General features: G+C 38.0%; 2 protein-coding genes across 4 annotated transcripts; both read right to left on the bottom strand.

Annotated features, from left to right (window-relative positions):
* Nucleotides 1-2,530: 2,530 nt before the first annotated feature.
* LOC115411378 (enhancer of mRNA-decapping protein 3) lies at nt 2,531-30,257 on the bottom strand. 3 transcript variants are annotated; one of them, XM_030123499.1, is made up of 7 exons: nt 30,179-30,257; nt 29,589-29,764; nt 27,269-27,459; nt 16,609-16,971; nt 8,030-8,183; nt 4,574-4,791; nt 2,531-4,205 (listed from the first exon to the last, which is right to left on the bottom strand). In XM_030123499.1, the coding sequence occupies exons 2-7, from the start codon at nt 29,750-29,752 to the stop codon at nt 3,871-3,873; spliced, it is 1,425 nt and encodes a 474-aa protein (XP_029979359.1). In that variant the 5' UTR covers nt 29,753-29,764; nt 30,179-30,257; the 3' UTR covers nt 2,531-3,870. The 3 variants fall into 3 exon arrangements, with proteins under 3 accessions (XP_029979359.1, XP_029979353.1, XP_029979365.1); XM_030123493.1 differs by having other exon boundaries at nt 29,589-29,767; nt 30,179-30,250; XM_030123505.1 differs by having other exon boundaries at nt 29,589-29,778; nt 30,179-30,227.
* Nucleotides 30,258-31,136: 879 nt separating this feature from the next.
* Nucleotides 31,137-34,243, bottom strand: cyp1a (cytochrome P450, family 1, subfamily A). Its single transcript, XM_030130878.1, has 7 exons — nt 34,121-34,243; nt 32,841-33,713; nt 32,624-32,750; nt 32,443-32,532; nt 31,989-32,112; nt 31,765-31,851; nt 31,137-31,579 (listed from the first exon to the last, which is right to left on the bottom strand). The coding sequence occupies exons 2-7, from the start codon at nt 33,678-33,680 to the stop codon at nt 31,291-31,293; spliced, it is 1,557 nt and encodes a 518-aa protein (XP_029986738.1). The 5' UTR covers nt 33,681-33,713; nt 34,121-34,243; the 3' UTR covers nt 31,137-31,290.
* Nucleotides 34,244-51,607: the final 17,364 nt, after the last annotated feature.

Raw genomic sequence — 51,607 nt, 5'->3', positions numbered from 1 at the left:
TCCTGAAACTTGCCCAAGTGTTCCTCAAATATTTGGGTGACAACTTCACCCATTCTTCTTTAATAGTATCTTCCAGACTTTCTCGTAATAGTTTTGCTCGTAGTCATTCTCTTCTTTACATTATAAACAGTCCTTATGGACACTCCAACTATTTTTGAAATGTCCTTTGGTGTGACGAGTGCATTCAGCAAATCACACACTCTTTGACGTTTGCTTTCCTGATTACTCATATGGGCAAAAGTTTCTGAAAAGGTATGGATAATAGTGTTAGGTATGATTATGACATCAATATATGTTTGGTTTCAAAACAATTGACGTAGTGCCTGCTGAGAAAAAACAACTAAATGTTCATTGTAAATTTTGCCTCCCCACCCTGTATATTTACTAGATTCAGCTGGGAGAGCTGTCACCTGGACCAAACTATATTATGAAATAAGGACGGGGGAAAGGCTGACAGGATTTTCTTCTTTTTGCCAAAAGCAAAACAAAACTAATGCGTAGAACTAATATAATTCGTCCCTTGTAAAGCAAACACTATTTTATTGTGGTTGGTTAAAAATGTATGTAAAAAAACATATCAGTGTTCTGTTATTTTCTAGGGCCCCTGTCAGTCATGAGCCCTTAGAATCATCATCACATTTCTCACCCTTAAGGCACCTGTGGGAGGATGTATTCAGATCCATGACTAAGGGGAAGAATCAGCGCCATACAGTGAAAATATTCCAAGTTAACATGTGCAATATTTTTACTGTATACAATAGTGCAATCAATAATATTTCAACTACTGTGCGATCAAACTACTCAGTTTTCAGCAGCTAAATATATGTTTCTGCTGCTTGATGTACATATTTTTTGCTCTTATACACACATACATTTTTATATTTTTTCATATTGTATATTTATTACTTTAGTCTTTTCTAATCTTTGTAAATAGAAAAAAAATTAGTTTCTTTCTTTGTACTGAGTGGGATTGCACTCAGTTTTGTTGTAGCTTCTGTATAATGACAATAAAGATTCTGAAAAAAGTCATGTATTCAAAAATATTACCCAAGTTAAACTATGTAACAATTATGTTTAATATTTATGATGAAATTAGGGAAAGTCAAAGCACTTTCATGCAGTAAAATGGTCTCTGTCATCACTTTATTGTTATATATTATGTTGTTAGATTAGGAGGATCAATATCATTGTTGTTTTAATCTGCATTTTGCATTTGCTGCAGCAGATGTTTATATTTGTGCTCATTTTAACCACTTTATATAGGTCTACCACTGGAAAGTTCAGTTTACATCATACCATCACATGCAATGAGATCACAAAATTGTCTGCTGAAAACCATTCATCTCTTAAAAAGTAAATTTTCTGAGCTCAAAAAAAAAAAAAAAAAAAAACACAGAAAGAAAAAAGAAAATTCTGATTAAAGTTCTGTGGTAATGCTTTTTTCAATCATGTGACTTTGTAAAGAGTTTATCAATTATATATTCTTGTCATGTTCTATTTGTCAAAAAGTTCAAGGGAAATGTCCTATTAAAAAAATATGATTTCCACATGAAGTAATGGGAAATGATCATCCATCATATTAGATGACAGTGGTCTCTACCGCCAGACAGTTAATGAATTATAACTAGATGTGATTCCTAAAAACTATTAAAGAATTATATGTTATAGAACTTAAATTTCAATACAGTATGCTAGTTTTTGAAGTGTGTTCAAGATGAACATGGTACTTTCACTAATTCTAAATGATTGGTATGAGTATTAGTTTGCAAGACTTTTTGACAAAAATCTTAAGAAGTGTTGTTTTAAAGTCTTACAAGCACATCATCTCACTGTACTCATACTGAATTGTATTTCTACATACAATATAACTACTAATGCATTATTGTATAAAAATCTGTTTTTTTTTTTTTACCCCCTTTATAATTTATGCTGAGTAATTCAGTCTACAATAGTATTTTTTCCATATTATTAGTGTATTAATACATTGTAAGTATAATGCATTAAAATTGTGATTTTTTTTTTTTTTTTCATTTAAAATCATAATATTAAAAGAAGTTGCTGGAATAGAAGTAGATGGTTGTATTACATACCAAACAGTATGAGAAGTGCAATAATCCTTGGGATAAGTGTAGAATGGCAATAAATGGAAATACTGAAAGTACAAACTCTTTTATACCATAATTAGATTTTCTTAATCGAAAAAAAAAAAAAAAAAAAGTTAGAGTTAGGGTCAAATTACTTACAGGGTGCTTTCCAGTTGCAACTTTCTTGGTCTGTCTTTCAGAGGCTAGAATACACATTTCTTTCCACTATCAGTGGCTTTGTCACGATAAATGAGGTTAGCAATAAATCAGCCATGTAAAATTTCTGCTACCTTTTTCATGTTTTTTGTGCCTCCAAGAGTTAGAAACATTTTAAAAGAACTGAGTAGAATGTAAATTAGCTGAAAATGTACTTATTTTATCTTCAATATTTTTCAATAATCCAGGCAGATGCAAGGTGGTAATAAGTCAAAGATGGAAATACAGAAAAATGTTGAAATAACTTTTATTTTCAAGAACGCATCTCTCAGTTTAGCACACAGAAATCATTTTCCATATCTTTATTGCATATCTTTATCCTTTTTAGCTCTTGGGAAATAAAAATCACAATCTCAGATTTCTTCAAAAGGGCTGCTGTAAAAGAAACTTTTCATGGTAATCTCTCCCCATCTTACACTTTTTTTTGCACAATGGATACTGCCACTGACTTTCAAAATCTTTGATAACACATACAAGGACAAAAATGTAAACTTAAATGTGTTTTGGGACCACTATTGAAAATTACATAACCATTAAATGCACAACATGGATTTGAAATCAGTTTCAATTAGTAAACATCTTGTAACCTTATGGGGTGGATGTTTCTAGTAAAACTGTATTTCCTGCAATAGAACATAGTTGCCAGTCTTAAAAAAAAAAAAGTTTCTTCACGTTTTATAGTTGACATTTTGTTGACCCCAAGCTTAGACAAGACAGAGGAAGTTAAGAGTTCAAATAACATCATTATGCCACACATAACGTACTGGAAATTAGTCTAATACTGCATATTTTTTTATCAAGGTCATCAAGGTTCTGTCAATCTGCAGGCTTTCAGAAATGCATAACAATGTTCTTTTGATAATCTTTAATTTTTAGTGTCAGTTACAAATAAAACACCATCATATAAAGAGTACAACAATGTAAAAAATAAAGTAGCTCAATTTTTACACATTATTCCTGAGATGTATTAAAAACTGCTACAAATATAAATTCTGTGCAATATCACCTTGTAAGTGTCACATGCTACATCAACTATTAAACATGTTTGAATAAAAAAAAACAAAAAAAAACTGCATTAATCAAAAATAAACATTAAGGATGAATGGCAAATTTGGGTTGGCAGCAAGTTTTAGACTAAGCTGTGCTCTGGGTCGAGGGGTCCAGACCAGATTCCACATGTAATCTAAAGGAGGAAACAGGAACTGTGTCTCTGGTGCTGTGACTGACCACAGAGTCAGGGGTCGCAGATAGGCCCATAGTGGTCAGCGTTTTGTAAACATATTCGCACCGTGGCAGAGCCCTTATCAAAACACACCAATGAACAGGAAACCTTTCCCTCTAGAAAACAAGAGGTGTCACACGCAACTGAAGAGAACCCCTGGGAGTTTCCAGTAGGTAAGAGGGAAACCATCAACATATGCATGGTCAGACAATGTTTCCCAACATAGCATGGACTTGTAACATATTGTTTTGGTCATATGGATGCTCTTAAGTTATTGCTACACAAAGGCATACTAAACAGAACATTCAATCCATCTACCCAGTACAAGAGAAGTCAGTAGATACTCTTTTATACCGGGTGCAGAGGGACGACAAATTTACATCCGAAGGGCGAATGGTAGCTGATTCCAACTTCCTGAAAAACCAAATTGGGGATGCCAATGTCACACAGGTAAAGTCTGCTCTCTCTCTCCACCAAAGGCAGAGGAAGACCCAAAGACAGAGTCCACTTTGCCTCGACGGTCTGATCCTGTTCACTGACTGGGGGGTCGATACTTAGGACTGGAGCCCGGTTCTGGTTGGCCCAGTCGGCAGCTGACCGGTACCAGGGCTGCTCCCTCAGCAGTAGGTTCTCATGGCAGTCCAGGCAGTTGATGACCAGGTCGATGGGGCTCATAGGCAGGTCTAGGGCACAGGAAATGGAAATAATTAAAATCTAAAGGTTGTGGCCTGTTCTTAAAAATAACACGTGCAGTGAAGTATCATAAACTAAAGCCAAGGAACTCTTTCACTTATTTTAGCTAACGTTGTTGTAGGTAAAAACACCAAGAACTCATGTACTTAGTTCCAAATGCCTTGTGGATTGCGGATCCTACTCCACAAGAGGGCAACATTTGTCTGTGGTAGTCTGTTCAAATAGTCCTGTATGAAATATCCCCTGCTTAAGAGTCTGACTCAGATACACTTCCACAGATCTGTTGTAACTTGGTTTTAATAACAGACACTAAATTCTATGTACAGATATTTAACTACATATATTCAGCCCGTCCTACCTCTGACATTAGACACCTGCTTGCCACTGGTCCTGGAGAAGAGGTTGATCTCACTAATGACCGATTCATGCATCTTGACAAAATTGGGAAGAAAGAGGATAACCTCCACGTCATGGTTGGCTAAGTGTCGGCCACAGCTGATGCCTTGTGCTCCTTGGACATGGGGCCCACACAAAAGGGCCACAGTGGGCCTCTGGTGGATGTTTTTTGGGGTGAGTCTACAAATATTCCACAGGTGACAAAGTTAACATAAACACCACAGTGAACATCCCCTGGTAGACGATAAAATATACTACTTACAATATGAAACTACAAAAAAATTATTCTAGCTTCTCTTAATTGCTATGCAAATTTCTTAAAATGTATGCTACAACTCTTAATATGGGAAAAAATACATAACTATACAATCCTCAATCTTGTCAAACCATGTACAAGTCTACACTGAATATTATATAATCTTGCATCTAAACCAAACTTTGCCTCCAAATATCACACAAAAGACATCAGATACAAACAGGTCACTAATAAACTGGTGAGACCAAGTCAAACATTATGACTTCTTGGTTTGTTGAACACAAAATAAAGGCAAAACACATATGTTTTCAAAATTTGTGATTCCTAAATATACTGTATGAAAATAAGCGTGTCAGTGTTAAAATATGTTAATGATAAAAAAGTACAAATGTCCATGTATTTACTGACAACAAACCAATGCAATAAATAAAAAAAATATATATTTATTCCGCCTTAGCATATAATCAAGCAAAGATAAGAAAGAGTAAAGCACTTCAGAGGTAAAGCAGAGAACAGTACATTTGTAAGTATGCATGACCAGTGGTCCTTTTATTGATTTGTCCTTTGGTTCTGATTGTGTGAACAATTTCGACCTTTAGTGTTTCCGCGTGCCCAGTGTTGAACTGGTGACATGTCCATGGTAAACCTTCACCTGATAGTACCTGATACAGACTACAGCATTCTCACAACCCTCCAGACAATTAAGCAGTTTGGAAAATGAGTAAATGAATGAATATTTCCACATGGGGAATTGTGTTAATTGGGTTTGAGCTGTGATGACTTGAGCTAATGATATTGAGTCCCTGGGCTTTCTAAATGAGACCATGGGGTAGCAATTGAAATACAAAAGCATCTTTCTGAAGAGCTTTTCACAAGAAATTCGGCAAACTGAATCATGTGTGAAACCAGGAATAGTGTTTATAGTTTCTGGAAATGGGCTTGTCTTTTGGTAGACTGCATCATGGTTTGGGAAGTTAAATCAACATGCCAAGTTACGATGTACTGGCAACTCAGAAAAACTGAAATATTCCATGTTGTAATAAGATGATAATAACTGCCAACGCAAACTCAGGCTTTGTCTAGAACCACACAGAGACGTGGCTGTTTAGGGACACTACCCTTCCAATATGCCGTAAACATAGAGTACACTGAAATTATATTTTTGAAGGCATTACGGCCTCTCTAGTGATGAGTGCAGTACTTGACAAAAGCTTACTGACAATTTTCCCTCCTTAACATCCCATTACTTATTGATTACTGCCTTAAAAAAGAAGTAAATTGGATCCTTGACTTGAGTCCACTTGATGAATGTAATTTGACTGACGGAGAAACAGCATGACAGACACATCATTGTCTAATCCCAGCTATACAATACAAAAATTAAACTTGATCCGAGCCCACAGTATTCCAGTGTAAATTTGAGACACTTAAGCATTACACACCTAAACAGATAAAAGGACCGGAGACAATAAACCTGTTTGTTATATGAGCTCTGTGCCAAGGCTCTTTGAACTTGAATAAAACTAAAGCGCTCATAAAGGTGCAGGTAAGCAGAACCAGAGAGGGCTGTGTTAGTCTGTCAGGATGCACTTGACCTGCTGCGTGTGACTGCTCAACCTGGATGGGTGTGGGGGAGGTCAAGGTTAACACTATGTAACACATGTAGAGTAAAGATGATTGTCATGGAAACTGGAAAACATTAGTGACACAACAAAACAACACACATGACATGGGATAATTTTTCTGAAACTCAAATTTAGTCATTCTTGTAAAAATGACAGTAGCTCTTTCTGTACTGTATTGTGTTGAACTAAGAAAGTCGTGTATTCTAGGAACTCTTTAAGCAGTCAGTAAATCTAATCAAACCTGTGAACACCTGTGATGTATTTCATTTCCAGCTCCATCTCAATAGTTATTCTTGGCAGTTTTATACTGTAGTTATTGTATTACCAATGTATTGTATGATGTACAAATATATACACAATTGTGTCGTATATACTGTATTGTCTTGTTTGTATGTTTAGTCTGTCTTTAAATGTTGACGACTGCGGATGGAAAATAGCATCCAAAACTTTTTTTTTTTTTTTTTTTACACAAAGTAATGCTTTTTGCACTGAGTGTTCATATGCGTTGTCCTCATCAAATAAACAAATGGAACTGCCATAGGCAGTGCGTTTGCCGGACGCCTTGGAAAGAGAATTTAGGCCTATAATTTCATACTTCATACTCTGATACTTGTCGTTTTTCTCTATCTGCAAAATTGAGTGAGTTATGGTAAAAAAAAATCATGACCTTGAGTTTGACCTTTCAAGGTCATCAAAGGTCAACAAAATTGGCACCAAATGAAACTGACTCCCCATAAATTGATAACACAAAGTTAGTCCATATCCATCTTTGTTTTCAAGACAGAAGCAGTTTTCTGAATACGCTAATTAGGCGCTTGACCCCTGGTCACTTAAGATGCCAATAACTCAAAATCTATATATATAGACACATGAGAAATGAGGTAGGTAATGGATAGAGAATTGAATTTTCAATTATTGAAATCGCTACAATGAGCACAACGGAAGTTATTAATGATAAACAAATTTTACATACATTACCACAACAACTGGAAGTCACGCAACCTAGAGTTGTGAAATTTGGCATATGAGGAGGGACTTGCACAGAGATATTGCATGTTAAATTTTGCTATGATCGGATGAATATTGGTGATCTTACAGCCATTTGAAATTTCAGAAAACTGAGTTAACTGACCCCCTAATATTGACCCCAGAGCGCTAACGAGGGCATGACCCTTACGATGTCATGATGCATACCATCAGATGCAGAATGGAAAAATGCACAATTTGGCTTTGGTTTCAAATTGATACTATGTGTACGGAAGTTATGGCAAAATATCCATTTTTGAACTTTGGCCAATATCTCAGCTGTACTTTGGCCTACTATTGGCAAAAACTAACCAGGTTGACTACAGAATATGGTAAATCATTTGGTCATGGTTTGATATCAATAATGCTTGAAATGTGACCGCTAGAGCACATACAGACAAACAGACAAACAAACAGACAGACATACAAACTGACCAATGTATTTGCCCCCCGGCAAACAATAGAAGAAAGTCTGCTTCTATACATCAGGGCTTACAGTGAAATCCCCTACCTGTTTGGTCCGCCCAGGAGAGTGAGAGCCATCTGAGTGGAACAAACACCTATCATTTCCAGCCTGCGCTCAAGAGACAGGCCCCAGCGCTCGGCGGCAGCCAGCAGGTGTTTGTGAAGCTCATAGGGAATGCTGGGAACCACCAGCCCTGAGTCTGAAAAGGAAAAATCCAAAATGAATAGACAGCGGCAAGAAGATATAGAAGTGTGAGGCAGTATGGTAGTGTCATGTAAAAAGGTCTGGTTCAAGCAAAAATACACCTGGATTATGAGTCCTTAAAACATTAAACCCCAGAAAGACAATTTATCCAACTACAGTATTAATAGATAAATGGTGATTAACCATCATGGCATCTGAAGTCCAGTAGCAGCTTCACAGTAAAAATGACCTACATTACCGGATTAATTCAATGACACACTGGTGTTGTAATCAAGGATGCTTGTTACTTACGTGTGAAATGTTTGCATCCTATTGTAAAATTTTAATCTAAATACAGGAAAGACAGAACAGCACAAATTAATTTTAAGAGAAAAAAACAGAATCTGACTTAGGAGAGGATTTGTCTAAACCTGCAGCCTAAAAAAAGCTGAAGAATATATACACTAAAGCTGCATTAATATTGCAATTATTGTGGACAATACTCTGATTTTTTAATAGGAGGACTTTAAGTAATCTTGATTCAATTTATTTCACGTGTGGATTTTTTCCAATATAAATATTCAACCTGAAATTAGCATTACCTACACTGAACACCAAAACTTTTAACAAAAGTAGCGACGTTTATTTTGCATGTTTTAAAAAGTACCCCTCTGTGTTCAGCGTCACTCAATCTAAATGATCACCATACAAAGAAAGTCCTGTATTTTTTCACTTTCTGCACATTGGCTAGTCATGTGACCATTCACTATCTAAATGCAGACTGATATTTCATTAATATACCATGTCTATAAAAAGTATCCATCCTGTCTATGGCTTTCATAAATGTAATCATGGTCAAAATACTTTAGCTGTTTTGACAAGAATTTATAAAAACCCTCTCTAATGTCATAGTGAAAATTTTATGCAATGTAATGTAAATTAATTAAAAATATATAATGTAAAATGAGTGGCTGCATAAATATTCTCCCCCTTCAGTGGCTTACTCTTTCCCAGTTTCTCCCGTTTCAGCTGCTGAAGCTTTTACCTCTTTTACCTCTATCATAGTTGTCATAAATGTCTTTGCACCCTCTCCTATCAGTCCCCCTCTTCACAGTCACTCAATTTGTGATGACGGCCGATGTAGGCCGATTTAGACATGTCCCATATTACTTCTATTTCTTAAAGATGGGTTTAACTGAGCTCCAGGGGATGTTCAATGATTTGGACATTTTTTGTGTCCCATGACTTTTATTTTTTAACAACCTTTTCTCTGAGCTACTTAGAAGTGTTCTTTTGTCTTTGTGGTGTAATTATAGCTAAGAATACTAATAAACCTTTTTTAGATTATTTCAGACACAGACATAATACAAAACATATGGAACAAAAATAAAAATAATAATAAACAATACACAAATAAAAAATCAACAATAGAAAAATAATAATAATAATAATAAACAATACACAAAAAATCAAATAATAGAAAAAAAAGAACAACTGTTGTGCCTGAAAGGGAGTAGGAAGAAGCCACTGCTTATCCAGTTTTTGTTAAAACAGCCAAATTATATTGATCAAGATTCCATTTTTGTGAACACTTTTTTTTCATACAAGTGTCGATTATGAGCAGACTGTGGACAAACTGGGAATTGTACACTAATTTAAACACAATTGTAATGCTACATATTATATTATATTATATTATATTATATTTCTGCTATTATATCCTCCTAAATCTTACAATGGACTTTAAAATTACAGCCTTTTGCAGTTATATAATTATACAGGCTGACATTTTGTTTGTTTCTCAGTTCGCTGTGATGCAAGTGTATATTTATGCAACTCAAACTCCTACAAGGGATCAGATTTCTAAATTAGACCCAAATTACATGTAATACATCTTGAGAAGTACTATGTCATTGTGTCGTTTATCTTCATCAGGACACCTTGAAAAACAACAGCTGAGATAGAAGTAGAACCCAGAAACCTGACCTCTAAGATAAGGACAAATGCTGGCCTACAGATAAACACCCTTCCAGGTTCTCAGGGGGTGGGAGTTATGTGTAAGCAACACAGATCCTCATGCAAGGAAGCCATTCCCTGAGGAAAAATCCCTTCCTCCTCGTCCTGACCTGTTCCCATCACGGAAGATTCTCCATTTCCTCTCCTGTTTGTCACCCCTGTCTGCTTCAACAAAGACAAGATTGGCAGCCTTTACAAAACATGACAAACATGAGGCAGGCATAGTGTGACGCCTACTCCCACTGGGCCCTGGGTTCACACGCACCATCACATGACTTCCGACCAATCTCCAACTTTCAGCTGTGGGATAGGGCGGCATTAGGTCTGGACCCCCCACATTGGTTGCTGTTTCAGTCAAAATATAAGGCCGGGTAGCGTGACAAAAAAGGGAACAAACATCATATACATAAGAACACCTGCACCTGTACCCCGTCAGCCCATGGTGAGACTAACATGAGGGAGACATGGTGGTGTGAGGGCTAAACAATAATTCAGCACAGTTTCTTAAAACAAATTGTTGACTTATCTACTAGTAACCATGACCGAGGAGCCATTCCTACTTTTCCTTGATAGTTTTTTTTTTTTTTAAATAGGCCTCTATTTAAAGTAACTTAATGCTGTTTTCAACTGTGTGACTTTAACAGTAGGAATTACAATCATGACAAACTGTCAGTGTCACCTCCAGACCAATGTTAATAGTTTTGAAATAGATTTTTCGGTTTTATTTTTATTAAATTTTTTTTAAAAACAGTATTTATTATTTATTTTATTGTTAAGGACCTGACAAGTGAGTTGTAGTCTTTCCAGTAATTGAGGACAGCCTTGATTAATAGCAGTTGATAAAGCATGAAACAATAAATTACATTAATTTTAATTTATAAAATTGTTCACTAATGGTTCCATATTTTGCTAATTTTATTCTTTACATCAAGAGGGAGAAAAAAGTATGCTGATTTAAGCTGCAGTTGTACTTCATTTTAGTAAATGTTCATAGGTTAACTGCATTTTTTATTTCATTATGTGTTTTTTAGGTATATTTTAGTAAAAAAAAAATTAAAAAATTCAATGCCATTTTCAGTTTTGGGCTTTGTTTTCATCAACCATAAATTACCCTGCTTGAGACTGGTTTCATGGTTACACATTCATTCACACTTCAAAACCTTCATACTACAAATGTGCCTTAACTGGAGCAGATACTCTTGATTTGATATAGTGCATGTCAGATAAATGTAGGAAACATATTGTACAAACAAATGACTGGCATGCCATTTGTTGCACTTTCACAAATTAGCATGATAATGTCAAACACCAAAGTAGCAGGTTTATGAATCCCTACACATAAAAGATCCTAGAAAATGAAGAACTATTTACCTAAAACTTAGTGAACTGAAAATGAAAGCCAATGTTTATGCACCACACTACAGTGGCTAGTGCTAAAAATTACATGCATTTTGGCATTTGTCTAGAAAATAATCATCAACGATATGTGTCACATACAGTACCTTGTGACTACATGTATAGTCGTGGAAAAAATTATTAGACCACCCTTGTTTTCTTCAATTTCTTGTTCATTTTAATGCCTGGTACAACTAAAGGTACATTTGTTTGGACAAATATAATGATAACAACAAAAATAGCTCATAAGAGTTTAATTTAAGAGCTGATATCTAGCCATTTTCCATGTTTTCTTGATAATAACCCAAATCACTTCAGTTCTTACATCAATAGCTGTGGCATTGTACTGCCAAAAACAGTGCTTTTAGGCATTTCATGTTTTCTTTTCTGTCTGTTTTAGTCACATGATACACACAGGAGTAAGTACTTAATAGCATAACCATTGTTTTTGATGACTTTTGATGGTCTAATAATTTTTTCCACAACTGTAGATCAAGTCCACTCATAACTGCTAATAACTTCTACATCTCTATCCAAACTTACCCTCACAGCCAACAAGTTTTCCAAAGCTACATTCACATTAGCATTTCACCTTCGCTTAGTCACCATCTTTCTATTAAATCCCTTTATTTTCATGTGTCCTGTCATGTCACCTAAGCTTGTCAGAATTGTTCCCGTCTGTGTATTTTTTGAATTAGCCTATACTTAACTATAATTCAGCCTTTTATCACTGTACAAACTGAAGTGTGTGGAAACCTTTAAAGAGCCAGTGCTAATCCCTAGCTGTCTATTGCCTGTGGCACATTAGAAGGGTAATGAAAGTCAAGCTGGGGGAACTGCAAGGCTCAGGATCCCTTTGATAAATAAAGCTGCTGGGAGGCAGTTAAGTCCTTAATGGCCTCCTACAGATCTCTGGCCTGGTAGCTGGGAACTTGGTGGCCTCACTGGAGTGCGCACAATTCACATGGACACACACATGCACTACCACACACGCATTCTTGCTCGCTAACACCTTGATGCACAACACACTCAGAACAAGTAGATGCACAAACATACACGTGCACAACAAAGTGACACACACATACAACCACATTACATACACATCTATCCATCTACCCACACACATACACCCTCATACACAAGTTAATTACATAAACACAGAGGCTGATGCCGTGCCCGAGTGAAATTCTCACTTATCTTTAAGTTGGTCCTGCTCCCCTCCCATTATTCTTTTAATGATACTGCCCAAAGACTGTTAATATGTTTCAGCGGGCAACAGAAATCTGGAACATGAGCTCATGTCAGCTATAAGTGCACAACCGTCGACTACCTCTTGACATGCAAACTGCTGCTTTGAGTGCCAAGCTTAGAGGAAGTGGGAGTTCCTCAAGAATGCACTAATTATTTTTCAGATATTTCACCAGGTGAGTTTTTTAATAAGTCTTTTCCTGAAGATTCCGCAATCCGAACCACCCCCCTCCGCTACCACGCACACCCACTACACTCCGCTCATGCTTTCACACACGTAGTGATTTACACACAACAAACACACACACACACACCCACTCATGAAGCAGTGCAAAAACAAACTTAACAATCAACTAGCTAAACCGGGTAGCCGTGAGTATGCAGCAGCGCTAAAATAAACTGTGCTGTAAGCAATCCTTCAAGCATTGACAAGGAACCCGACAGGACTGAAAGCAATACACGCTGGCTGGATGCGGGCCATGTGTGACTAAGGCTTGGAGTGAGGGTTAGACAAGGCTGCTTCATTCCTCTGTGCTGTGTTGAATGACTTGGACTCTGCAGAATTGCATTATGAGGATGTAGTAGGACGGGCCACCGGTTCATTGAGGATCTACAAGGAAGATTAATTGACTTTTATTATCTTGGTAATATGTTTAAAGATTAAAGTTCCGAAAGCCAAATTGTATTTATCAAACTATCTACTATCTGCAGGAAAATATTGCTTTTGTGGGTTTCTGTGGCAAAAGTGCATTTTGCAGAGTGGGTACTACGGTTAAATATTAATACTGTTTTTAGATAATGTTGGGTAGCATTTATGTTTAAGTCTGAATATGACAATTTTCACCAGGTGTACAGACAGGGGCGTGGCCAGGGGGGGCTGGTGACAAGGACAAGATCTGCCCCCCACAGGGACAAGCTCTGTCCCCCTGTGATATGCCCTGTCCAACCTGCCAGAGCTGAACGGATGCCGTTTGACAGTCACGGACCCCTGACAATATTTTTCTGCACCCCCAAACAAGCAAAATGCCCACCCACCCATGACATTCTGGTCACACCTCTGTATACAGATCTCCTAACCCGAGCAGCATTCAATGTGTGCATCCTCTGAAACACAAAGACGTGCATGCACACCATTTCGTGAGAAAGATGACGCAGATTCACTCCATCCATCCCATGTTTCTATCACATGTCCTTGATCAGGTTCCACTGAGTCACTGGATCACATGATCTGAGACTTTTGCATCCTCCTTTACTCTGATGTGATACAATATTTAAAAAATGGAAAACTATTTAAGAGGTCACTTGGTATGGTTTGTGTTGCACCCTGTTCAAGTTTACACAAGAGAGGTTTTAATGTGCAGCTGGAGTCAATCACACCACTGGAAAGCAAGACAATTGCAGAACTAAACGTATTCAGACAACAACCTTTACAATAAACAATAGTGGATGGAAAAAAGACTTTCCAATACCCCGAGACAGTGTGTTATAGCAACCAACATAAGACTGGGCAATTTGTTTTACTTGTCTTTTTTCTCTCATTGTTGATTTATTTGTTTACTGGCAAAGATTCCAGGTCAACAGCACTGTGGTTTGTTCCTCTTGAGAGGTGCTGTTTATGTAAGGCTGTACGGCGGCATGCTAATTACAGAGTGCAGAGGATGGGGATTATGATGACAGTCCTGGGAAGTAGATCTGCCTGCACAGTGAGAATGGAGGCATTGCTTGGCAGCTGTCTGCTCAATGTTAGACAGCTGCTCCTACTGAACTCTGCTGTGTCGCTGCAATCAATTCATCATTTAGTGATGAAATACACACAGTAGTTCATCAACTTAATGTACTGTTTTGTATTTGTACTTTCACACTATTACACCTATTATGCTGTGACCTCAAAAACGAAAAGACTAATAATTTTGTAATAAAGATTCACAACCATGTCAGCCGAAAGAAGAGGAGTACTGTGACAAATGGTCTCGTCTCCTCAACAAACATTTGTTTTCATAGTTCTGTGAACTACCCTGCCTTATAGCCACAGCATGTTGGAGTTTGGCCTCTGTTTTCCAAGTACAACTCCTCTCCACACTGACAGACCACTCAGCCCTTCCTTCAGTTCTTCACCAACAGCTCCAACAGACCCAGATGAGACTGATCCACTTCTCTCACACATTGGACTCTGGGGTGTGTACTAACATGCTATTTGCTTATCTTGTGAAAGTATTCAGTTATGTAACACACATCTTCCTAAGGTGAGCCTGATGAAGGTAAGGTATGTGTGTGTTTGTACAACTATCAGTGTGAGTGTGCGTGTTGGTGGTGGGGTTCAAAAGTCTTCTCCATTACGAACAGTAAACAGTTATATGCAATGCAGTAATCCTGACCCATGGTGCCCCAAGCGTTGAGTCCACTGTGAGCCCCTCTTCATGGTGCATGTTGTTTTTCTCTGTTTGTTCAATGGAAAGAGTCCCTGCAGCACATTCCTCACCAGGAGCTTCTTTCGTGCTCTATTTCAAGTGTAAAATAGTTCAACTTGTCTCCTGAGTTCTACAATCAATTTTTAAAAGACATAAGAGAAGTAATTGACCTTCCCGTAAGTAACTTTTCCACAGCCAGGTAACCATCACTAAAAAAGGATAAAACCAGTGTTATTAGATAAACAGGTGGTATGTCATGTTGAGGATTACACAAGCTGGGAAGAACTACTCTGTCCAAAACAAACACTGTGTCCACACAGCTGACATGCACACTGATAAAGTGTCCCAAAGAGAGAATACATACAATCCTGCGCCATTTCCCCCTCAGAAAAGATGCTCAAACCCTCACACAAGAACACTTCCATATTCATTCGTGAACTTTCTCTTACTTTTTGGAAAGATGGTACAAGTGTGCCATGTCAGATTCAGCACACACTTTAATAAACGGTATAAATGACCGGCATAAACGTGTCACCAGCTGTGTCAAACTGAAACAAATAGCCAATAAATTACAAAATATAGCAGGTTTCAAACTCTAAATACCTTCAAAGTAATGAACTATGTGATGATTCTGTGAAAAATGACAGCAGGTCTGGACCACTCATAAATAGCCTTGGTACCTAAAAGAATGTTCAGAAGTCAAAAAACGGTAAATTGTTCATACAGAACCTCATAGAGCCTTATTTACAGACACTTATTATATTTTCCGCTTAACTCATTGAAAATTATTCACTTCAGATCTATTTTGATGATGTAGCCTACCTTTCATTGACACTGAAGAGACACAATTATATCAAACATTTCTCCAGTAAAAACAACACATTTTATATTACATGTAAGTTTGGAAAATTGCAAAATATTTCATTTTCACTATTTCTAAATACCAATTTGTTGCCTTGTTCTCCATAATTTGGGATAATCCACAGTGACAAACGGCGTTCTTTGCGGGATTCTGTTCAGCTAAGCAGAACAAATGCTTCTGGATGATAACTGAACCTAGGCATTTCAGCTCAAAGCCACCCTCCCTAAAATGTCTGCTAATGCTTCAACTTTATGCATTTTTGTAAAAATATTGTAACAAACAGACACCCTGTAGTGTGGTGATATTTTGGAATCAGTTACACTGAGCTGAGAGATGTACAAAACATGCCCACAATACTTGCAAAATTAATTTTTAACTAAATCATGCTTCCCAACTACCACACATAGAAAGCAAGATTAAGAATCACCAATAAACCAAGAAAGAATCAAAATAAGTATTTAAATGGTTCCTTAATGTATGTATGTGAATATACACATGCATTTTGTTCTCACCAGTACAGTACTCTTTGCCCCTATGCTGGGGTACAGTGATCTGTCGGTATGTGACAGGTTTGGACTCCAGAATATTCTCATCGTGGCGATAGGACGGGTGCTTCTGTTCTGCATGTGAATTGTGATGATGTGCCCTGTTGCTGTTGCCATTTTTCTCTTCAATTTGGGAGAAGACGGCAGCCTTGTCAAACAAAGCAAGGTTTCCCTCAAAATCAAAGTCTGTATCCAAGTCCTCATCAGTGCCATCTCCAAAGCACTCGTCATCTTTTGGCCTCATTGTCCATCCAGCACCTCCGTTCCTCACACTGTTCTTCCTGTGTGTGGCTTGTGTCCCTCCCCTGCTGTTAGAAGACCCTGTAGGCACTGGAGAAAACACAGAGATTAAGATGTTAGAGAGAGATATTTCATAACATGTAAAACTGCACATAAGTTGCACATCAGAATTTGAGCAGTAGTGACCACAATCTGCTACTTTGCTGTGCTACAACAATTTTATTTTTAGATTTGATGAAACTTCCATGACACCAAATGTTCGAAGAGACAACGGTGCTAGTGAGGCCTTAATATGAGTGGTATCCACAGATGGACCACTACTAGTTTGAGGTTTCTGCCTATTAAAAGGTGGTTTTTCACTGTCATCAAGTGCTTGCTCCTGGAGGATTCTGTTGGGTGTCTGTGAATTGGATTATTAAAAGTCTGGGCTTGATCAGCTCTAAATGTAAAGTGTGATGAGATAACTTTTGCTGTGATTTGGAGCTAATAAAATTTAATTTGATTTGACTTACTGTCTACATGTCTCGACAGAAAAAATATCACCAATCTCAAAATACAAACTTTGAAAATGTTAGGAGCATATCCATAGCACTTAAAAAAAGGGAAAGTTTAGTGACTGACATTATCCTCCTATCTCAGTTGATCTATTACATCTCTACCTTCTAAACATTTTGCACACAGGTCTGTATGATATGACAATATGAGTTCATGTACACTAGAAACATTGAGGTTTTTTGAATACATTGTGGGAAAATAGAGAAACCTTAGAAGAAAATGGTAATTTCATTCTATATTTTTTTTTAAAAATGTTTCAAATTTGTATTGCACCTGTTGCAGAAATTGCAAAAATAATTAATTCAAGGACAGCCCTGCCGGAGTCCAACATGCACCTGGAACAGCTCTGACTTACTGCTGGCAAAGCGAACCAGGCTCCTGCTTCAGTCATACAAGGACTGGACTGCCCTTAGAAGAGGTCCCCGGAACCCATACTCCTGAAGCACCCCCCCACAGGATACCATGAGGGACACGGTCGAACGCCTTCTCCAAATCCACAAAGCACATGGATTGTTTGGGCGAACTCCCATGAACCCTCGAGCAGCCGGTGGAGAGTGTAGAGCTGGTCCAGTGTTCCGCAACTGGGATGAAAACCGCATTGTTCCTCCTGGATCTGAGGTTCGACTACTGGTCAGATCTTCCTCTCTAGTACCCTGGAATAGACTTTCCCTGGGAGGCTGAGGAGTGTGATCCCCCTGTGGCTGGAGCACATCCTCTGGTCCCCCTTCTTAAAAAGGAGGACCACCACCCCGGTCTGCCAATCCAGAGGTACTGTCCCCGACTGCCACGTGATATTACAGAGACGTGTCAACCAAGACAGTCCCTGTGCATCCAGAGACTTAAGGTACTCAGGGTGAATCTCATCCACCCCCGGTGCCCTGCCACCAAGGAGGTGTTCCAGGCATGTCCCGCCGGGAGGAGGCCCCGGGGAAGACCTAGGACACGTTGGAGAGACTATGTCTCTCGGCTGGCCTGGGAACACCTCAGGGTCCCCCCGGAAGAGCTGGAGGAGGTGTCTGGGGAGAGGGAAGTCTGGGCATCTCTGCTTAGACTGTTGCCCCCGCGACTCGGCCCCGGATAAGCGGATGATAATGGATGGATGGATGGATTAATTCAAGGGTACAAAGTAGATCATGACATACAGTAGATATAAATGTATATGCATTCACTGTCATTAGGGCAATATTTTGGCATAAATTACATCACATTGAGATATACAAAACAATAAGGCATAGGCTAAATACTTCAGAGTTAAAGAAGCACTCAATGGATCAAATACAGTTTTTAATGTTATTAATTACAGTTAAGAGTAGAAGTCATAGATGTACCGTGACATAAAACAAGTATGACATCTCTCAGCCATGCCTGCATCTTAACATCCTCTAAAATAAACTTTGAGCGGTCAAACTACACATTGTTGTAAATGTTGTAATCCATACACAATAAGCTCCCACACTCTGCAGTTTCAGATTCTGACTGGATGCTCATAGCTCCTTTCATCTCGTGCAACTCTGACGGATAACTTTCTTTCCGTCTCATGCTAGTTACTATAACTATACCCCGCTGAGAACAAGATACCGCTGACACAAAAAAACACAGAAAAAAGTTGTGGGTGCTTCTCAATAAAGTTTGCATACATGCAAGCACAAACAAAAAAACAAAATGAACTGAGAACAAAAAAAAAAAAAAAAAAAGAAAAACTGGAAAAACCTGGCCTTCAACCCCAACCATCCTAGGCTCTCACGCTAACCAGGAGACAGAGAGGCACAGTCGCACGCTACTGTCACTGTGACAGCTAAGGTACTTTGGACTCTCTCACGCAAGACACTGGGAGGCTCCGTCATAGTATACTGGTACTGATACAAAGACACTAACCCACTATAAGCTAACGTGAGACCTGACTCAATTTCACCAGACAGCCTTGTAACCACTGCCATCACAGTGACGGGCACGACTGATCTTTACTGCAGTGCAATATACCCTAAATATATCACTGTACTTTAATAATATCCTCAATTTTTGTCTCCTCACTTTTAACCAATTTATCTATTACAGTCAATTATACCTGCCAAGAGAAACACTACTGAGAGTTAATTCACGTACTGGGAAAAAGGTGTTGAGGTTGTTTGGACAGTGTGCTCCTGTTGTGTGAACAGTAATGAAAGCTAGCGTCTGTGTTACCACAAGCCAATAATGTCATTATTTACAAGGAAGTGTTCCGTCATGCTATGAATTGAAAATCTGAATGAACCAGCCGAGCCTCCAAGTCAAACGATCTAATGAATAACAAGTAGTCTGACACAGAACTGTTTCTGTTCAGACTAACTTACTACCATAAAAAGTAAGTTACTGAGGTGACCTGTATGAGTATGGAGAACCATGTGAAAAGAAACGTAATGCATTTTTGCATGACTGGACAAATAAAATTACAATATATAGAAAATAGTTGAAAGAAACTGAACAAATGTGCTCATTGAAGATATCAACACATAATTGCTATTTTGTGAATAATAAATGACTGAAATTAAAAAGGAAAGACTTTTTGGGTTAATATGGTATCCTTTCTCTGCAGCTGTTTTGCAGCTTTAGTGATGTGCAAAACTGCTTAGACACTTTAGTTAATACCAGAAAAAATCTTGACATAACAAATTCTTCCAAAAAGTTTGGAATTCATTTGTATTTTAGTCATTTTTACCCCTCGGACGACTTGCCAAAAGGCTATTGTAATTGTTTTGTCGTCTGTCTGTCCGTCCGTCCATCCGTCTGTCCATCCATTCGGGCAGAGGGGTATTAGTGTGCAGCACATTATGTTTTTACCATGTAGGCAGAAGGAGAACTCAATCAACTGATCAATAAAGACAATAAAATAATAGAAAACCAGAAATACAACTTCTCTATACACTCCAAAAGGAGTGGGAAGAAGTAAACATGTGTTTGGGCCCACAAATATATACATACACACATATACACATCCATACATACTGTATATACCTATATGACATGCAGATACACGAATAAACATACAAACATACATTCAAGTAAAAAGAACACAGGGCAAAGAAATTGACCTCCAGTGACAATCAAACACCTTCAGCTCTATATGTCTTGAAAATATTATTTCTGTATTCCTTTTCAAACTGTTTCATGTAGGGATGCACCGATACCACTTTTTTCCAGACCGAGTACAAGTACGAGTACTTACATTTGAGTACTTGCTGATACCGAGTACCGATACGAGTACTTAATAATCCCATTCCAGTTCTTAGTTCCTTTTGTAAATGTGCTTTGTTGTCGTTGTCATTAGTCTGACTGGAACAAGGTGCTGCTACTGACATTTAATGTGTTGGAGTGAGCGTTTGTCAATTAATCCACCAGGGGGCACCGCTCTGAATTAACCATACTGGACAAATACCACAAAGAAGAGTAAAGTTCTTGAGAAGAAGAGAGTCAGTAATAACAAACATGGAGACGACAGAGGCAACACTAATGTGATATTAATATTGCAGCATTTTCGCTGGTAAGGTTTAAAAGTGAAGCTTCAGCAGGTAGAGAAAAGAGAAATGAGCCATAAATTTCCTTTTCACTTCTGCTGGCGGTGGTCCGCACCGCTCCGTACCCCTCTCCATCTGGGTATGCATCCACCGGCACCTGTAAAATGATGGAATGTATGCAGAGGACGGACAGAATGCTGCGTCCGTATCTGCGTCTTTAACGTTACTTGTAGTCAGCGCTACTTTTTTCACCATCATTTATTTCTTCACACTCCCCACACATTATTCCACCGCCTCGTATCTGCAGCACTAAACTGTGAATGTCACACGGCCGTAAGTGGTATCGGTGGATTTGTATCGGATTACTTTTAAGAGTACAAATACGAGTACACACACTGAGTATCGGAGCCAATACCCGATACTCGTATCGGAATCGGTGCATCCCTAGTTTCATGTTTGGACATCCATTGAGCTCCACACTCAAGCTGTTCCACAGCTTCACTCCGTTCACAGAAACACATAAACTTTCCTTGTTGTATGTACTTTAACAGTTTTGAAAGATATATGAAGCGTGTGGGGAAAAAAACAAGGTTGCAGATCATTTCCCTCCATACAGAGACGCTGGTTCTGGGAATGGTTTTCATAAGGGCAGCTGTTTTAATGAGATCTGTTTGGGTCTAATGAAGTTCGGCTTTGGTTCTAGCGGCCTATGCATCATTCACAAAACCAGTTCTAAAGTCCCATCCTCCCATTCTACTCTCCCAGAAAGATCAATGGCAGATATTCAGAAACCATTTCTGGAATCCCTGATCTTGTGTAAGCAATGGCCCACCCTGCTTTCTCCTCTCTGTGGCCTGGAGCTTCTTGGGAGCCTGGCATTGCGTGTGAAAGGACGGCCCTGCCCAAGCCACTCAGCACTTTGGCCCCATGCAATTTGGGCATTCACTCCCTGGCCACCAGTCTGTGAGCTCCAGATTAAAATAAAAACTCAAAAAGTAAACATTGCTTCCACAATTGATATCGCTTTGGCCTTCCGAGCACACTGGGACAACATGGCTTCCTGTTGAGGGGGGGGCGGGTTTCCTGTGCTGAGCAGGAACGGGGGAGGGAGAGGAGACGGGGAGAGAGAGAACAAGAGGGTACGGAGGCACGAAAGCTGGCCTCTGCACAACCTTCTCTTTAGGAGCAGACACAGAATGGGAGGGGGAATGTTTATTGATCTTAGTCACACACATATTGTAAAGAGGAACTTTTGGTACAAGTGTTTAGCACGCTATGGGAATCTAAGTGGGGGGGGGGGGAGTCATAGCAGGTCAGTGTTTTGTCCCATGCTCAAGCTTTCAATGGAAACTAGTACCACATAGTGAGTAGGAACACACTATATCTGCAAATTCCAAACGTTACTTGCACACAAAGAACACTGCACAATAAACTGATTCTTTTGACCTGATTATTTTTTTATAATCAGTATTCCCATTGTGTGAGTTTTATATTCTACTGGAAAAGTAGCAAAGGCAGGGGTCATTTTTACAACCAGACTGCAGATTATTACATATTATATATCAGCCAAATTCTACTGACCTCTGACTTCTCCATTGTTTGGTGATCCCAAGTGTGAAAGTGAACTGACTTTAACTGTTTCAGGCAGAGGCCATAGAGACATCCAAGCAGACTTCCTGCCAAGTGGATGTTGACGAGAGGAAATGCTGTTTTTCACTCTTATCTAATCAGGAAGGTTGAGTTGCACAGGCTAATTTTTACTGCTACAACTTGGGACACAAGAACTCAGATGTGTTCCTCAGTATCTGTTCGTGTCAGTACAACATCAGCAGTGCATGACATGTGACAGCAGATATGTGCTAATGATTTGCCTTATTTTGCAAATGTTTCTATTATTAGTGTGGCTCATATTTATCTCATATTGACTCCAGATTGCTTGTGTTGAACTGCAAAATAAATTAATGTGTTAGAATGTGCTACAGTTTCAGTTTTAGGCGTTTTATTATAAACCACATGCTCAACCTAGAAGTACAGTTGGAGTCGCTCCAAAAAGATGACACAGTTAATATCAAAATACCATATATTAAATATGTTATAGTAACTAAGACAAGAAATGTGTCTTACTCTGGTTATTTAAGGGGTAATTATCTGCCACAAAGGAACACTGGTCATAGGTTGATTGATAAAGCATCTTCTTGATGTTATAAAATGCATTAAACATTAACACAATTTAAAAGGCCACTGGTACTCTTTTTAGACTAGTCAAACACTTTGTAAAAATTTCATGATCAAATCCCTAATTTTAATAAAAGCCATTAAAGGATAGCACAACCCCTTGACCACTAAGTCCAAATGTATTACCTGTTACTGATGAAGTTTCATTGACTTAGCCTATACTGCCAGCAGAGGAGTTGAGTAGAGTACAACAAGTAATAAAGAGGAATCGTCAATCAGACAACAACATATATATAAGATGGATGGACAACAGATAGAGCATGTAACTAGTAAATGTTATGGAAATTGGACTGTAAAATATTGAATGGTTTTGCAAGTGTACATTGAAATCAAAACAAGGGCATACATGCTGTCCATTATCCCCCATATTACATGCTCTGACAGAAAGAAAAGGAAGGAAAAGTGACCTTTTGAAATCATAGTTTAACTCACTAAGTATTTCAATGGTATGTGGAAATAAAAGTGATGTCAGATGACTTTGCATTTTCTCATCATCTATGACACCATTCTGGAAATGAAATCAGTGTTGGGAAACATGTGAAACTGTTTGTTGCACATTTCCTACAGTCAATGAACAATCTCTTGTCTTTGAAAGAGGAGTACAGTAGAATCACCACTGTGGTAAATTCTTCTCATGTAAGTGCGTGACTCCTAATTTTAAATCTGCAACAATAGTCTTGTTCTGTGGTTGGGTAAGTGGGAAATACAGTGCCACAATGAATAAGCAAAAGTCTGAAAATAAGTAGAGGTTTCTCAACTTATCAAAATCTACAGCTGTTAAAATATTGGAAGAGCTATAAGTTCTTCTCCTTGTACAGTGCAATGTACTTTCCCATTCACAGCATCAGTGCTTGAGTGTAAAGGTCACAGGCTTTAGTACAATGTTTTCTTCTGCAATTTATCGAGCGGTATGAATCTTCACTGGCTTCACAATTTGATTTCGATTAGAATTCACCAGTCATGATGAATCTTAATTGTCACATCCTAAATTCTCAATTTTCTATAACAGTGCACATTTACTTTCCAATGCAAACAATCTTAGAACAGGTAAATCTTAATTCCGTTATTAAGACCCTAACCCTTTTTCCCTTTATTTATTTATCAATTTATTTATTTTTTTTTTACAACAGTCTGTATTCCAAACAATTACATTTTCCTCTCATAGTCTGTGTAACCATGACAAAACAAAAGCCAAATCGTTCTGAGGACAGTGCATTTTGAATATAATAAGTAGAGCTGAAAATGGGAAAAAAAATGTTTTCAAATAGCATATCTAAGAAAGTCACTTTCTGAAATAAACATTATAAACAACATTCTGTTACCCAGTAGTTCTCACTAATGACTGAAACTATGGGGTCCACCAAAAACAGTGGGATGAACAGGGTCTCAATTTATGTTGCTAATGATGTAAATTAATATTGGGACGCGGTTAAAGGTACTGTTATTACTACAATGCACATTAGTAGCCAAAAAAACTCCATTTTACAATATACACGTATGTGCCTGCAGACCTGTGAGCAAAACGCACAACAGAACCAAACCTAGAACCAGACCATCTGAAACCAAGAGAGGTGCAGCTACAACTGATGACATGAACCCAACTCACTAAGACAACATGAGCAGAAAGGTTAATGGAAACAAATCAACTTAAGTAATGAAGCCAGCTGGTGTGTTTATTACAGTGACAGAAACTGGAATATTCTTACTTTGATTGCATTGGGATTGTCACTGCAGCAAAGCAAGTCTGCAGTGAACGTTTGCCTCATGAGATGAAAATAATATTAAGACTGTGAACTTGAAATAGTGAAAAGATGACAGACAGAAGATAATATGTACATGAGTTGAAGCAGAACTTTAAAACAGCAGCAGGTAGAAGTGAAACTTAATTACTGTGGTAACTCAGTCTGTCTGTGCAAAATCATAGCTACCTTGACAGTACAATGTAATCACTTTACCATGTCACTGATGATATCACATGTTCACTGAAGGTATTGCAGCAGCGTAACTTTAAAACTTTGTTGCCCACATTAAGGCTGAAAAATCAATAGTGAGCTTTAATGCAGTATAATTTTTATTTATGTTGCAGATTCTCGTGTATTGATTTACTGCACTGATGCAGAAGTTGGCACCATGACGCATCTTAGAATCAAGAATTTTCCTACCCTCTGCCACTGATGCCATTAAAAGAAGCTCACATAAACATAATTTACAAAACAAAGTAAACCTGCAGTGTAAGTGAATTGGTGGTTTAAACTGATACTCATTTACAGCTATTTCCTCATATATTTCCCAAAGCAAACAAGGTAAATGGTCCCTCTACTCTAGTGTACAGGGTGAGTCAGAAAAAACGCTCTTTCCATTTAAAGAAATTGTACTGCTAAAACGGAAACACTGATTTTTCTTTTGACCATACAGTCATATTGATGTGGTTATTGAGCATGTCTGGTGATGTAGTCATAGATTTATTGCATTGCATAAGAGAGAGAAGGTCCATTGTTTATTGGGCACTGAAATACCTGCCAACACAATGTATGCCACAGTGAACAAACTTGAAATTGACAACAATTACAGGAGTCGGGGCTTTGCTTTCACACTCAGGACATAGGCCTACATGACAGTGCCCAGGGAGTTTTCATCATGGCAAGACCACAGCGATTGCAGGTATTATTTCCTCATCGAGTTGTCTGTTTGGGTCAGGAGAGAGACTGGCCACCTAGATCCCCGGACTTGACCCCCCTTGATTTTTTCTTGTGGGGGTATCTTAAAAACCATGTGTATCAGACTGTTCCACAAACTCTTCAGGAACTCCGAAATCACATCACGGCTGAAATCCAAGCCCTACGACGAACACGAATGGCGAGAAGAGCTGTGTTAGAGATGCGACAACGAGCACAGATTTGCGTCAATCTGAATGGTAGCCAGGTTGAAGGTCGTGCCGGACGACTTCATGGAGACAAAACATTTTGATGGCGAGTAAACATGCTGTAATGGTTGACAATTTCAATTTCATTCACGGTGGCATAAACTGTGTTGGCAGATATTTCGGTGCACAATAAACAATGGACATTCCCTCTGTTATGCTATGCCATAAATCAATGATTCAATCGCCAGACATGCTCAATAACCACATCAATATGACTGTATAATCAAAAGAAAAATAAGCATTTCCATTTCAGTGGTACAATTTCTTTAAATGAAAAGAGCGTTTTTTTCTGACTCACCCTGTAGTGGAATCATGGTTCACTAAACACATATAGTATGCTACATATATTTTGGCAAAATGACCAGCAAATAAAGCTGTTCCCAACTAGGGATGTAACGATATGAAAGTTTCATATCAGGGTTATTGTGACCAAAATTATCACGGTTATCATTATTATCGTGGTATTGTTGAAATTGTGCTCAAAATGTTCAAAAAGTACTTATACACACACTGAAATAATTTAACCAAGTTGTATTAAAAAAAACAACAACAAAAAAACCAAATAAAATAATTGGCACAATGTATTTTCTCTTGGCAGAAACGTTCAAGTATTAACCCTTAGTGGTCTGAGCCTTTTTTGTGGGTTTTTCAGTACTTTTGATTTTGCCTTTATATACTATTTAAACAAATGTTTACTATACCCATGTTTGGTATCTGTTTTTTCAGCACAACTTCATCTATATCATCTGTCTATTATTTTTTTCACTTTAACCTACTATATCAACATTAAAGGACAGAAAACACAAAAAAAAAAATCAAATCCGATTTGAAAAATGTATATAATTTATTGCATAAATAACACACAGATGTTTAACTAACCTTTTCAAAGACTTTAAAAGTGAATATTGGTTTCAAATATTAGGTATATAAAATTAAAATTGTAATAAATTAAAACTATACTCAAATATTTGACATAAAAGCAGATCTTAAATAGGGTTTCTTCCCCTAAAAGTGCGGTAATCAAACACGGTTATCATGATAATTAGAATTTAAACAGTAACATTAACCGTCTGTGATTTTACCACGGTTTATCGTTATACCGGTAATAGTTACATCCCTATTCCCAACGGATGAGGTATTCACCAAGTTTAAAAAGAAAAACTGCTAACTACTAACTACCTACCTCTACGTAGGATGGTGATTGGCGCTGTGCCAGGATTGGAGCTGCTGCTTGGAAATGATGGGAGGGAGCTCCTATTATTTTGTCGTCCTGTGTGTAGAGAAGTGACTTCTGTTGCAGTTCTCTGACCAGACGTGGACTTTGTGACAGCATTCTGGATATCTACGAACTTCAATTCTTTAATATCCATGGCACTGAAGAAGGAAAAAATACGTTCTTGCAATACAAAGTACATCCAATCACAAATTCTTGGACAGGCTCCTACCATCCACAGTCACAGTCACAGTGTAACTGCATGTTGGTGCTTTGAATACAAGTTTAAGCTGATAAACTGATTCAATAGACTTCAGCAGACTTGATTTGAGGACTTACAACATCGAGAAGCTCAGATACAAAAATAAACTATATTTGCCAACAGTAGGGCTGCGTAATGCTGTAGTACATTCTGTGTGATGATGAGTCATTGTTTCTTTCCTTGTGTCGCAAACCATACTACAGACATACTTGCGATCACTTGAATGATGTTTTGTGATCTTCTACATGATATATGTAGTGTTTTGTTTACTTGCCATATTTTATATATTTATATTGAGTATTATTTTACTACTCACTTTAAATTATATTTTGTTACATTAACACAAAATAAATTTAATTGTAGGGTACTCAAAAGGTGATAAAAAATCTTTTCATTTTATTGATTACAGAAAATGCTCAAAATTAGACAAGTAGCATCATCTGGATATGAGTTGAGAGCCATTTTATGAGTCTGGAATAAAGTATGAATTTAACTGACCTGAAATAAAAAGAATTGAATCATTTATATCAGAATATGTGATTTTGGCCACACTAGATGGTTAAAAACATCATTCATGCAAATACTGAGCCTTGTAATGGAAATGATTCAAGGGATTAACTGCAGAGTTTCACCTGTTGGTGGAGAGTTAAAGCACTACATAAGCAGAACAGAGTAAATCAGTTCATTCCAGTTTGATGAGCTAGATCAGTAACTGTGGCCCTATTCAGACCTTGCATTAACATCTATCCTGACACAAAAAAGTGTGTCTGCTCACAACTGGCATCAAAATGCATCCCCAGATGTGTTTTGAGTGTTCACTGATGATGAAATCTGATGTCTTCATTCAATTTGCAAATAAAGGAGCTAATCTACAGCCTAAACATACGGGAAGCTTTTACTTAAAAACTCAACAGACTAAACTTGTAATATTTGTTTGAGTTACTGAAAGAGTTTTTTTTTTTTTTTCTGGCCTGTCACATACCACATGAGGTGAGGCTCTTCTCTGCACACCTTAAAATATCACTGTGGCAACTTTGACCTTTCCGCTGTATTTTTATTTATTGCTTTATTTGAAAGGGACTCCACTCATTAGTCAACAAACACAGAAGAAACTGTAAATTAGCCAGTGTTAGCCAACAGGGCTAATTTCATCTGTTGTTCTTGGCCACATGTTAAAAACCAGTGATTGTTTTATAATGTAGACATATAAGGCAACGAAATAATATATATATTATATTTTACAGAGGTGTCCTAATCCAGTCCTCGAGGGCCAGTATCCTGCATGTTTTAGACATTTCCCTCTTGCAGGACACCTGGAGGCCATTACATCGTTATCAGGCTTCTGCAGAGCATGATGATGAGCTTATCATTAATTGAACCAGGTGTGCAAACATGCAGGATCACTGGCCCTTGAGGACCGGGTTTGGACACCCCTGCTCTAGGAGGAAAAAATTGGCAGAGTAAGCTCAGGCAGCACTATACACACCAAACTACATCTTTGTATTATGTTGCTGTCACGTTGTGTTTCCCTTGCACAGACAATGTCAGCTGAGTCCATCAAGGACATATTTGTGTTCACACGTCATACTGAATCTGGACACGTGTCCCAAGTTACTTCCAAATGCATTCTGAGTAATCAGTTCTGAATGTGTCCTCAGTGACAATATTTACATGCAGACAATATTCAGTTTCTTGCCTTATCTCAGAAAATTCCTAACAAGCAACATATATTTCTAACCAAATTGAATATTGCACTAATATTCCTGTTTAAATGCAGTGGTGCATACCCCTGAAAATAATGTTTATTCCATGTTATGCACCAGCTTGAAAAGGAACCGTATATACTGTTTATATGTCACTGGTCAAATTCAGAATGATAGTGAAATTAAATATAACAATATGTATAATATAATATGTAAACATCCTCTCTATCTTCTGCCTGTGTTCACACCAGGCATTAGAGCTGTCCGTATGTGATCGGATATTAATGCCAGATCAGAATAAAAGCCTTTTTTCGCATCTTTTTACCTGACAGTGACCTCAGGAACAGGACACCTGAGCCCGTTGTGGTAGGGCTGTCTTAGGGAGATGGTCTGGCTGGTCTGATCCACAGAGGACACTTCTCCCTGATAGACCCCCAAAGTCGGTCCACAGTTTATAGACACAACACTACCCACCCAGGACGTGGCCATTCTGCTCTGCTTCTGCTGAGAGAAAACAAAACAACACGGTCATCGGTATGTAGCAGTTTTACAGTATTACATGAAACAAATTCCGCAAAAACTGTAGCTGTTATTGTCGGGCTGTTGGATAATTGTTAGCTACACCGAAGCAATTAGCTCCTCAGCAAACACCATTCTTTTTTCGTGTTACTAAAAGAGAATTAAAAGGAAAATAACTCTTATCATAATGTTCATATGTGACACTAATGGTAAATTAAGTCACAGCATTTACCTGTTAACAGTCACGGCGATGTAAGCTAACCATAGCATCGCTTTAGCTAGCAGCCTGTACTGTTTTCATATTATTTTTCATACTGTCGTTATCTTGTGACCTGGATAAACTACTTTAAAAAAAAAAAAAACGCAACGTATTCTAAACGTGTTCAGTTTCTTTACCTTATCGACAAATGTGCAGTCCAATGTCACAGAACTCTCCAGCTGTTTTGTGTGACTTTTTCCGTGTTGACCCGTTACGTCACTTCCGCTTTCTCCCACGTGGGTTTGTTGTTATGTTTTTTAAGCGGATCATATATGAGTTCAGCTTTTAACTAAAGTCCACCCTTTTCAGGATTTAAGTGTTCAAAGTTCAGAATGATGTGCGGATCATATATGAGTTCAACTTTTAACTAAAGTCCACCCTTTTCAGGATTAAAGTGTTCAAAGTTCAGAATGATGTTCAGTACTGCACTTTGTAGCCTACACATTTTTCTTTCAGCTCAACAACAGAAAAGAAAGAGATTGCAACATATTTTATTTATTAATTTATTTTGTGTTGCGATTCATTCACATACAGGTTATACAATCATTGAAAAATCATATGAAAAATACAAAACAATTATATAATCTACTCATATATTCCAAAATTGCATCAATTGTTTTGGTGTATAGACTATTTCACCTCAAATATATACAAATGTTCAGCTCATAAAAATGACCATATAAAATACAAAAAATTAATATACACTCAAAATCACATTTTGGGATACAAATATAGCTTCAGTGTCTTACAGCCACATCATAATGAAAAAAAAAAAAAAATGTTGTGTAAATTGCATAATAAGGGATTGGGAGTCACAAACAAAAAAGTAGATAGCAGTGGTCTACTTAGTGTTGCCTGTCCTGTAATATATTTCATGTCCCAAAGTTGAACAAGGCAACTTGTCTCCTCAGTGATCAGTTGTGCTTTCAGTGCTTTTACAACTGAACTGGAAGCAGTTTATTTTACCTGATGAGAGAGTCGGAGAACCCCATATCTCCTTATACTTCTCTCAGAACCACCGACCATATGCAGGAATATTGTTGGACAACCAAAAACTGACATATAAGCCTACACATCTGCAACAAAGCAAGTTTGTTTTTTGCTTTAATGCCATTAGCTCTTTTTGTTAGATCTGGTACCCAGTTCTTTATATTCTAAGAAAGTTACTTCTTTGACTGATTCTTAACTTGACTCCTCAGCTTATACCACCTTTGAATTATACACTGTACATTCTAAGCAGTTTCACTGCTCATCTTGTTCTCATTGTGGCTCTCAGATGGCAGCGCTTGTGCTTCATTGTGAGACCATACTCTGGGGTCATGTCCAGTGGCTGACCAGGCAGGGCGTGGAAGTGTAGCTTCTGGATAATGATAGCCAAGAAGAGGTAGACTTCATTTCGTGCAATGACCTCACCGATGCACCGCCTCTTTCCCATGCCAAAAGCTATCACCTTCTCCCCTTCCAGCTTGTTAACCTCAGTGCCATCAGGACTCAGGAAGCGATCTGGGTTAAATGAGGACGGATCTTTCCACAGCTCACTGAAAATGATGGAGAATGAAACATCAGGCCCATGTTCAATTAGAGGTTGAATCTCCTCAAATTGGGTGTTGAAAGCAAATCAGGGCTAGTATTATGTCTACAGCTGTAACCCTCTGATTTAGGAAAACTGCTCTACTCAAGTGAGTGAATTTAGATCAAAAGAAACTCAAAGCATCTAACTTACGGATCATGGTTGACCTGCCACTGATTGACAAAGACGCAGGTGTCTTTGGGAATGAAGAAACCATTCAGGGATGTGTCTTTTGTGGTGCTAAAAAAGGAAAAATTAGAACACATATTCAATACAGCACTTATATTTTATAGCCCATCTTACATCTGTGATTTTTTTTTTTTTTTGACTGACTTAAAACAGAATGCTATGCTCATGCACCAAAAAGAGAAGCTCACCAGTGTGGAATAGTGAAGGGCAGGAATGAAGAGTGGCGCAAAATCTCCAAGATGAAGGCCTCAAGAAGAGGTAAGTTGTTCTTATCAGAAAGGAGGGGTGTGCGGTCCAATCCCACGTTTTCCTCTGCAAAGTAAATAATCCATTTAATATGATTTCAGCATTTAGAATAGCTTACAGTGTGAACTGTGATTCAGTTATCTGTAGTACTGGCTCTATTTGAATTTTACAAAAAAATGTTGAGAGTTTTGTGCAGACATTACTACATTACTGTCAACTAAATTAATGCCAGATTAAACAAACCCTTTTAATTATATGTCCACTAATAGGTGGGTATAAATCAAAACACTATTGCCCTTCCAGATATGTATAATTTTATCAAGTAAATCTTGGAATGAAAGGCTAAAAAGGTCACAATGAACCAAAATATTTGAGCCACCATCTAGCTGTACTTACTTATTTCTTCAAAGAGCCTCTCCTGAATCTCTGGATAAGCCACCATGTACATCACGGACCAAGACAGGGCAGTAGAAATGGTGTCAAAACCTAAGAGAGAATCACAACCACTGTCACAATGTATTTTTAAAATCATTATTATTCAGTAGGAATTTATGATCATATATTGGGTTCAACCTACCAGCTCCAAACAGATCATTGACGATTCCTACAATCTTATCATCTGACATCTGAACATTGCAGTTTTCATCCAACTTCCTGTCCTCACAGTGGTCAATGAGGGAATCAGTAATGTCACGGATGTTGTCCTGAAAGCACATTGATGAACAGTTTCAACAAAGCTTAAATAAACAATGACTCTACTTAATATCTACTTAATTTAGGAATGCATGGTGTACCTTGTCATAGGTGGCGTAGTGCTCTGAGACAATCTTTTGTACAAAGTCATTGAAGCGGGCATTGATGCTCAAAAAATTCTTCATGGTTGTGCTGGGCAAGTACTGAAGAAAAGGGATAAAGTCTGCAGGGTTGCCGCTACCCACCACCTGTCCAAACTCATCACTGAGGTTCACCAAGCCGACCAGCTCTTGGTCATTGTGGTCGTAGCGTCGGCCAAAGCACATTCCGCAGATCACATTGGCAACAGAGACAACAATGTGTCGAAAGGGGTCAAAGCTACCATCGGTCTTCATGACAGTGTTGAGCTGTTTGATCAGATAGTCTCCCTCTTTGCAGATGTGTTCCTCCAGCATACAGGAATACTCTGGGGTCGTGCCCTCCAAGGTCGCAAAGGATCGCAGAGCACTGTAGGCCAGCTTTCTACGGGCACGCCAAACGCCAGCCTTGTCTGTACTGAAGGCCAGACTCTTTCCATCATTGATAAACTTGAAGCTGTACAGGTCGGGTCTGCCTGCAAAGTCCTCCCCTTGCTTAATGAGAGCTTGTCGAATTGTTTCATTGCCATTTAGCACCACCACGGGACGCATGCCAATCTGGATCTGGAAAACATCACCATAGCGCTTGCTCATTGCAGTGAGACTCAGATAGGGTCTGCTGCCGATCTCCAGCACATTTCCGATGATGGGCAGGGGCTTTGGACCAGGAAGACGACGAAGCCCCTCAGGAATCTCGGTGTGGAAAAACTTCAAGAGCAGGTAGACCAGACACACTGTTGCCATGGCCACCAAACTCTCAGACACCGACACTGATCCAATGAATGGTAGTATCATAAGTGCCATGATGACAACTCTTCTTTTTGGCTAATACACAATCTGAGAATTAAATAGGAGGGGCATTAGAGTAGAGAAGGCAAGGAAGAGAAGTATTGTGCAACATGTTGACTGAATACACCGCAAAGTTAAAAGCAACTAAAACTGATATGTCATTTGTTTATTATCATTTTTTTGTATAAACACAACAACACTTTGTAACATAAGCCGCATTCCCTGCATATCTTACACTATGGTATCACTATAAGTTACTGTGACATAACACTACAACAGTACACAGAAAGCCGCTATAAAACTATAATGGCACATACTAACAATGGAGTAAACATAACAAAAGCTGCAGGTGCATACTAATTTGCACATTTTTAATAGTTGTATTTGCACTATAGTGACCTAAGCATTTATCTTGAAGGTTTCCTACTCAGTTCATATGCAGATATTGAACTTACCTTAGACACAAGACAAAAGGAAGCAGACTGCTGCAAGGAGTCCTTCAGAGTAGTCAAAATATCATGTAGTAGACTTAAATGTCCAAGTTTACCCTCTTCATGTCCCCAAAACAGAGAATGGGCTCTCGCTTTATAGTGTACTGTTCATGACGTAATCTCTCCCTCCCTCCCTCCCTCGCTCGCTCTCTCTCTCTCACTGTCATGAATGAAGTTTGCTTCAGAGGGACGTGGGCGTGTGTGTGGGAGATAGAGTGCGTGCTTGCGTGCGTTTCGGAGACTGAAGTGGTTGATTCCACACCTCAGAGTAGAATATAATTCATAGATGTCGTGACTTTGGTTTCGTGAGTTAGGAATTTGTTGCCAACATGTGTTTTTTTTCTTTTTCACTTTATGGAAGCATAAAGTCACCATCAGGTGTTATTTACATCCCTATTAATGAGAGTCTAACATGCAATAACAGTGTTGAGTGTAACAACATTAGGCTTTCACATGCAATTTTTTTTTTTTTTTTTTTTTTTTTTTTTTTTTTTTAGAATTGGTAATATGTACCCTCTTTCCTCCACTTATATCTTGGATTGACCCTGATAGGTACCATTCTCCTCATCAATAATGTATTTTTCTCAATATCCCAATATGAGTGATTGTTGCGTGGCAGTGTTTAATCACACTTTTAATTTTTTAGTGACCTTCCTTTGCTAAACAGAGGATTATTACCATTAAGGCGGTCATACAAACAGATGATAACAGTCTAACACGCAATGTTTTTTTCTAATCCTTTCAAGAGATAGCTGATCAATAAGTAAACTCAATCAATAAAAAAGCCATTGTTATGTAAACTTGAGTTAATTATTACAAATACAAGACTGTAGATGTATGTTGTATGGACAAATAAATATGTACTGGAAAGTTCAATGAAGTACAACCATGCGCACGTCTTTATGACCAGAGGCATGTTTTTATGTGTACATAGGTTGGATATGGATGAATGATATAACAAGGAGAGCAATGTTCTCAAGGTTTGGGCTGAAAACAAGAGTTTGTGACAAGTGGCACAGCAACCACCCCGCCAAGTTTAAGTCCTGATAAAACAGTCAAATGCCATTGCGTGCTTGTACCTGTTAGTTCTCCGCCGGAGTTAAAGATTGACCAGTTGCGTGAGAGCGCAGTGATCAAACTCTCACCTCCCCTTTGAAGAGGATGCTGGGGGGAGGAGGGGGAGGAGGAGGGGGAGGGTAGTCAAACAACACTGTTGGAATACAGGGGTAGATGAGTTCAATACAATTCCTTGTCCAACTTTTAACCTTTTAAACCCAGAAAACATTTCAGAGAGTAGTATGCTGTCTCACTTCCAGTTGGACTATTTCGAAAAAGCGGATTGAGTTACAGGCTTAACAGCACGTATTTTAACAATTCTAAAGAGTACATTTTATATATCTTATTAAATATATTATAAACTTATAAACCATTTGGGATTTACGCAGGACAACATCTGTTCCATGCGCTCATACTTCAACAAGTGTGCGTTTGTGGGCTGTTTACGTCTGTGAAGTGGGTATAACAGGACTGATGGCTCTGCATTTATTTCACTGCTCGTCAGTTTCTGCTATCATGTCTATAAAATGTGTGTTTCAACAGAGAGTCACACAGGGGCCAAGAAAAATGAATCCCTACATTTAAGGATGACCTGATATGCGTGTTTTTTCAGACCCCCTCCTCCTTTTTTACGCATTTATATAAGATGTTTTTTTGAAATATTACATTAAATCTACTTATGTATTTGCCTGGTCAACTCATGACAAAGATTCACTTCACTATGGTGTCCTTCACTGAGTATATTAATATGTATTTTATTTAGGTTGTATTTAGGCATCAGTTTATTCATGCTCTCACTTCTTATTTGGAAATATACGTATGACAGCAGCCACTTCTGCGAAACAAGTGTAAGACATATCAAGATACACACTCTTCATCATATATCTTCACTGTAAAAGGGAACACCCTCAAATTTATAAGTAGGCTACATGTTGTTTGTGGTTTTGTCCTCTGGTTAAGTTACTCTAAAAGTATACAAAAAGAAGAAGAAGAAGAAGAAGAAGAAGAAGCAGGTGTCATTAAATTGGCTATTATTGAACTTTCTTGAATTACAGGATCCATTCTGAGCGGCGTGTTTCCTATTATGTCCCGAAGAGATATACACTGGCAACAAAACCTATATAATTACAAAATATGAAAACTATCTGTGAATGTAACCGCATAATGTGTGATCTCATAAATGTGTGCAGCGTTTTCATAGGAGCTATGGTGGTTTTAAAAACAACAACAACAACAACAACAACAACAACAACAACAACAACAACAACAACAAAACAAAACAAACAAAACTCTAGCCACTGACAAGTTTTTAATAAAATACCAAGTTTTAAGGTCGGTTCCAAAGTTAAATCGTACTTATTTGAAGTATTCCTCACACAGCGCTTTATGCACTTCCAAATGAATAAATACCACTTAACTGTTTTGAAGCCAAACACTAAAACGCATCAAACCTGTCATGTCGCATATATTTGAGTTAACTTCCTACAGTCATAATATTTTTAATGAAACGTCGATTTATCATAATAAACCACAAACGGCCCTGAAGCAGCGGAATATTTGAAAACAACAAAAAAGTCTATCAGGTAAGAGTCGTTTTTTTAAATTATTGGTTTATTTTGCGTAATCTGCTTTCTCGGTCCTCCCGGACTTTTGGCTGACTCTCCGCGGACTCTCGCCGTGCGCCACGGCGCTGCGCCTCTAGTGCTGCATGTTGCGTGAGAAGCGGAGCTCCCGTCCAGAGGGGAGGGTCTCGGTCTTCTGGACAATCCTAAATCTGCTTGGTCAAGTCACGCGAAGGCAACAGCCTCTGGAAAAGACACAAGGGTCTTAAACTTGCAGAACAAAAGCGCAGGACGCGAGACTCTCTTTTTTTCCTGCTTGGGCAGAAGGTGCACATATTTGCGCTCTATAGCTTCTGTAAATGCGAGGATCTTGGAGCTTTGGAGTCATGCAATCTGCCACTCAGGCTTCATTCATTGCAGTCATGCAACACGGCAGGGCTGAAGCAGCTACGCAGGCAAGAGCCCACCAAACAGGTTAGGAAAAGTGGAACTTTAGAAAATACGGCGGACTGATCACACTTTGTCTCACGCAACTGGTCCCAAACCAGAGCCCGTGGGGTCTTTAAAGAGGGCACTGGGAGCCGTCCAGGATTAACTTCACCTCCCTAGGTTGAAGTTAGGAGAGTGAGAACACAAAATAAAACCCACACTGGATAGGTGCAGCGTTTGATATTTTAGCGCCATCAAAGCAGAATTGTAAAATCACATCCCACTGGACAAACCCAGCTCTAATCCAGTATTTAGAATGACCACAAACAGAATACACTAATAAATACCATTCTTCATCAGGGAACTATGATTTAAAAAAAAAAAAAAAAAAAAAAAGGACAATGCTGATCCCTGTACTTTGAAAACTGTTTATTGTCCATATTTAACAATATACCTGTTAATGTAAAGCACTAAAACACAAGAATGAACAATCAAAGCATGAAAAACAGTGAAGTTGTGAAGGACACAATAAGTATCCCTGGGATATTTGTCTTCATGGGTCACTAAGGGGAAACTTTCCAGCATATAAAAAAAGCACTCTTCAGATTATTTTTATTACAGATCAGTGAACCTGAATGGGCTCTATGCACAGCCCCACTACTTCCTGACTTCAGGTGGGTCTTTTATTTCCTGTCTGTCATTATTAGATACACTGATTAATCCAGGTGTGCCTAATGAATCAGTAGTCACAACAAGTAACAGGCACACCTGGATTAATCAGTGTGTCCAATAATGAAAGACAGGAAATAAAGGAGCCACCTGAAGTTCAGGAAGTAGTGGGCCTGTGCATAGATGGGTTTCATGTGACGTATGCATACATTAAGTCTTGCTGCGCACGCATCTTGGAGGCGGAAGTCACGCTGAGTTCGTAGCGTGTTAAACGAAAACGTGGTAGAATAAAACTCGTACCTGTGGATGGACCTGTTAAACTCCTGTGTGCTGTTTATTACTTAGGTTTCACAAAGTATAAGTTAGACACAAAGACCGCTGGGTTCCATTGGTGGCAGTGGTGGTTCTGTTCTGCCCACCGCTGTTTATAGTTATTACCGTGGTTAGCGTAGCTTCTCAGTATAGTTAGCCTGCGTGCCTGTTGCGTGTGGAAAAAAAGAATTGTCATCATGTGGTACGGTGATGAAGACCCCTTTAAACCTACCAGGAGGGCTTCCTCTGGCCTATCACCCTATAGAGAGAGAGTGTTTGTGGATCTACCTGCTCCCTTTGCCGGCGATGGCAGCCAGAGTTTCCTCAGCTGGAAGTTGCAGTCGGAGCTACGGCAGGTGACACCCGAGAGTTCAGTGGGGAGCTGGTGACAATACTCCCCACCCGTCTGTGCCAGTCTGCTTTTCTACTAATGGGCAGCCTTCCCCATGTGGTCAAGTCAAATTATGCGGCCGTGAAAGAGAAGATGGGATCGGCTTTTGAACAGAGATAGTTAATGGACAGTTTTAGAGCTAACATATCGGCTCATCCATGAGTTCTGGGGGAGAGCCTGGAGGTGTACGCGGCTGATGTGAGCAGGCTGGGAGCTGGTACTCTGTTTTTGCCTCCGAGGTGCGCGTGCATCTTACTGATGTCACTGTTGTTAGTAAACATTGAAACTCCTCTGTAGAGCCCACACTGTAAGACTGAATAAGTTGAGTTTACTTAAAAAATTTGAGGTAACCTGTTGCCTTAAAAAATGTACGTAACGAGTAAAGAAAACTTGAGTGTATTAAACTTAAATGCTTGATTTGAATGGAATTGCTATTTTAAGTACAACACACTAAATGCTAAGTTGATTTAACTTAAAATTTGTTACAATAATTGTTTTGTATAATCATTAAACTTAATTTCATCAGTTCATTGTACTCAATTCCAAGTTGATTTAAATTAAAACCTTTAACGATATAAATTGCTTTGTATAATTATTAAATTTAGTATTCTGTAGCATGGATTGAAATTAGACAGGAAGTTAGCTCAGTATAAGTAGCGGGCACAGGAAATGCTTTAAATTTGGCAGGGCGGGAAGATTTACATCAACAACAATCCTCCATGATCAGTAAAAGCCACATTTCTTCCTATGACTCTGACTCATGGTGCAGCTCTACAAAAATACAAACACAAAAAGGCCAATAAACACACATAAAGTCCAAATTAACACTAACACCACAACCCCGCTGAACCCCTTCACAGAAAAATAACACATTTTCAACAACATGCCCAATACCCACAATGCAATGCACAGATAAAAAGGTGTGGTCATGACTAAAACTGAGTGATTTAAATCCATTCAACTTAAACTTTTCCGTACTTTTGACTATGTCTACAAATTAGTAGAATATACTTAACATTTTATAGTAATGTAATAAAACTTAAATCATTTAAGTACATTGTAATTAAAGCATTTTAATAAATACAAAGTCTGGGCTTACAGTGCATACAGTTTAAATCCAGAGTAATGTGTCCAAACAAAATCCTCTTACTGTATTCTGCACACAAAGTGATGACCCATTCTGTTTACAAGTGGTTGTTTCATTTATCATAGGAACAACTGTGTAATCCGATTACAGATTAGCTTTATTCTGGGGTGTCTGAGGTGAGAGCAGGTTGTGTTATACCTTATGCTGCAAGTCTGTGCATCAGATCACAACAGGTGAATTAACAGCTGGAGAAAACAACTGCTCTGTCTCAATCATCAAATAGGCCAGTTTTATAGTAACATCAAGTGAATAAAAACAGAAAAAAATCCATTGAGAGGAGTAAGTGTTTTTCTATTTGGAAAGCACTGGGGGATCTGAGGAGGAAGGATGTGGAAGGCAGGACATGAGTCAGTGGGGAGATTCGGTTGTAAGGGAGTTTACTAGCATCTTAAAAAGATTAAGTTGTGGGCTTCTCCAGGATGTGAAGAGTGGAACAGTAGTGCAGATTCCAACCTGTGTATGGAGATGACCAGATAGAGCTGTGGTGAGTTATATCTGGATGCACAGGACCAGGCCTGAAGGTGTGTGGTGCCGGTTTGCCTCTGTCCATATGGAAAGAGCGTTAAGCAAAAAAAAAAAAAAAAAAAAAAAAAAAAAAAGTGGGGATGGGGGTAGGAGAATATTTTGCCCACAGCCATATACCTCTTAAGGAATTCTTGGACATAAAAGCAGGTGTAATGACTGTGAAAGTTGTTAGTTTCTACTCACGCAAAGGCTGTCACGCACACACACACCTTCAGAGCAGGTGTGTACCTCAGTTGCACCGAGAGAGTGTTTTTCGTACCGACGCAGAAGATAATATTTTCTTTGTGATGTCTTTTATGATTTACCATCAACTGAGGTATGAATGAATGAACTTCAGTGGGTTGTCATAAAACACATTGATAAATCTCAAAACCTGCGCTGCTTATGAATCAAGATGAACTGAATAAAATACACTCATTTTGAGAATCTAAAACACGGATCTTAAATTAATTTTAGTTCAGGGGCCACATATAGCCCAATATGAGTCTGCTGGATCAATACAATAATAACATACATAGTAACATATGTGTCTATGAAACTGGGTTCATTTTGGTACTTAGTACTTTGCCAGCTTTTTAGACCCAATAATAAAAGAGAAATTTAGACATATTTCCCCCCAGGATGTACCTAATGATGGCCTCAGACAAATGCAAAAAAAAAATATTCTCTTGCTCTGAGCCATCCCAAAATTAATTAATTTTTAATAAAATATTGGGGCAAAAAATAGGACCAAAATTGGGACAGGAAAAGCTACCTAGGTGTCAGTGCATTTGATCTGGAAAACATGACTGTAAATGGTCTTATATACCGCTACAAATAAAGACACTGTGTTAAATTTGTCGATCCTTGTGGTTTTTCTAATCCAGACATGCAGGTTTTTCATGAATCTCAGTCTCATTCCAGGTTTTGTATGTTACCCATTGTGTCCACTTGTGTTACATGCAGAACCTGCCCAGTTAAACGCATATAAAGCATAAAAAATGATTTTGCAGCAGCAGTTATTTTTGTGAAACACTCTGCCTTGCATAATTACTTCGATTCCCAAAATATACCTGTGAGAGAATAAAGAGATATTCCAAAAAATAGTAGCGCATAATTTTCGTGTTCTTTTGACCGTGTTACATGCAGATTTTTGTGTTAAATATAATGTAAAATAATATAAAAATGTGTTTTATCTGAAAAATAGTTTCTCTTTTATCTTTGTAAATATCTATTTTTAAAATAGGCCCAAAGTGCTTCCAGACTTGCTTCATAACATTAGTCTACATCTGGTTTGAATTTTTTGCCCCAATGTCCTGTTTTTAGGGACCAGTTTCATAGAAGCACCCATATAAATAATTTAAACTTTTTTCTATGTTTTAGAGTGAAAAAAGCAAAATTGCATTTTGAAAATATTTACATGTACAAACGATCCTTTGAAAAATGTGAATAGCATGAACAACTACAACATGAAATTTCTTAAGATGCAATTTTAACAATATTATGACCTGGATCTACAAAGACACAAAACACTTAGTAACAGGCAGAATATTGTAAAAATTCCACTTAATTCTCTTAAGACAATTCAGGTTGTTTATATTTTTTCAGGTTATTCACATTTTTTTGTGAAAAGACAGTTTATACATTTAAATATTTTCATCTTATTTCCCTTTTTCCACTAAAACAAAGAAAAAATCTTGGAGTTGCCATTATTCATAGTTTATTATTATGATGTTTTACCGGTCTGACCCACTTGAAACTGAATTTGGCTGTATGTGGCACCTGAACTACAGTGATTTTTGACACTGTTGACTGTTAATATCTTCAGTGTAATTTTTGAATTTTTGAATGATGGTTCAGATTGAACCCTTTGGCGGATTGGTTTTGGCCAGCTGTATGTTTGGTATCCCTGATCTACAGTCACGGAAAAAATTATTAGACCACCCTTGTACAAAGTAAAGTACATTTGTTTGGACAAATATAATGATAACAACAAAAATAGCTCATAGGAGTTTAATTTCAGAGCTGATATCTATCCATTCTCCATGTTTTCTTGATAATAACCAAAATCACTTCAGTTCTTATATCATTAGCTATGACATTGTACTACCAAAAACAGTGCTTTTAGGCATTCCATGTTTTCTTTTCTGTCTGTTTTAGTCACATGATACACACAGGAGTTAGTATTTGATTGCATAACCACTGTTTTTGATGACTTTTGATGGTCTAATAATTTTTTCTGTGACTGTATATATGAAGAGCTAATAAGACTTTTACGACTGTTATGGTGTTGATCTATAGCTTACAAAGAAGTTGAGAAGCAAAAACAGATTAGTCAAACTCTGGATTAGTTTTACCAAATCAGTCCTTAAAACTGATTTTGTATCTTTTGTAAGAACCAATCATTTCATGCTCTACAGAAATTAATTCCTGTGGCATCAGTGGTTTAAGTGACCAAACGGTAATAGCTAAAAAGACCAGACCCTGTTTCACCATGTTATGATCATTAAAACATTCAGCAGCCACACTTAGACACATGAATATAGCATTATTTATTCAATCTTAAACACAAAACCTAAATCTACTTATTGCAGCAGCACTAACAGTGTACTTTGAAAGAGACTAACACCAGTCCTACTGTTAGGACATCAGTGAACAGGCTCCTGGAGTTGCGTGTGCCCAGCTGGGTAAACCTTAATAGGATTATTTTGGACTGCAGATCATGACACCCCACATGAATGTTGCCTGTGACCTAACACAAACTTGCAGCCTTTTCCATTCAGTGCATGTAAGGTAATGTCAATATGAAGCCGATAGCATCCTAATAAGTCTAGTGAAATGCATTTGGTGTTTGCTGATGCACATTAACGAGTTTGTCAGTCCAAAACTTTAAAAGAGTATTGAGTGATTAAAAACGTAAATGAATTACCTTGAATGTGATTTTCTGTTTCATTTTTATTTTGAATCATGACACACTTCACTTGTTGCTGCACAGATTCGATCTCTGTTTTGTTTCAACCCACATTCATCATGATTTTCCAGTTTCGTTAAAGCAAGAATGACCAGTAAATTCAGAATTATAATTTGTCCAAGTTCTGTCTAGTCTTTAAAAACGAGTCATACATTTCCCAGAATTCAGTGCCCAGAGGATGTGGCTTTGGGGTTTTTTCCACCTCCACTACTTGTTAATATAAATGATGTTTCCTAGAACTATGAGGAACTGGCATACACCCTGATACATCATTTTCAACACACACCCACATGCACGCAAAAACAAACTGGCAAGTGGAAAAAAAAAAAAACATTTGCAACCCTACTGATTCATTGCATATAGAACATTTTTACATAATACACATAATTTCACATAATTATTCCATGAAGCTGGAATAATTTTTTAGACACATTCCGCTGGTGTATAAGTGTATGTGTGTGTGTGTGTGTGAATGTGAGGAATTGTAAAGCACTTTGGGCACCATGAAGGTGTAGAAAATGCGCTATATAAGTTCAGTCCATTTACCATTTACCATTCCTCTTTTTATTCCTATTTATGCACATCAGTCAACACCTTTGACCATATGCAATGATTACACACAGGGTCCTAAGTACAAGAATAAATCACATTGTCACAATAATTTCATAAGTAGAGGTAAAAATATTTTATTGCAACTTTACGGGCAACAGTGTATTATGTGAAAAATGTATCTTTTCACTTTTTGTCTTTTTTGTTCTTTAAAATGTCTCATTCCTCATGCTGCAATTTTAGATTAGTGTAGATTTCTTGTAGAACACACAACCAATGCTCTTAAAAACTGCATTTATTTACATTATAAATAATATCTGTATGTAATAATGTAATCGATTTCTAACAGATGTTCTTGTAAATATTACTGAGCATGAAAGACAAAATGTTATCACAAACTGTTACAGCCTGAACACAGAAAAAGGAAACAAGAAAGGTGTTTTTAATTTATAATAATTCTTGTGCTTATAAACTGAAGTAAATTTTTTTCTTTTCCTATTTTTAAATATATTTGTTAAAAAATTGTTGTTTTTGCAAGAGATTTGTAATGTTTTGCTGGTTTGATTTAAAGTTTTGTGATTAGTGTGTAGAGCCTACATTTACTGAAGAAAAAAAACCAAACAAAAAACCCAATTACAGTAAGTGTAGCACACAATATACAACTCAAAAAAAACCCGGCTGTTGCAACAGGTTACTCACACAATTTCAGGTCAAAAGCAGGAGACTGTCAATAGATAACAGGGTCATTGTGGGTAACCGCGTAAGCACCAAAATCAGCTGTACAGTCACTGCTGATATGTTTTTATCACGCAACCATGAGCTCAATGCACGCAGGGTACAGTGTTTCAGAGAGGGAGAACAGCTACTTTCGAGAGAGGCTGTGTTGTGGATGTGTTTGCTAGGCGTGTGAGTGAGCGAGGTGGTGGGGTGGGGGGGGCTGGGGGTTTGGTACTGGATCACCTTCCCTTCCTGACCAGGCGTGAATACCAGATTAGTAACTGAGCTAATGGTTTCCCCTCCCGCCCATCCCCAATACCCTCCTCTGTCCTTATGCAAGCCAGTATTATTTGTGCTCCGCGGCAATAACAATAGTTGCGTGCGGAAATATCTCGGTCATCCATCTTTCTGTCACCTCTCCCTCTCTAGTGGGGCACGAAGGTGTCATAACTGAGCGTAAATAGGCAAGGTCAAGGAGGGCGAGATCATAAAGAGATACATGTCTGAGTGGAGTCATGACCCTTACTGCAAAAAATAAAAAAGCAGAAAAGCACCGGCAGTGTGTGGTGCTTTCAGCAAGGCTGAAAACACTAGGATAGTTAGTAATAAAATCACAACTGAAGGAAACATTTGAACATATGAACACCAGAATACACAATAGAGCACACAAACTAGGGCATCTTTTAACACTGACATTTTAATTGTTTTAATAAAAAAGAAAAAAACAAATGCACACACACATATTCTATCAGTCTTATCCAGCTCTGCATAGTGGTGCAACATAACATACTGTATATGACCCCCAGAAAAACTGTAAAATCTCAAAATGTTGAATAAAATATGTTTTTCATGCAGTAGATTCCGACAAACCTGCCACAGATACTAACCTGTAAGTGTTAATATAGTCATGTTTACACACACACACATGTTCATGTCTGTTGCTGATCATTCAATATTCTATGTTTATGGTTATTTGAATGTTTGAGGGAATGGGTTTTGTTTTGTGAAATATGGTATTTTGACCCTCACGGCCACCGTACCATAACATTGTGTTGGGGCATACTGAATATCGATTGCACGCAGTATCACACAGAATCCACTTAGCTCTTCTAGTGACTCAGAGAGTGAGTGAATTGGGGTCATGACCCTAATTAAGCGTCTGGCGTCCACTGCATGCTGGCGCCATGGCAAGAGGAAAAAATGCATTTTTGTCTCTGAAAAATTCCTGCATTAAAGCTGCATTTATCAGTATTTTTAGATGAACTCTCAGATAAGAGCTGTAGTGGGGTGATAGAGGTATGGCTAAGGTTTACAACTTCTTCTTTTTTTTTTTTAACCACAGTAATATCAATTTTTCAAGCCACAAATGAAAAAGCTCTGGATCACAATCTTTTGTCACAAGAGAGACAGTAATCAAACAATAAAATTGAATATAAGTGTGCCTGCTGGATGTCCACATTAGGCATTTTATGCTAAACCAGTAGATTGGCTGTGTAGGAAATAAGCTGCAAGTCTGCATGTTTAGATATCCTTATTTTTTTGTCTCCACATAAAAGAGTTTTAAAAACAATAAACATAAAACGTCTCTGAAAAGCAGTTTAATCTTTACATCATTCATTTTTGACAGGCTAATCTCCTCTGTTGACATTCCTGTGGAATCAGACCCTGAAGTAAGATATTCTTACTTGTGTAATGAACAGTGAGTCACTACTGACCTCAAGTATGTGGTCACTCATATTTTATCATTAATATGCCATTTATTTTCTGTAGGATAAAAAACGCACCAGTAGCCAATCCTTTTTTTCTATATAGAAATAAGATATGGATAAGCTCGGCACGCATAAGAATTCATGCATGACACAAATTAACCTCTTGCCCCTTAAACATGCACACACTTACACACAACACACACATGCACACACTTTGCCCACCCCAACCTTCATTCTCTGTGCAGTGCAAACCAACCGCCGTCAACCAGCCTATTATCTATGGGTTAATCCACAGATTATTATTCAAACAAGAGGTCTCACTCTGCTGCAGTCCATGGGAACTAGTAATAATCTGCAGTTGATTGGCACAAAAGGGACAATTTTGGCCTTTGTCTCTACAACAACTGAACATTATGTTTAACATTGTGTTGAATTAATGTTTTTTACTTGTAAATGTAAATGTTACTACCCACAAGTGCAGAGATCACTGTTAAGTCCACTACTTTTTTTCCATGTTATTTCATTCGTATAACTGTCGTCTTTTGTCCATTGTGTAAGATTTGAGCATACCTGTGTGCTTATAAGTAGGTTCTATTGGAGTTTTTAATTGATGTTAGCTGACTGCATGTCTAAACCACTGTTAGCTAATGTTGCACAACATTACTACTCCGAAGGAGCAGAGGAGGCATTCAGCCGCTAAGGATTTTTACTGAAAAAATTGCACAGGTTATGTCTATATCTGTCTGTATTTTCAATAAATCAGTGTCCAGGCTGTTATCATCGATTTCGGCAAAAAAGACAATTATGGAAGATATTTAATGATTATTTATTCTTTAGCCATTACTAAAAGCCATTACATGTGTAAATGTCTTCACACACTACATATTAACCTGTTGATTTTTCATCACAAACACAATTTATCAACAAAGACACTTTTTGTCACAACTGTGATGGAGCAACTACAATCCCATTTGTTCAGAAACGTAAAGATTTCTGTAAAAATCTAACTTAATAATGCCAGGGGACAGGTATTTTATAATTGCAGATATTTCAATAAATCGATATTATAGGAGCATGTGTAAAGAAATTTTGGTGTCTAGTAATTAAATCAAAGTGTTTATGGGAAAAAAGAAGTACCATGTAGACTACTGTCTGGGAAACCAGGCCAATTTTTGCCTACTGAGTGGTTCCTCTTCAATAGACAATCTGCGGGTTAATCATTGTGCATTGCGTGCAGACTCTGTTTGCTTGGACAGAGCCAAGGGTCGGGAGGTTGTGTACAGAAAGAGCTGAGGGAGGTATCGGTCACCCTTTTCTATCAAAACAATCATCAGCCGTTTTTTTAAGGACATCACGCTAAGTTGTGTAAAAAAAAAAAAAAAAAAAAAGAAAAAAAAAAAGAAAAAGAAAAAGAAAAAAAAGTCCAGTTATGCATTAATACTCCAAATGGACACATGGATCAACTGGTTGTCTTTGCCGACAGAAGTAGATTTCCAAGCTTGTTTGTGTATTTATATTCATTTTCATTACATACTTAGGAAACAATATCTGCATTTTTCTGCAAACCAGTGCTGACCCCTGTTATAAGACATTATACCAGCTGTCTTTCTCCATTCCTGTTTTACTGGTTCCAATTGAACCTCTCCAGCTGTACTCACTGTGCTTTAAGAGCATTTCACATAATTTGGGACTTTTATGGAATGTACATGTTTTACAGGCAGATGATGGAAAAATGACTGAATCATGAACATACCTTAGGCTAAATGTGGTTGCACAAAGATTATGTTGCAGGTTTTAATAGATTAGAACCTGAACATCTCCTGTGGTACCATCTGGAAGTAAATCTAACACAGGAGTCAATCAGTGAACATCCATCATATCCAACTGACGAAGACTGGACAATGTTTAGTTGGATTGGTGATGTTCGGTTGATGTTTTAACAGGTTAAAAAATAACAGAAACCCAATCTGGTGGCAACTTTTTGATTGACTCTGTAATGTGTATTTATGTGTGAGAGAGAGGCTGCTGTAAGAGCTTCAGTTGTGTGTTTTTTTTTCTTTTTTTAATTTTGGCATGTCATCCAAAACCACATAATATCACAGACTTATTTGTATGAATCTTTATGCCTTATTTGAGATTGGAAACACACATAAATCAAAACTGAAGTCAAATAACATACACTGAACCAAGCTAGAGGACATAAACTATGAATACATTTTCATTGCTTTCACTTAAATGCATTCAGTGAGACTGTTTATTCATCAGTTCTCTCCCAACAGCAAAACACTGTTGGCAGCACATTTTTCAGATATTAAGACAGTGTTTTCAAAACTGTTAAAAATGCTACTCTAGTCTTATTACTGAGAAAAGGAGCTGGCTATGGAATGATTTTGTTTGGAAACATTCATGAAGTGAGACAAGTTGGTGAGAAACAAAGAGTGGCAGCACTGGATTAGACACTTGAGAAGATACTTTCCAGATACTTGGCATAAACTATCATGTTTTTGAGTAGCTGTTGGGGCTAACTCCTCCTCACTGCACTTACAATGTTTATTTTATACATGTGAATTATTTCCTTTTTTATTATTACAAGCATGAAATTATATATTTTTGGTCCTTGGTTTTCATTTTTCATAACTGCATTAATGACCATATGTAAAAACACTGAAAAAAGAAAATGTGCTGAACTGAATTGAATATAACTGCTTAATTTGTAGTTTGCTCTTTTTAGGGACCGAGCCGAAAGGTAATTTTTTTTTTTCTTTTTTTATAAATTCTTAGTCAATAGAGTTCTTATTGTTTGATGAAATGCTAATTAGTTGAAAAATGAATCAAACTTCAAAGATAAGATCAAAGTTAATCATTTATTTAATGGTCCTTGTTGTTAGTGGTTTTTAGGTCAGTGTTTTATAGGTGACACTGTGTTCTTTCTGACAGACTGCCATGGTTTGAGTGAGTTTTGGAAGTGAGATTCATTGTTTGGCCAAGATACATGAGATGCATGAAGAGTTTTCAAAGTGTGGTTTTTAGTATTGACCAACGCTTGACAGCAAATGAAAAAAACTTGCTGCATGAAACCTTCAGACTTTATGAGATTACCTTCTGGCACAGCACGTTTAGTCCCCCTGCCTTTGCCTTTTTAATGCCATGCCCTGATAAAGTGCAATTATGCATGTCAGATCCACTGGTGGTTTGTTTGATTAAATGTTCTAAACTAACATCAAGCTAGTACTACCATCATCACGGTCAGTCATCATATCTACTTGACAGTGCAATAACAATATTCAAAGATAGTGATTATGTGACTCTGTGTTGGAGCTTTTCTGATCTTTCAGTAGAAAAACCCATGTACTGTAAATGTCCCTGATTATTATTCGTCCCTCACAGACCTGTTACTTACCTAGTGGAAATGTATGATAATACATTCTTAGCCCATTTGGTGTTTGCCCAGTGGGTGCACTACGCATCTCCTGCCACAAAGATCCCAAAATAAGTTCCTCTGCTCTCCTGCACTTTATAGATATGACTGTGGTTTGCCCTGCGTCCCTTCATCCACAAATAGTCACACAACTAATACCCCAGTTTAAGCCAACTACATATTGTTTATTTTGTGTAAAATGAAAACCTCAGAAATATCAAACAATAGATGCCCACTTAAGATGAATTTCATAAATTTTTTCAATCAGTCTCTGTCAGGTCTTAAATCAGACCAAAATGCTCCCTGATTTGCTGTAGACAGTCTTTCTCTGACTTCTAATATAACAAACGACAACTTTGACAGGCGTCTTTGTTCTTTTCTGTATAAATAAAGCAGGTAGAGAAGGTGTCAAAACCCAAACAGAATGACGGCCAGAGGTAAATAATTCCTTTGCGTGAGGAAGCTCCGGTAATTCAGGTACACGTGTAGCATTGAGGCTATTGTGTGCCAAGCTTTATCTCCTTAATCAGTTCTCTTTGCCACCAGTTAATCATTTGTGCATGCCAGGGCTCAGACACATTGGATTCATTACACGCAGTGGGAGAACAAGAGGTAGGATGACGACACCGTGGCTGATAGTGCTGACTGAGCCCCTGGACAGTGGTGTAAATTACACAGCCACCGGCCCTCCTTTTATTCCGCTGGGAATTGGCTTAATCGTATGCATTGTGAAGCACTCCAGCATCTGATCCCTCTGTGTCTCAACATGCTCTTTATGTAACACAGTGAGTGACAAGGATGCAGATAAAAGACACGTACAGGGTTTGACAGATCTGTCCATGTACGTGTGTTTATGTGGGTTGGATACGGCCATTCACATGTGCATTTGTTACACAGTTACGCAAGTTATTATCAGTTAACTGTAGTACGTAGTTTATTGACACTGTGATAATGAAATTAACAACATTCTTCACTGCAGATATTTATGAATATACACATTATATTATGCAACCTAGGCAGTGGCAGATAAAACATGAAGTTAATAAGAGTGTTGGCTGCTGTGTGCCGTGCTGCATGTGTGATAAGTAAAGGCAGTAATCCAGCAGCTTGCTAGCTTGCAGGCCCTCACAGCAGGAGATTAAAGATGGTGATCATGATACAAGAATGTAAAAGAGACACGACAGAGAAGGCTGAAGAAGCTGCCACACCTGGCACAGACACTTATTTGTTCCAGCGCTTGTTGCTGTGTGTGCATGCTAACCTGCTGCAAGTGTAGATGCGTGTAAACTAGAGACATAAATTGGTGAGAATAACTGAGAAAGCCAAGCCTGATTGTTTGTTGTCAATGGGTGTAACCTGGCTTAAATAAATTTTGATCCCTGCAGGGCAGCGCTGCTCATCATCCGCCCATTTCTGAGGTGTGAGTGTCTCGTAAACACCACACAAGAAAAAATTTGGCTCTTCTAATCCTCTCTCATCTCCTTCATGTTCACAAGTTTACAGAAACACAACGCAGTCAGTTCCTCTTGTCTATCCAAACTCTGCAGGCCTTCTGCATTCAGACAACCATGCTTAAAATAAAACTGGGGGCGGATGATTGATATGGAAATCAGCAGGCAGTTGTCACATTTGATAATAAAGTTTAGATTGGGGAAGAAAAGGCTATCTAACAAGGAAATGCTACTGAGAGGACACACTGTTCATACAGTTTACCCTCCAGTGTCACATCAAATGAGATTACAAATAGAGCCGCCAACAGCCCATTACCCCGACTGTCAGGTGAGAAATTATTCTGATTTGATCTCAAGCCAGTTTTCAGCTTCCAACTATAATTTATGTGCAATCATAATTGTAGCTGTTCCACAAAAACCTGCCTCATACGTTACCGCTTGGCCTCAGGCTTTTGCACTGTAGCTTTTTATTGCCGGACTGAGAACCTTTGATGTTTTTACGCACGCTGATATTCCAGTATCATTGTGAATGCTCTGGATGGATGGATTGATCGATGCAAATTGTA

This window comes from Sphaeramia orbicularis, chromosome 3 (assembly GCF_902148855.1).
Source record: "Sphaeramia orbicularis chromosome 3, fSphaOr1.1, whole genome shotgun sequence".
Taxonomy (NCBI): Eukaryota; Metazoa; Chordata; class Actinopteri; order Kurtiformes; family Apogonidae; genus Sphaeramia; species Sphaeramia orbicularis.
This window is presented reverse-complemented; position numbering and strand designations above follow the sequence as displayed.

Bases quoted from the DNA above. Each gene is read 5' to 3' on its own strand.
- LOC115411378 (XM_030123499.1), bottom strand. From the start codon at position 29,752: ATGGCCACGTCCTGGGTGGGTAGTGTTGTGTCTATAAACTGTGGACCG. The intron at 8,184-16,608 runs GTGAGAACAAAA...TTTCCTTTTCAG, and splicing joins GGGCAAAGAGTACTGTACTG to ACTCAGGGCTGGTGGTTCCC. The intron at 4,206-4,573 runs GTAGGACGGGCT...CCTGTGCCCTAG, and splicing joins GCAGGTGTCTAATGTCAGAG to ACCTGCCTATGAGCCCCATC.
- cyp1a (XM_030130878.1), bottom strand. From the start codon at position 33,680: ATGGCACTTATGATACTACCATTCATTGGATCAGTGTCGGTGTCTGAG. The intron at 32,751-32,840 runs GTACACCATGCA...ATGTGCTTTCAG, and splicing joins ACTACGCCACCTATGACAAG to GACAACATCCGTGACATTAC. The intron at 31,580-31,764 runs GTAAGTTAGATG...CATCATTTTCAG, and splicing joins TGGCAGGTCAACCATGATCC to TGAGCTGTGGAAAGATCCGT.